Here is a 72,089-nt window from a genome sequence, read left to right as displayed (position 1 = left end):
GGAGAAGGCACTGTGGACCAGAGAATGACACTTGTATATAACGTTCAATTCATTACTCTATTTCCCTCACTAAGAACACTGTCTCCTATTTTGCCCATGCAGGGACATAGTCTGGATGGAGACAACAGTCAGAGCAATGAGCACTGTTGGGTGCAAAGGATGATGGGTTCTACTCTGCAGGAGCCTGGGGACTGCCACAGGGCTCGTCTCATTCATCTCTTTAAACAAAGACAAAGGGGACACCTTTCCAGAGACCATCCCACAGTACCTGAACTACAGAAATATGGCAGGAACAGAGATCTGGGCCAAGTTCAGCCAAGACTCCAGAGCATCAGGAAAGCTGGTGATCATGAGGCAGGTCCAAGAACAAAACAGGTCAATACAGAAGAAGTCAACAACCTGCTCAGGATCAGGTTCAGCAATGGCTAGGGAGATCCATTAGCAAAGCCTAGGTCACCATGAAAAGATTCCATAGGTGTGCACAACGCCTGCTAAACTGGAAACCATAATGCTCTAGTAAAGGTCAAGCTCCCTGGGCTAAGCTTAAATAGAGATGGAGGGCAAATTTGCAGAGGGTGGGGATGGAGCAGCAACTGAGGCTTCTCAGGTGAATAAAGGCCAATTAGTTTACCCTGGAACAATTTGTAAATGTTTGAAAATGCACATTTCTCACCCTTGAATACAGTAGAAGCCCAGAGTCACCAGCTCAGCTGTTGGACAGCCAGGCACTTCATAGAATCATAGACCTTAAGATCATCAAGTTCCAATTCCTCTGCCGTGGGCAGGGACACCTCACACTAAACCATGCCAGCCAAGGCTCTGTCCTTGAACACCACCAGGGATGGAGCTTTCATAAGTTCCTTGGGCAACCCATTCCAGTGCTTCACCACCCTTACAGTGAAGAACTTCCTCCTTACACCCAATCTAAACTTCCCCTGTTTAAGTTTTAACCCATTACCCCTTGTCCTGTCTCTCCAGACCCTAATGAAGAGTACCTCCCCAGCATCCCTATAGGCCCCCTTCAGATACTGGAAGCTGCTCTGAGGTCTCCACGCAGCCTTCTCTTCTCCAGGCTGAACAGCCCCAACTTTCTCAGCCTGTCTTCATACAGGAGGTGCTCCAGTCCCTGATCATCCTCGTGGCCTCCTCTGGACTTGTTCCAACAGTTCCATGTCCTTTTTATGTTGAGGACACCAGAACTGCACACAATGCTCCAGGTGAGGTCTCACAAGAGCAGAGCAGAGGGGCAGGATCACCTCCTTCCACCTGCTGGTCACGCTCCTTTTCATGCAGCCCAGGATATGGTTGGTTTCTGGGCTGCAAGCGCACACTGAAGCCGGCTCATGTTCATTTTCTCATCAACCAACACCCTCAAGTCCTCCTCTGCAGGGCTGCTCTGAATCTGAATGTGGATAACCACACTGGGGATGGAAAACTGGGCTCTCAAGTGTCCACAGATGGACAGCAGCAGCTCCAGAGATGGAGTCACTTGTGCTTCATGTCCCATTTGAGGACCCTCTTCAAGATTGGAAATTTCTCTAAACCCATTCTCATTCTGTTGCCAAAGACAAACAAAAACCATTGCTTTCCCACAAGCATGTCAGAAGCATCATGTAAGCCTGTCATCACTGCTGCTGTGTAGCTGTGATAAGGGATGGCTCATCCACACCATCTCTTTCAGATGCCCAAGCACCACAATGCCTTTCAGAGGTGATTTCACACCCTTTGCTTTCCCTTCTCTTTGTTTTCCTCTAGGAAAGCATGAGCAGCCCTGGAGGCTTCCTCCCAGGAGAGCACATGCAACTGTATTTACAGCCCCAGCACCACAAGCTGGGCTCTTGGAATCTGGCAGGAGCTCCCCTCTCTTCACATCAGGTGCTTAACAGAGCTGATGCCAGCACGTAGATGTTCTCTGCTGCACTGGGGATAAACCCTTGGCTCCCATCACTCGGTGGCAGAAGGAAGTCACAGGAGGTAACACCAACACAAAGCAGAGCCTCACCTTCACTGAGCTAGTGGGCTTGCTTCTGCATGTCCTCGTGTCCTCCTTAGCAATGCTGCGTCAGAAAACAGACTTACCAACATGGGTTTTCTTTATGAAAGGGGGAGCTAAGGCTGATGTATATTGTGTTTCTTTTACATAGGCAGCTAAAACAAGATTCACTGATTTACTCAATAGGCAGCTAAAACAAGATTCACTGATTTACTCAAGAGTTAAATAAGGATGAATCTTATTCTGTCATAAAGAAATGCAGCATTTCAGATTGTCAGCAGAATATAGTCACTAAGAAATCAACCTTTGGAATCAGCACATTTTAACATCAACTCAGCTTTCAAGCAAGCAGCTTAATGCCCGTGGGTTTAAGATGCTTCAGCATGCTGGAGCTCACAAAGGTATAAAACATGATTTTACCAATGCATATTTCATACTTTGCCAATGATCTTAAATACTTTGATAAATGTGATTTGGTGACTGGAATGATAATTGAAAGCCAAGGGAAAATATCCTGAGGTCATGCATGTGTAACCTGGGGTTCCCCTGGGACTGGGACTTTCTCTTGCTCCGAGCTTGCGTGAACTCACCATGAGTTCCCTCTTAGCTGTCTTCTGAAAAAAACTGCCTCCAAACTGAAAGTGAATAACGATTTGATTCCTCTTTTAAATCTCAAAAGCAAGCATTATATTAAATCCGTATTTTTAAGTGTCACATCTTAGGAAAACAAAAATGCCATTTGTTGCTTCAATGCTCTTACTATTCATTTTTAAATACCTCAACTGAAAAACATGAAGTATACATAAATTGGGTTAGAAAATGTAGAAAAATATTCGAAAATGTACCAGTTCCAATGGTTACTGATCGAGATTAGATATGGTCCAAAAGTGAACCACCATTTTTAATCAGTTTGATGTTTCTCTTCCTTTTGCCTCAGCAGGTAACACCTGGTCATGGGAGGAAATCTCACCCAGACTGAATTCATCCTGGTGGGATTTACAGACAGCCCATGTGCGCAGGCCCCACTTTTTGTCTTGTTTCTAGTGATTTACATTGTCACCCTGGTGGAAAACGTTGGCATTATCATCTTGGTTCGGGTGTCTCCCAGCCTCCACACCCCCATGTACTTCTTCCTCACCCATTTTGCCTTCATTGACATCTGCTATTCCACAGTCATCTCCCCCAGAATGCTGGCAGACCTGTTATCAGAGGACAAAACCATTTCTTTCACTGGCTGCATGATGCAGCTCCTCACCTTTGCTTTCTTTGCTACTATTGAGTGTCACCTGCTGGCCATGATGGCCTACGACCGGCACATTGCTATCTGCCATCCTCTGCTTTATGTGACCATCATCTCCAGATGCGTCTGCTGGCAGCTGGTAGCATCATCCTACCTATTTGCCTTCCTCAGTGCCATCATCTACACATGGTGCCTGTTTGGAGGTTCCTTCTGTGGACCCAAACACATTGACCACTTCTTCTGTGATATCGTACCTGTGCTTAAACTCCTCTGCCCTAATAAATACAACAGCGAGATGGTCATCTTTGCCTTTCTCACCACCAATGTGGTCATGAGCGTGGTCATTTTGCTCTCCTACATCTCTATCATCCGCACCGTGCTGAGGGTGTGCTCAGCACAGAGCAGGGCCAGAGCCTTCCACAGCTGTGCTTCCCATTTGACGGCTGTTGCCTTATTTTTGGGGACATCATTCTTCATGTACCTACAACCTCCATCTAGCCACAGGAGCCTGGACAAGGTGGCCTCCATCTTCTACGCTTTGCTCACCTTCATGCTCAACCCATTCATCTACAGCCTGAGGAACAAGGAGGTGAAGGCAGCTCTGGTCAAGTGTGAGAGGAGATTGCTCAGCAGATGGCAACATAAAACAGTTGTATCACCTAGTACACCAAGTTCATCTTACGTGAGAGACTTTGGGACACTAAAACAATGGGATTTTCCACTGATCCTCATCATTTTATATAAGTTCATCCACAATTCCTGCACATGAGTCAATGACAGTATTGAATGAGAAATACACACCACAAATCACATCTTCCTTGGAAAGAAACTAAGAGGAAAGGAACCTCAAACTTCATTTCACTTCGCAGTCACCAGCCTGTGGGAAGAGATTACCTTCAATTATACCAGGCCTCTTTTCCTCACAGGAAACACCAATCAGCTTTATTCAGTTACAGGTTTTGTCACTGATAAATATTTGTTTTCCTTGCAAGATTCGTGACCTTGTCCCTCACCTCCAATAAAATTCCTCACTCTTACCTGTGAGTTCTTTCGGCCTGGGAACAGCACTGATAGCACTGACAGCACTGACGTTTTTAGTTACTGCTCACATGTTACTGCTCACAGACCAAGGACATGCTCTGCCAGGGAGGAGGGGAAGCCGGGAGGAAGCAGAGACAGGACACCTGACCCAAACTGACCAAAGAGGTATTCCATACCACAGCACGTCATGCCCAGGATGTAACTGAGAGTTACCTGGAAGGGCTGGGATTGCGGGGTTGGACGAGGTATTGGTTGGTGCATGGTTGGGCTGGGGGGGTGGAGGAGTTATCAGTCAGTGGGTGATGAGGTTTTGTATTCTCTTCCCTTGTTATTTCCTTTATTATTATTGGTGGTGTTTTGTGTTATACATTAGTTAGTAAAACATTCTTATCTCAACCAGTGGGAGTTCCATTCTTCTGATTTTCTTCCCCATCCCTCTGAGAGCAGGGGGAGGGCGGGGGGGGGGGGTGGGGGTGAAGTGCGTGTGTGTGTGTGAGAGAGACTGTGTGCCTGGGTTTAAACCTAGTTTTCATTGTCAATCTGTTTTTCTGCTGGAAGGCACCAGACTGACAGTCCAGGAGATGCACTGGAGGAGTGTAGAAAAGTATTTCTGAGTGGTTTTGAATGTCTTTCTTCCCCATTGGGTAATGGGCTAAAACCAAGGCTTGAGACGTGAGAAGATCAATATAACAGAGGGAGAAATAACCCTCAATCAATTCTGGAAACAAGAAAAATATGTAATTCAAAGATTATTGAAAAGAACTACATGAAGGCAAAAAAAGCCACTAAGAATACCTGGGTGCGCTTGTGCAGGGTGAATAATGCAGCTTGAAGTTCCAGATACAGTCAGCTGGTTATTGCACTTCATCAGCTTCATCAGGGGACCGAGGCCAGCAGCACCTTGGCTGTTCAGGGGTGAGGAAGACCCCAAATCCTCTCTCCCACCAGCACTAAGGCTCTTTGTACCCCTACTTAAATTCACAGCAGAGCAGAGGCTCAGATATGACTTGTCCCCATTTAGCATAAGGGCTTTGTTGACCAACAGACTGTCAGAGATTTATTTCACAGAATCCCAGCCTGGTTTGTGTTGGAAGAGTCTTTAAAGCTCGTCCAGATCCAATCCCCCTCCAACGGGCAGGGACACCTTCCGCTAGAGCAGCTTGCTCCAAGCCCTGTGTCCAACCTGGCCTGGAACACTGCCAGGGATGGGGCAGCCACAGCTTCTCTGGGCACCCTGTGCCAGCACCTCAGCACCCTCACAGGGAAGAGCTTCTGCCTAAGAGCTCATCTCAGTCACCCCTCTGGAGGTTCAAGCCATTCCCCTTGGCCTGTCCCTACAGGCCCTTGTCCAAAGCTCCTCCCCAGGCTTCTAGTAGCCCCTTTAGGTACTGGAAGCTTCTCTGAGGTCTCCACACAGCTTCTCTTCTCCAGGATGAACAGACCCAATATTATCAGCCTGTCTCCGTACGGGAGGTGCTCCAGCCCCTGACCATCCTCATTGCCTCCCCTGTACTTGCTTCAGCAGCTCCGTGACCTCCTTGTGTTGCAGATACCAGAGCTCTATCAAATCCTCTTGACCTTCCCGCAGTTCATCATTGAGGAAATGCTTATCAAGCAGGCAATGGAGACAGTGGTCAGTGCCTTATGTGAAGTCTGAGCCTCCTTTTTGTGGGCTCTACTTTCATTTAGCACAATACAGACACAAAACACCATGGTGCTGTCTCAGGGCTGCTATTGAGGAGCTGATACTTATTTGGATGAAATATTGAATTCTCAGGCCACAGTTAAAACCACCAGAGGCTCTTTGAAGAGAACCATTTGTTATGCAGTTTCTCCATACCCTGCACTTGCTTTGTGATCTCCTTAACTGTAATAATGAGTAATAGGGACCAATAATGACCAATAATGGCCAGTAATTATCAATTCCATGACCACGTGTTTCTTCCTTACCTCCACAGTACTGAAGAGCTCCAAATGTGCTTTCAAACCCTGCATAGATATGGCAGCAGCTTTCGCTCCCACAGCCTCCTCAGAGCCCCCTTCACCTCCTTGTTCCTCAGGCTATAGATGAGGGGGTTGAGAGCTGGGGTGAGGATAGAGTAACACACTGACACCAGCTTTCCCTGATCCCATGAGGATGCCTCATGAGGCTGGACGTAGGTGAGAATCCCGGGTGCGTAGAAGATGGTGATGGCAGCCAAGTGGGAGGCGCAGGTAGAGAAGACCTTCAGCCTCCTCGTGGCCAAAGGGATCTGCAGGATGGTGTGGAGGATGTAGGTGTAGGACACCAGGATCATCAGGAGAGGGCCCATGGCATTAAACACAGTGCTGTATACCTGCAAGACCTCATTTGTGCTTGTGTCTGAGCAGGAGAGCTGCAGGACGGTGGGCAGCTCACAGAAGAAGTGGTTGATGCTCCTGGCCTGACAGAAGGACAACCTCCCTGCCAGTGTGATGTGCACCAGGGAGGTGAGGAACCCGATGGTGTACACCAGTACCATCATGCCATAGCAACGCGCCCTGGTCATGGTAGTGGTGTAGAGCAGGGGCTTGCACACAGCCGTGTATCGGTCGTAAGCCATTACCCCATAGAGAAAGCTCTCACAGATAGCCAGAGCCATGAAAATATACATCTGGGCAAAGCAACCCCAAAAGGAGATGTGGCTTCTCCCCAGCAGGAAGGTCTCCAGAGCTTTTGGGATGATAGCGGAGGAAAGGCAAAAATCCATGCAAGATAAGTGGGTCAGGAAGAAGTACATGGGGATGTGGAGGTGGGGGTCAGTGTTGATCAGCAGGATCATCGTCAGGTTCCCCAGCACCATGAAAACATAGAGGGATAAAAAGACTGTGAAGATGGTGGTTTGTAGCTCTGGGGCATCAGAGAAACCCAAGAGGATGAAGCTGGAGAGAACTGTGAGGTTTCCTGTATCCGTCATTTCAACAAGTTGATGGATTTGGATTGAAATGAAAGGAATCACTGAAATACATCCCTACAAGAGAAATAATGTGGAAGTTTAGTTGGAGTTTAATCCATAAAGTAAATGCAATAGAAAATGGTGTATTTGTAATGCTGTATTTCTGTCTGTAGCTCGAGATCTGAAGTCAAAGTGGTGAAGGAGTTCATTACACAACCTGAAATTAAAAGGGAATAATTCTACCATGATTGATATACACTGCACTAATGAAACACTGAAAAACATCATGTCTAGCCAAAAGTAATACAATATAATCTAATAAATACATCTCAAAATGTGGAAATCAGAAAACATTTTGTATTTTCTTCACTGATTTCTGGGAATTTTAAGGATTTTTTTCTCTCTTTTTTGTATTTTTCAGAATGGATCAGTGCTCTTCCATAGATTCATTACTTGTGCTGCATCCTTTTCATCACAACACAAAGCCATGTACTTGAAATTTGTTTTACGTTCTAAGTTTATCTACTTTTGAAGAACCCCCACCCTGCATAATGTTAAGGGAAAGCAGTGGACTTGGCTCCAGCAGAGCTTTGCTGGGGTTGCAGTGAGCTGCCTATGACCAACCCAAATATGCACCTAAGGCTGTAAAATATATCATACATAAACCAAAATTTTAAGGCTTTAGCTTGGATATTCTCATCTCCGCCATTCAGTTCCTCAGCACATTAATTATTTAATGGAATATCAATCTATGAACGGCTACATCACTGCAAATATACCCCTAACTCTGTTGTAGTTGGAGTGAGGAACATGGGATTTTGAACCAAACCCACCCTGTATTAGGTCACTTTTATTCACACCACAGACTATCATAGAATGCTTTGGGGCGAAGGGACCTTAAAACTCATCCAGTCCCAACTTCCTGCCAAGAACCACCACGCTGCATAAGGTGAAGGGAATGCAGTGGTCTTGGCTCTAGCAGAGCTTTGCTGTGATTGCAGTGAGCTTCCTATGACCAACCCAAATATCCACCTAAGGGTGTACAATACAAAATATACCATATATAAACCAAAATTTTAAGGCTTTACCTTGGATATTCTCATGCTAAAATATCGCTAAATCAGTTGTAGATGGGGTCAGGAAGGTTGGTGTTTTTGAAGCAAACCCCATACTAGGGGCACTTTTATTCGCACCGTGGGCTATCATAGAACGGTGTGGGTTGAAGGGAAATTAAAGCTCACCCAGCTCCAGCCCACTGCCATGGGAAGGGACCCCTTCCACTAGAGCAGCTTGCTCCAAGCCCCTGTGTCCAACCTGGCCTTGAACACTGCCAGGGATGGGGCAGCCACAGCTTCTCTGGGCACCCTGTGCCAACGCCTCAGCACCCTCACAGGGAAGAACTTCTTCCTTATCTCCAACCTGAATTTCCCTGTTTCAGTTTAAACCCATCACCCCTTGCCCTATCAATACAGTCCCTGGAAAAGAGTGAAATTCAACATGCCATCAATCATGGGAGAGGCAGCATGACCAGGGTCAAACTGGACACATCACCCATCAAACCCTTTTGTACCTGCTTGGTTAAAGAGGAAGGTAGTGGTGGATGCAGTGCCTGCAGCTCCTCCTGGAGACCATGCGATGGGTTGAAGGAGAAATGCCTGGGAGCAGGATGCTCCAGGCTGGCTGGTGGAGGGGTTTTATCTCACAGGAGGCATTACCTCAGAGGCTTGTGTTGTGCAAACTGTTCTCCCAAAGGACCCTCCTCCATCGGATAATTAGTTTGACTTGATCAGCAAAACAACCTCTCAATTCCTCTCTCCCCAAACTCCTTCTGGCTGCATCAACACCTCCAAGACCAGTTCTCCTGCAGAGACCTACCCAGGAAGACAGGCCCAGGACAGTTTGCTTTGTATTTGCCCATCTATCACACACCTCTTCCTTTCAGTGTTTCCTGAGGAAGCCCTTTACATCCACAGAGATCATCTAATATTGCATTGAAGGGAGCTGAAAACAAGCACAACAAAGCATCCTCTCTGTGTGGATGGTTTGTGCTGGTCATGGGGAGTCCTTTCCATCAGATGCATTTATTTCCATACACTTGACTAGTGATTGTACACCACTTTGGTCAAAAGCATTGGCTCAAAACGTGGCTGCTTTGAGGATATATCAGGGTGAAGTCAGATTTCCCAGTCTTCATCTGAAGAATCCTGAGTGCTGGTGTGTCCCGAATGCTTCTCCTAGATGAAGAGACATGATAAAACCCTTAGGAAAAATACTAAATGATAACCTTGTCCCAGACATCTAGAAAACACAAAGGATGGGGCAATCAGGGGAGAAAATTGAGCTATGAAAGTGTGGGGAAGGAAGAAGAAGTACACAGGTGGCTTTAGATGTTTTCAATGTCAACCCGTTTTTCTGCTAGAAGGCACCAGACTGACAGTCCAGGAGATGCATTGGAGGAGGGTAGAAAAGGATTTCTGTGTGGTTTTGAATGTCTTTCTTCCCCATTGGGTAGTGGGCTAAACCGAAGTCTTGTGAAGTGGGGAAATCAGTATAACAGAGGGAGAAATAACTCACAATCAACTTCTGGAAAGAAGAGCAATATGTAATTCAAAGATTATTAAAAAGAACTATATGAAGGCAAAAAGAGGCACTAAGCATACCTGGGTGTGCTTATGCAGGGTGAATAATCAGCTTGAAGTCCCAGATGCAGACAGCTGGGTACTGCACTTGCTCCATCCGCTTCGTCAGGGGACCCAAGCAAGCAACACCTTGGGTGTTCAGGGGAGAGGAAGACCCCTGATCCTCCCTCCTAGCAGCACTCAGGTTTTTTAGAACCCTACTTCAATTCACAGCAGAGCAGAGGCTCAGATATGACTTGTCCCCATTCAGCACAAGGGCTCTGATATCAAGAGACTGACAGAGCTTTATTTCTTAGAATCCCAGCCTGGATTCAATTACAGAAAGCTTACATGAAGAGGAAGTGGGGAGAAGTTACTGCTGGTTCCCATTTCACTGGGGATATCCCTGATGCAGTAAGGGGAGTCAGAATTCCAGACTGGTTTGAATTGAAGGGACCTTAAAGCTCATCCAGCTCCAACCCCTGCTATGGACAGGGACACCTTCCACTAGAGCAGCTTGCTCCAAGCCCCTGTGTCCAACCTGGCCTTGAACACTGCCAGGGATGGGGCAGCCACAGCTTCTCTGGGCACCCTGTGCCAGCGCCTCAGCACCCTACCAGGGAGAAACTTCTGCCTAAGAGCTCATCTCAATATCCCCTCTGTCATTTCACGTGACCAAACCTTATGGGCTGGAGTTGAAATACCTGGAAATATCAGTTAATATTTCCTTAAAACCAGAAATAACACCAGAAATCATTTGTTAATATAAAACATGAGCTCAGATACCAGCTGGTTTGATGCCAGCAGGGCAAAGCCACCACCTTCTCCCTTTTTGCTCTCTGAAGCCTGAAATAAAGTCTATTGTTATGTTTAATAGCATTTAAATAATAAAATATATTAATTTCAAGTAATATTTATGTAACATTCACATTGGACAACAACTTTCTTTCCAATACACAGTCACTGTCAGGTCTCAGGCTGCAGCCAGAGAAAGTCCTGTCGATCCCAGCACAGAATGCAGCCTTGGTTTAAGGAGTAGCATGTTTTCCAGGTGTCATGCTTCCAAGTATGCTTAGTCCCTGCTTTGTGAAGGTGCTATATCCACCCATCCTCATCAAGGTGCTATATCCAACCATCCTCTTCAAGGTACAATATCCAGCCATCCTTGAACGTGCAATATCCAGCTACCTTCTTCTCCTCACCAGGGCAGGGTAGCCCTCTCCTTTCAGCTGATTAGAAATCATGAATGGACAAAGAGGAGAGGACTCTACTTTCTGCTTTCGTCATGGCATTCTTCATATCCACATTTCTTAGGCTGTAGATGAGTGGGTTCAGCATGGGGACAGCCAGAGAGTACAGCATGGAGATCACCTCGTCATGCTTCGAGGAATGGCTGGAGACACGGAGCAGGTACTGGAAGAGGGAGCTGCCATTGTACAAAGCAATGGAGATGAAGTGAGAGGCACAGGTAAAGAAAGCTTTGTGTTGACCAACCACAGACTGCATTAGCATGACAGTGGAAAGGACCAAAAAGTAGGAGATGAGGATGAAGACCACGGTGCTCAGTACCTTGAACCCCACCACGGCAGCCAGCCATCACCTCGATGGCAGGGGTGTCAGAGCAGGAGAGGGCTAGCAGTGGTGGTCCATCACAGAAGAAGTGATGGAACATCTTGGAACAACAGAATGGGAGACGAGATATGGAAACTGTGTGTATGGTAGAGCTGATCACGCCAGCTAAGCAGGCACTAGCCAACATCCCAATGCAAAGCCTTTGGACATGACCATGGAGTAGGAGAAGGGGGTTACAAATGGCCATGTAGCGATCATAAGCCTTAGCAGCCAGCACGTAGCACTCGGTTGTGGCACAGGTTGCAAAGGAGAAGAGCTGGGTGGCACATCTAATGAAGGAAATCACCTTTTTCTCCACTAGAACATCAAGCAAGGCTTGGGGGATGATGTTAGAAGAGTAGCAGACATCCAGGAGAGACAAGTGGCTTAGGAAGAAGTACATGGGGGTGTGTAGGCAGGAATCCATTCTGATTAATGCAGTTACTCCCAGGTTTCCTATGAAGGTAACAACATAGATGGCAAGGAATAAGACAAAGCACATCACCCGCAGGTCTTCCCTGTTTGTGAAGCCCAGGAGAATAAACTCAGAGGGGGACATATAATTATCTTCAACCATAGTAAACCTATAAGCAGTTTGCCTGATTTATGTCTTTAAATTGAAATGCTGAATAGGCCCAAATCCCTCAATAATGTTAAGAATGTGAGGTTTTATCTATCAATCAGTTACACCACTTTAAGTCAATAGAAAGTGTGTAGTTTTTACATACACACACATGCTGCTACTTAGAAGGAAAAAATAAAAGCACAACTTTTTCATTTTGATGCAGCTGCCTTTACTTTTCAATCAGAAATGCTTCCATTACTGTGCTCCCAAAGATGAGAGGGGGCTGCAGGGCCTTCAAGGAAAGGACAGAAGTCACCTCCTTGCTCCCAAAAAGCCCTAGTAGGGAATGACCCTGGCTATTCCTGCCTAGCACTTAATGTTCTGTAACAAATGGTGAGTTTCCTACCCCATGCAGGTTACCAGGATGGATCCACCAGTAACCCAGGAACTTGGTTACTGTATAGGCATCCTCACCCATTTAATTCAGCATCAGAGAGCACCTAAATAAGCCCAGCTGCTCCGCTGGGATTATTTAGGTGGTGATGGGTGTGATTTACATACATCAACAACAAGGAATTAAATCCTTCATCTCCATGGGATAAACCTGTTTTGAGATCTGATGTGTTTTCCTTTGCTTTCATTACAAAATCTGGGATGGCTTTGTCAGGAGTAAAGATGTGCAATGGGGACGCTTTCTGAGAGGGATCTGTGGATCTAGAGGAAACAACTGATGGAGAAGGGAATCATTTAAAACACCATGAATTTGCACTTCAAATTGTGTACGGATAGCACAGGCTATTTAATGAAAAAAAAACATTTAAAAGGCAGAATGAATTTGATATCCTCAACAACAGAAGGACATGGAGCAAGTGCAGAGGAGGAGAAGAGGACACAAGGATGATCAGGGGCTAGAGCACCTCCCATACAGAGCCAGGCTGAGAACATTGGGGCTGTTCAGCCTGGAGAAGAGAAGCTGCGTGGAGACCTCAGAGCAGCTTCCAGTGTCTGAATAGTGCTACAAGGATGCTGGAGAGGGACTCTTCATCAGAGACTGGAGTGACAGGAAAAGGGGTGATGGGTTCAAAATGAAACAGGGGGAGTTCAGGTTACAGATAACAAAGAAGCTCTTCCCTGTGAGGGTGCTGAGGCACTGGTACAGGGTGCCCAGAGAAGCTGTGGCTGCCCCATCCCTGGCAGTGTTCAAGGCCAGGCTGGACAAAGTCTTGGGTGACATGGTCTAATGTGTAGTGTCCCTGACCATGGCAGGGGGTTGGAACCAAGCTCCTTTCCAACCCAAACCACTCTATGATTCTACAATAATCTACATTTCATACAACCTGAAGCCTCAGCCAAAAACTGCTTTAGGACAAGTGGGGTTTAAAACATCATTTCTAAATGTGAGGGGACTTCATTTCAAGCTGTTAACAGGGTCAGGAAATAAACTGTCTACATAGGATCAGCCAACTGTAGAGGCAACATGATGGCCTTAGTTTATTTATCTATTATTTCTCAGTTTCCTGGGCAAGAACAAGCCACTTGGCTAATCAAACTTTCCCAGCACGTAAGAAAAAGTTTTTATCTTAAATAAAAAGAAGTGGATATTCCCAGCAACGTCCAATAGATGGTGGTGTTGTATAAGAAATCCTGATCCATGATTTTCTAGCCACTTATTTCAACTCTTCTGCCTTTTGATACCTAAAGGGACTCCTGTGACCATTTTGCACCTCTTGGAGGTGACCACAGAGAGCAATGGTACCAAGAAGGAACAAAAATCACACAGGAAAAGGAGTGGATTTTGTTCAGAAGTAGATGAAATGCAGCTTTGAAGGGGAAATGGGCATCTAAAGAGCAGGCATATGTGGGTACTGTCATGTCCTGCTGGCAACAGTAAGAGTCAGCTTCAGGCTGGTAACTTTAGTAAACAGTTAGAACAAAGAATAAGAGTAAAGAATAAGAATATATAGATAATATATATATAATTATAAATTAAATATATATAACAAATACAATGTAAATTATAAAGTATAAAAAAAGAATAAAGATTTATTTCTTAGTGCTGGCCAGGGTCACATCCTTGTTTGGGTTATTTTCCCCTGGATTAAAGAGTGTTTTTCCCACTGGTGATGCCACAGCTCAAGTGACCACAGGTGGAAAATCCCCATCCAGGACTCAGCCAAGCCTTCTCCTTCCTATCAGCCCATCAGCTCCAAATCCATTCCCAGAGGAGCTTGTTAACACAGATGGATCAGGGACATCTCACACCTTGGAGTGATGAGCTGCTAAAGAAATAGGGAAGTTTTGGGTGTGTGGGGAAACCCTATGGTGACTGTTTTCCCTGGTGGCATTGCGATTTTATAGCAACCAAGATATGGGGGAGCTGCAATTTGTGCCAGGAATGACTTCTTGCATAGGAAATAAGGACTTTTGGTTGGTTTTCTTCATTACCTTCAATTTCCCTGTTGTTTCAGGGTGTTGGTGTGTTTCCATGTTTGCTTTGGGTTACTTTAATCCCCATTGCCTCAAACCAAAGTGCAACTCTCCTGCAGCAAACTCTACTGATAACATTCTTGCCTTTGTTTTTAACAAACCACTCTGGGTATAAATTAGAAAACTCCTTAGAGCTTCTCTTAAAGGCTTTGAGAAAGGCAGAACTTGATGAGGAAAATGAAAGGGTGAAGTTCTACAGCTGCCTGAAAAGAGGTGGCAAGCCCAATTTGACTGTGATTTAACTCAGCAGCCTGGTTCCAAACACAGACCTGATGAAGAATTTGCATTTCATTCACTTGGCTCATGCACAATATCCTATTGCTCCATAACTGCATTAAAACATCAGTTCATCCATTTAGATCTTGGGTTTCCATCCTTCCTGGGAAAAGCTTTGCACAGGAGCTGCCTCCTCTACCCAGCCCATAAATCACTGAGACCCCGACTAAACTGAGGCAAGGAAAACTAGTATCGTTGTGTGTTGGTGTTCACATTTAACACAAGAATATATTGAGTTATATATAAATATATAGGTTAGGATGCATTTAATATTGTGTTGTGATATATATACACACATACGTAAGTGTTTATGTGTATAATTTGCCAGTCATAGGAACAGAGACCTCCTAGATGTCCTTTCTGAACAGTAACTATGTCCTGCTGGTCATTGTCACATCAGTGACTGGTCATGGTCACATCAGGTTGCTCCTGGCCTCATTCAGGCAGCTTTTGAACATGGCCATGGGTGGAGGCTCCACAGCCTCTGGAACAAATCCTCATGTTACCCAAATCCCTGGATCAGGGTTTTCAAAGCCTCACTGTGATTCTTTCTGCTGTTCTCCTCAGAGCATCCTTCATCTCTTTGTTCCTCAAGCTGTAGATGAGGGGGTTGAGCATGGGGATCACCACCGTGTAGAAAACAGAGACCACTTTGTCATTGTTCAGGGAGTAACTAGAGCTAGGGCGTAAATACATGAAGATGGTTGTTCCATACAACATGGTCACCACAATCAGGTGGGACATACAGGTGGAAAAGGCTTTTTGCCTGCCCTCAGCATTACGGACCCTCAGGATGGCAAAGAAGATGAAGATGTAGGAGACCAGAATGGCAGAGATGGTGCTGAGCTCAATGACACCAGCCAAAGAGAAGAGGATCATCTCATTGATGTACGTGCTGGCACAGGACAGAGCCAGGAGAGGAGGAACATCACAGAAGAAGTGGTTGATGACATTGGAGCTGCAGAAGGGCAGCCTGATGATGAGGGTCATCTGAATGATGGAGTTCAGGACACCCCCAATATAGCACCCAACCACCAGCCCCACACATAACCTCCGAGTCATGAGCTAGCTACAGTGGAATGGACTGCTCTGTGGCCATCTGCTCCAAGCTTGCCCTCTTACACAGCCCAAGGAAAGAGGAGGCCCCTTCTGAAGTGAGAGCATCCCAGCTTCCCCAAACAGCTCTGAGCAGATTCATTTGTATCACTCAATCCCATTTTGGTACCTACAGTTTGATGAGACCAATGGCTACAGCAGCAGAGAGGATTCGATGTGACACAAACCAAGCCACTATTTCAGGGCCAGTGGCTAGGTTCATCTGTCCTTGTGAGGACAGGGGCCTGTAGGGACAGGCCAAGGAGAATGGCTTTAACCTGCCCCAGGGGAGACTGAGATGAGCTCTTAGGCAGAAGTTCTTCCCTGTGAGGGTGCTGAGGTGCTGGCACAGGGTGCCCAGAGAAGCTGTGGCTGCCCCATCCCTGGCAGTGTTCAAGGGCAGGTTGGACACAGGGGCTTGGAGCAAGCTGCTCTAGTGGAAGGTGTCCCTGCCCGTGTCAGGGGTTGGAGCTGGATGAGCTTTAAACTCCCTTCCAACCCAAACCAGGCTGGGATTCTATGAGTACATCCCAGCAAGAATATTTCATCTCTTTAAAACCAACACAGAGGAGCAAATCTTTACCTGGCACAATTCTGAGCAGCCTCCCCAGTTGCTGCAGTGATTTCTACCAGAGCATGGCTAACCTGGACCTTTCATGGTATGGTCTCACGTACCTGTGGAAGGGGGTCAACTCTTACAGCTGTAAATTCTCTTCCACATTAGATGACACTGGATATCTGCACAGCAAATCAAGGGGATTATCTCTTGAAGGCATCTTCCTAGATTCCAAACAAGAATGTCTCTCCTGAATCTCCAAGAGCTTCCAGCCTATTTTCATCAGATGAAGTTCTTCACTTGCACCAATGTGTTGCCTTTGTATCTCTCCCTGCAGGTCTTTAAAGGCAACAGACACAAACACTTAAGGAATAAGTGTTTGTCACAGTTTTGGCTACAGTTCAGGGCTCTAAGACACGTGAACCTTGGTTGTATATTGCTGGCCCCTGAATGAGAACCCATGAGTCACAACAGCCTAAACTACTAATAAAGGTTTAGCTTTAGATTGGATCTAAGGAGGAAATTCTTTCCTGTTAGTGTGGTAAGGCACTGGAATAGGGTGCCCAGGGAGGTTGTGATTGCTCCATCCCTGGCAGTGTTCAAGACCAGGTTGGATGAGGCCTTGGATGACATGGTTTAATGTGAGGTGTCCCTGCCCATGGCAGGGGGGTTGGAACTTGATGGTCATACGGTGGTTTCCAACCCTAATTATTCTATGATTCTGTGATTCTATGCACACAGGCTGATGAAATATCTCTTCTAATTATTGTCACAAAGATGTCTAACCTGTTACAACATTCAGCATAAGAACAGTGACCTCCTAGATGTCCTTTCTGAACAATAACTATGTCCTGTGGTTTTCATGGTAACATCAGGTTGCTCCTGGCCTCATTCACCTTTGAATATCAGGGGGAATCCCATCCCAGGCTTCAGCTTCACAAGAGATTTCACTTCAAAGAAGGAAATTGTAAGCAATGGAATTCATAACTGAGAATGATGAACTGTGCTGAGACCATCCAGTGGTAAGGAGAATTTGGGCACATCAAGGGCTCATCCCATTCATATTAAGGGGTGTTACATTCATCTGAAGTCCTATTTACTTAAATGGTGAGGTAAATGGAAATAAGCTGGAAATGAGCAACCACATGCCATGTCCATGACCAGATCATCCTAAAGCACACCAGGGAAAACTAAATTGTCTATGTCACTTACAAAGTAAGCCTGTTGATGGTGACTTAGGTCGGGGGAAAAGTTTCTTCTACTTGTGGTCAACAAAGGAGCCACAATCAATGCAATTAAATGCTGAAAAGTTAGGAAGGACAGAGGCCTTTGAAATCAGACCAGAAAATAACACTTGAATGTAATGTTCGATTTCTCACTCTAATTTCCCTCACTGAATAGACTATCTCCTAAGTTGCCCATGTAGGGATAGGATCTGGGTGGAGAGGGACTGGCAGAACAGTGAGCACTGGCTGGGCTGTTGGGTGCAGAGGGTGACAGATTCTAGTCTGCAGGAGCCTGGAGACTGCCACAGGGGTTTGTCTTCTAAATCTGTCTAAACAGAACCAAAAGAGAACACCATGGGGTGCAGGACCCATCCCACAGTATCTGAGCAAGAGCAGGAGGGCAGGAACAGAGACTTGGTCACCATCAAAGGATCCCATAGATGTGCACAACTCCTGCTAAAACGAAAACAAAAACTCAAAAATAGCCCAACTTCCCTGGGCTGAGCTTAAATAGAGATGAGGAGTAAATGGGTGGAGGGTAGGGATGAAGTCCCAGCTGAGGCTGCTCAGGGGAATAAAGGCCTATTAGTTCACCCTGGGACAATTCATCACTGCTTCAAATGCCCGTTTCTCATCCTTCAATACAGTGGAAGCCCTAAAGCACAAGCTCAGGTGTTGAACATCCAGGCACTATATGTGGATAATCTCACTGGGGCTCAAGTGTTCACAGAGGGATATCAGCAGCAGCTCCAGAGAAGGAGTCACTTGTGGTTCCTGTCGCATTTAGGGACCCTCTACAAGATCTGAAATGTCTCTAAACCCATCCTCATTCTTTTGGCAAAGAGAGATAGAATGCTTGGCATAATACACAAGTATGTCAGAAGCATCCCTTCATGACTCTCAGATGCCCAAGCACCACAATGCCTTTCAGAGGTGATTTCACACCCTTTGCTTTTCCTTCTCTTTGTTTTCCTCTAGGAAAGCATGAGCAGCCCTGGAGGCTTCCTCCCAGGAGAGTACATGCAACTGTATTTACAGCCCCAGCACCACAGGCTGGGGTCTTGGAGTCTGGCAGGAGCTCCCTTCTCTTCACATCAGGTGCTTAACAGAGCTGATGCCGGTACGTAGATGTTCTCTGCTGCATTGGGGATAAATCCTTGGCTCCCATCACTCGGTGGCAGAGGGAAGGCACAGGAGGTAACACCAACACAAAGCAGAGCCTCACCTGCAGTGAGGTAGTGGGTTTGCTTCTTCATGTTCTCTCGTCCTCTTTGGTAAAGCTGTGTCAGAAAACAGCCTTACCAATGTGGGTTTTCTTTATAAGAAGAGGGAGCAATGTCTGATGCAGGTTGTGTTTCTTTTACATCAGCAGCTAAAGCAAGATGAACTGATTTATTCAAAAGAATCTTATTCTGTTATAAAGAAATGCAGCATTTCAGATTGTCAACAGAATATGGTCACTAACAAATCAGCCTTTGGATTCAGCCTCTTATAACATCAACTCTTTTTTAGGTCAAGCAACATAATGCCCATAGGTGTGAAGGTGCTTCAGCATGCTGGAACTCAGAAAGGTATAAATCATGACTTTAGCAATGTGAATGTTATCCTTTTTGAATTATGTATAACACTTTGATAAATGCAATCTTAAGACTGGCATTAGAACTAAAAACCAAAGGAAAATTCTGGAGGTCATTAATGTGTAAGCTACGATTTCAATGGGAATGTGACTTTCTCTTGCTCAAGGTTTATGTGTGCTCCTATGAGGTTCCTCTAAGCTGTCTTCTGACACAAACTGCCTCCAATCTGAAAGTGAGTAAAGATCTGATTCTTCACTCAAACCTGAAAAATCAGGTGCTTGAATAAATCCATAGTTTATGTTTCTCAGCATAGAAGAACAAAAATGGCAGTTTTTGCTTCATCGCACTCTCTGTTCTTTTCCAAATACCTCAAATGAAAACCAAAATCATATAATTTGGGTTTAAAAAATACAATACAAAATATTAATTCCACCAAAACATGGCAGTTAAACTGGTGATCGATTGTAGTTAAATGTGGTCCAAAAGTGAATTTCTGTTTGCAATGATTTTGATGTTTTCCTTCCTTTTGCCTTGGTAGGTAACACCTGGTCATGAGAGGAAATCACACGCAGACTAAACTCATCCTGTTGGGAATTACAGACAGCCCATATGCACAGACCCCTCTTTTAGTCTTGTTTCTATTGATTTACATTGTCACTTTGGTGGGGAACTTTGGCATTATCATCTTGGTGTGGGTCTCCCAGCCTCCACACCCCCATGTACTTCTTCCTCACCCATTTTGCCTTCACTGACATCTGCTATTCCACAGTCTTCTGCCCCAGGATGCTGGCAGACCTGTTATCAGAGGACAAAACCATTTCTTTCACTGGCTGCATGACGCAGTTCCTCACCTTTGCTTTCTTTGCTACTATTGAGTGTCACCTCCTGGCCATGATGGCCTATGATTGCCATGTTGCTATCTGCCAGCCCCTGCTTTATGTGACCATCATCTCCAGCCATGTCTGCTGGCAGCTGGTAGCATCATCCTACCTATTCGCCTTCCTCAGTGCCATTGTCTACACATGGTGCCTGTTTGGAGGTTCCTTCTGTGGTCCCAACCGCATTGACCACTTCTTCTGTGACAAAGTTCCTGTGCTGAAGCTCCTGTGCTCCGACACCCACAGCAGCGAGATGCTCATCTTTGCCTTCGTCACCATCAACTTAGTGGGCACAAGCGTGGTCATTTTACTCTCCTACATGTCTATCATCCGCACCGTGCTGAGGATGTGCTCAGCACAGAGCAGGGCCAGAGCCTTCCACACCTGCGCCTCCCATTTGATGGCTGTTTCTATATTCTTTGGGACAGGATTCTTCATGTACCTACAACCTTCTTCTAGCCATAGGAGCCTGGATAAGGTGGCCTCCGTCTTCTACACCGTGGTCACCCCAATGCTCAACCCATTCACCTACAGCCTGAGGAACAAGGAGGTGAAGGGGGCTCTGCTGAAGTGTGGGAGGAGGATGTTCAACCACTGGCAACAAGCAAGACTTGTATCATGCAGGACATGAATACTCTACATCAAGTGAGAACGCCTAAACTAATGGGATTTTCCACTAATCCTCATGACTCTGTGTAGCTCTTTCACAGTTCCTGCACAATAGTCAGAGTATTTAATGAGAAATAGAACCCCCATCGCATCTTCCTTGGAAGGAAACCAAGAGGAGCAGGAACCTCAAACTTCATTTCACTTCTCAGCCACCAGCGTGTAGGAAGAGATTACCTTGAATTATCCCAGGCTTCTTTTTCCTCGCAGGAAACACCCATCAGGTTTATTCAATTCTCACTTTTGTCACTGATAAATATCCACTTTTTTTTTGCAAGATTCTTGACCTTGTCCCTCAGCTCCAATATGTGTAATATGTGTTTATGTGTGTAAATATATATATGTGTGACAGAGGAATACAAATAAAACGTATAAAACTGGTATTACAAATAAAGTGACACAGATAGACTTAGAGAATCACAGAATTGTTTAGGTTGGAAAAGACCTTTAAGATCATCCAGTCCAACCATTCCCCAGCACTGCCAAGGCCACCACTAACCCATGGCACTAAGGGCCTTGTCTACACGGTTTAGGACACTTGTAGGAATGGTGAGCCCAGCTCTGCCCCGGGCAGCCTATTCCAATGCCTGAGCACCCTTTTAGATATTTCCTGAAGTCAGCTGACTGGGAGGGTACTGTCCAAATGGATGGTGGTAGCAGTGATCCTTCAGCAAGAAGGATTTGTTGGAAGCCTGCTGCAGTGTTTGGCTATGGGGATATGTTGGCTTTTGATCAGCCCTGGGGAAAACATACCTAGCATCTACACTGGATATAACTGTATAGGGGATTTTCCCACTGATTTTCCCACTGGATTCCAGTATTTAAGCTCATTTTATAAATTCATACTGTCGTTGTTCCTATTTTTCCCCAAGAAAGTGATTTCTTACTTTCTAATCTTTTTACTACTACCTTCGGTTTCCTTTGCACAAGCATACGGGCCCTTTGAAGAGGCAGCGAGATCAAAGGAAGCTGACAGAGCCAGTTGTATTTAGAATTCCCATGACATTTCCCATGACAATTCCACTTGGACTCAATGTGTGGATCTGCATGACTGTACTGCACAGAATCATCTCTATCTTGAGAAAAAAACTGATTTTCTCACCTCCTGGCTTGCTTTATAAATCAGAGCTTCAGAGAAGTAAATCCTCCAAGTCTCCTTTTTTTCTCTGCTCTGTTCTACAGGGTGTTGGGTGTCAATGTTTGGCTGCATCTACCAGAGACTCCTGTTTTTACCGGTTATTACTTTCTATCTTAGGTGGTTGGGATACGATGCCAGCAGCCTCACTGCGCACATCACCTATGGCAATCTTGTTTTCTCTCCCCTTCAGCTTTAGCTGAAAAATTTCTTTAGTGATTTTGTAAGTTAAAAATCTGGAGCTGTTAATTCCTCAACCTATGAGATGAGTTGTCTTCTGGGAGACAGAATAGAACAAGATCGGAAACTGTCCTGAAGTTACTGAGAAAGAGCATTTCTTAGAGATGGCACCTCAGCATCTTCAAAGCAAAGAAACATTGAAGCTGGAAAGATTAAAGAGTCTTTACTAAGACTTGAAACCCATTTCCAAATAAAAGTGCTGCCTATCTACTAAAGACCATAATTCTAATATCATATTTTGAAATGGAGGAGATACTAATGACCAGAGAATAACACTGAATGGAATGCTCAGTTGATTACTCTATTTTCCTCACTGAGAAGACTATCTCCTAATTCATCCAAGCAGGGACATGGTCTGAATGGAGAGCGTGTGCCAGAGCAGTGAGCCCTGGCTGGGCTATTGGGTGCAGCCAGAGAAAAGTTCTAATTTCATAGAAGAGTCAGGGTTGGAAAGAACCTTAAGATCATCCAGTTCCAACCCCCTTACCATGGGCAGGGACACCTCACACTAAACCATGCCACTCAAGGATGGTTTGCAGAAACCTGGCCAGTACCACAGGGGTTTCTCTCTTTAATCTCTTGAAACAGAGCCAAAGGGGAACACCATGGGGTGCAGGGACCACCCCACAGTACCTGAGCAAGAGAAGCAGGGCAGGAACAGAGACCTGGGCCAAGTTCAGCCAAGACTCCAAATCATCAGGCAAGTTGGTGATGACAAGAGAGGTACGAGAGCAGGCCAAGTCAGATCAAATCAGGCCCTGAACTACGGTCAGGTCCAGCAATTGCTAGGAAAGTCTATGAGCAAACCTAGGTCTTCATCAAAGGATTCCACAGGTGTGCACACCTCCTGCCAAACTGGGAACTGGAACTCCTCTTATGAGGTTCAACCTCCCTGGGCTGAGATTAAATAGAGAAGGGGGACAAATGGGCAGAGGGTGGGGATGGAGCCGCAGCTGAGGCTGCTCAGGGGGATAAAGGCCTGTTACTTCACCCTGGGATAATTGATCATTGCCTCAAAATGCCCATTTCTCATCCTTGAATACAGTGGAAGCCCAGAGTCACCAGCTCAGCAGGTCTTCATCAAAGGATTCCACATAAAGGATGTGCTCAGCACAGAGCAGGGCCAGAGCCTTCCACACCTGTGCATCCCATTTGATGGTTGTTGACTTATTCTATGGTACAACGTTTTTCATGTACCTACAACCGCTATCTAGCCACAGGAGACTGGATAAGGTGGCCTCCGTCTTCTACACCATGATCACCCCCATGCTCAACCCATTCATCTACAGCCTGAGGAACAAGGACGTGAAGGCGGCTCTGGTCAAGTGCACAAGGAGGTTTTTCAACCACTGGCTACACAAAAGAGCTCTGTCATCCAGGACATGAACAGTTCATCTTAACTGAGGAAGACTGCGATGCACTAAAACAATGAGATTTTCCCTATTCCACATGACTTTATTTATGTTCTTCCACAGATCCTGCACAGAAGTCAATGACAGTATGTAATGAGAAAGAGACCCAGCCATCACATGCTCCTTGGAAGGAAATCAAGAGGAGAAGGAACCTCAAACTTCAATTCAGTTTGTAGGCACCAGTCTGTAGGGAGAAATTACCCTCAATTATCCCAGGCTCCTTTTCCTCACAGGAAACACCAATCAGCTTTATTCATTTATAACTTTTGTCACTCGTAATTATCTATTTTTCTTACAAGATTGTTGACCTTGTTCTCTGCTCCAATAAAATTCCTCACTCTTACCTGTGAGCTCTTTATTAAAGCTGCTGGGGTGGGAGGGAAGAGCAAGTGTAGTTTTACATTTGCTTGCTGAAATAGAGTCACAGAAAAGGTTTCAAAAGATTCATTGCATTTGTTTGTGCCTTTCAAAGAGAAGAAGTTGGTGGGAATCAAGCTCTCAAGTTGCACTTTTGAATATCAGGGCGAATCCCTCCCCAGGCTGCAGCTTTACAATAGATTATACATAAAGGAAAAAATTGTAGACAATATCATTCATAACACAGGATGATGAACTGTGCTGAGACCACCCAGTGTAAAGGAAAATTTGGGCACATCAGGTCTCCTCCCATTCATTTTAAGGGGTATTTTATACTCATTTGACATGACCTTTTACCTAAATGGTGAGAGAAATGGAATTCCAGCTCGAGATCAGCACCCACATCCCATGTCCATGCCCAGCTCATGCTCAAGCACACTGGGAAACACCAAACAGTGGATTTCATATAAGAATTAAGCCTGTGGGAAGTTTCTGTTGAAGAAAGACAATCCTGAATACAGAATCAATGGTAATTGAGAGCTATCTGGGTCTCAAAGAAGCCAAAACACACTGATGGGGGAAAAATTCTTTAGCTGATGTGAGTAGGAATTAACTTCTATTTGGAAAGTATGTTTATAATGAACACACTGTTTATGTGCACTGAAAAACAACAGTATTAAGAGAACACATTGTCTTACGTGTGGGGGAACGTGTTGGCAGGACAGAGACTTTTGATCGGACAGCTTCCTTCAAAACCTTCACCACACCTTGTTTTCTACCATTTTGTTGGCTATTTTGGCTTAGACTATACATATAGAATCATAGAGCCACAGAAAGCCCAAGCTGGACCTCAAAATATTATCTGATCTGAGCTTTTGTGGAAACAGGAGTCTAGATGAGCAGTGTCATGTGGAGGGCTCATCACTGTCTGATGAATTAGCCCACTCTGGTGTCCTTATTTCCTCTTGGGTTTAAGAAAGTTTCCAAAGCAGAGACAACTAAAATAGTCAAAGGTTTACCTACACTTGGTGCTACCTTTCCAAGGGAAGTCTTGAATGCCATGGTCCTGTGTATGGTGGATCCGACTCAGTGAACTGGCAATAGGAACCTCAGTCTAACGTGCAGGGGAAGCACAATTGTGAATTCCAGCAATATAAGAAACAGGCTTGAGGTTTTGGAAATACATTTTATACTGAGAGCTTCATTGCATGATTCTGCTTCAATCTTTTCAGAGAAGGGATCTACAAAACGCAGAAAGCCTTGGCTGTAGACACAAACTTCTCACATCAAATACATGACAGAGGTCCTCTCATTAAGTACTTCTGATACCTCAAAAAGAAATCACCTTTTGGCAGGAAGAGCTGGACATGGGCCTCTTTACCCTGTTCTGCAGGTGCTGTTAGACCAGCCTGAATATTTTGGAGGAGAATATTGGATTCTCTGGAGACGATTCAAAACCTGGACTACATTGAAATGAGCATAAAAGACGATATTATTCAACAGCCTTATCTACCTAACAATTAGTTAACAAATCTCATCTTTAGATACCATATCTAGCTTTATCCATAGATAATAGAGAAGATAGAGATCTCAGAGCAGTGCCTAATTAGGTGAGGTTAATGCCAGTTTTTCTCTTAAAATAAATGTACTTCATTCATTATTTTGAGTTCATTTCCTGCACTTGTACAGAAAAAAATTCGTTGCCCTTTAATGATAGGGGAGAAAGACCCTGAAAATGAGAAGAGGTCGTAAGGCAGGTTTTAAGCCATCAACTGGGAGATGCTGATGGCCATGGAAGAGCATTTTCACAGGGCTATCAAGGAGCCCAGAACTAATGTTCAGTGCCCATCTGATAAGACAAAAAAAGAGGGGGGGGGAAATAAAGGCAATAAAATAGAGCAGATAAATCAGATTGTGGTGTTGTGCACAAGCCAGTCATAGGAAGAAAGACAGACTTGGAAATGGTTCCAAACCAGATCTTTAAGGTGAAGGAATAGGGTGGCAAAACAAAAGTCCTTGGTGTCAACTGAAGCTCTGGAGACCTTTGTCACAAAACCAGCAGCTAAACATCGTGCCAAAGCTACTTCCACCTGACAAAGTCCCTCAGGGCGTTCTTCACCTCCCTGTTCCTGAGGCTGTAGATCAGGGGGTTCAGCATGGGCACCACCAGCGAGTAGAACACAGCAAAGACCTTATCCGTGCTCAGGCTGCTGCCAGACCCTAGTCGGAAGTTCAGGGCGAGGATGGACCCGTGGAAGATGGTGACTCCAGCCAGGTGAGAGGTGCACGTGGAGAAGGCTTTGTACCGGCCCCGAGCAGAGCTGATCCTTGAGACAGCAGCGAGGATGAAGGCATAGGAGACCAGGATGGCCAAGATGGTCACCATCTCCACCAGCCCACCAAGGACAAATATCAGACACCTATTGACACGTGTGTCGGAGCAGGAGAGAGCTAGAACAGGCATGAGGTCACAGTAGAAGTGTTTGACCTTGGCTGGCTGGCATAAAGGCAGGCTGAAGGCGAACTCTGTGTGCACCCAGGAATGCAGCAGGCCAAGCACATAGGAACTGGCCACCAGCAGCATGCAGAGCTGGTGGGACATGATGGACAAGTACAGCAAGGGCTTGCAGATGGCCATGTAGCGGTCGTACGCCATCGCAGCCAGGAGGAAGCACTCGGTGGTGCCAAAGGCTATGAAGAAGTAAAGCTGGGTTGCGCAGCCGATGACAGAGATTGTTTGCTTCTCCATCAGAAAGTTCATTAACGTCCTCGGTGCCACCACTGATGAGTAGCAAGCATCGAGGAGAGATAAGTTGCTAAGGAAAAAGTACATGGGGGACTGCAGCTGAGCGCTGCTCCTGATGAGCACAACCATGCCCAGGTTCCCCACCAGCGTGATGAAGTAAATGAGGAGGAAGAGGATGAACAAAGGTGCTTGTAGTTGGGGGTTGTCCGTCAGTCCCACAAGAGTCAGCTCCGTCACTTGCTTGCTTTGATTTTTCTCAGCCATCTTCGTCTAAAGCACTGCAAGATGTATTCACAGTGCCATAATAAACAGTTAATGAAGACACTCAGCACCTAAAAAGCCCATCGATCCCCAAGGTCTGGATGGCAAACCCTCTCCTTATCAGAGATCTGCTTCATTTGCATCAACATCCATCAAAAAACAGTTAGCAAAGCAATGAATGTTTTATTCTGGTAGCAGTCACTCTACCAAGTGTTCCCTATTCCATTCATTCTAATATACATCTCCCTGATGTATACTCATGGTATATATCACATTCCAGGGTAACCCTCCCAAGTTCTGACAAAGAAAGTGTAAAAGAAGGGGTTCAGTGCTTCCTGTAATGAATTAGTGACATCAATAATGAAAATTTCACACTAGACCATGTCTTTTTAGAGGTGACACGGTCTAGTGTGAGATGTCCCTGCCCAAGCCTGAGAGGTTGGAACTAGCTGAACTTCAGGTGCTTTCCAACCCAAACCAGTCTGTGATTCTGTAATTCTAGGACTTAGAATCATAGAATCAACTGAGTTGGAAAAGACCTTTCAGATCATCAAATCCAACCTTTGAAGAAGAATAGAACGTTTGGCATCTTAGGAAGCCTTCCCCATAGAGGTTTTCCTTAAAGGTGATTTTGCTTGCACACTGCAGAGATAAAACAGGAAAACCCCATTTATTCTTCAGTAACTTTTCATCTGTTTTGCTATTTCAGGGTTATTCTTCTATTGGGTATATAGAAATGGTGAAGTGCCATCATGAGGGAGAAAACCATTAAAACCAAAAAATGGCACAACAAATCTTTTCCTTTTTATCAACTTTTCCTACACCTCCTCTTTCTAAAATCCATATTTAAGAGTTCTATGAAAATACACCATGGCATCCTGCCTTTTAATCACAGCATCAGGGAGGGATATGGAGCAGCCTCCACAGGGGTCCACAAGGAACCACTGTAACATAAACACTTGGAAGAGACCAAGAAAAGAGACAGGAAAACTGCTGGGAATAGCAGATCAATATTAGCCTAAGATCATGGAAAGCACTGTGCTGCTCATGGGGTGTGCGTCACTGTCAGCAAATCTCTGCAGTGCAATGAGCACAGCTTTCCTATCAGCAGTCACTGTAAAACTGGTATCAAAGAGCCTGGCTTATATTCAGAAAGGAAAATCAGATAAACCATTTATCCCTATGGAAGAAGCACATGGGGTTTAGCTCTATGTACAACCTGCAGCATGACAGAATTAATGAGGGTGGCATCCCCAGCACTGCAGTGATAAAGTATTTATTATAACTGGTATTTTAGCTGCTATTTGCTACTATTAAAAAATAACCAAACCATTATAACTGGTTCAACACCCTTCACAAAATCCACGTGCTCTGTGATCTTCCTTCTTCTGTTGTTCTCTTGCTCTGCCATGAAATAAACAGCTCCTTATGGTATGTCTAATAAAGATACAACCCAAAACAATCAAATTCCTCTCTACAGACCTCATCTCTAAAGGATGAAACCATTCTCCTGCCCTCCTGCTTCCTGCAAGGAATTATGTATTGTATTGCACAAGGAGACACTGGCACAGGGTGCCCAGAGAAGCTGTGGCTGCCCCATCCCTGGCAGTGTTCAGGGCCAGGTTGGACACAGGGGCTTGGAGCAAGCTGCTCCAGTGGAAGGTGTCCCTGCTCTTGGCAGGGGTTAGAACTGGATGAGCTTTAAGCACCCTTCCAACACAAGCAATTCCGGGATTCTATGATACTATATAGCCCCTTAAAATTATAAACTACCTTCTAACTCCAGCGATAAAACAAATCCTGATGTCCCCCTGTCCTTACCAGTGACAGCTTGGTTCTTCTTCCTTGCTTCACATTAAGTTACGACAGATGACGAGTTCACTTATATGCTCTGTCTGTCCCCCCTGCTGGTGTAACTGCTTTATAACCCTTATCTCTAATCCACTGAGACCTCCGAGGTGCTTTGGCTGAGAGGTGTTTTGCAGAACTTCCTTTGGGAGAAGTGCAATTATTATTATATTACTCTGTCATACATATATGTGTGTGCATGGGGGGGGTGCATAGAAGGATGACAGAGGAATATGAAAATAAAATAAAAAATAAAGTTAAATTAAAAAATGAACTAAAAAAATAAGATTAATAAGAATTAAAAATTATAAAAATAAATTAAAACTTCAAAACTAAACATAAAAAGCAAACAAAAATGTATATTAAAATAAATTAACTTACCTAAATTAAAGAATAGACTAGAATAATAAATTAAAATAAAATAATATGAAATAGTAAAATAAATAAAAACTAAACTGAAAACTAAACTAAACCAAACCAAATTGAAATAAAGCTGGTCTTCCTGCATGGATCCTTCTCCTTGGAGAGGGGCTTTGGATCAAGGGCTGTAGGGACAGGCCAAGGGGAATGGCTTGAACCTGCCAGAGGGGAGACTGAGATGAGCTCTTAGGCACAAGCTCTTCCCTTTGAGGGTGCTGAGGCACTGGCACAGGGTGCCCCGAGAAGCTGTGGCTGCCCCATCCCTGGCAGTGCTCAAGGTCAGGTTGGACACAGGGGCTTGAAGCAAGCTGCTCCAGTGGAAGGGGTCCCTGCCCGTGGCAGGGGTTGGAGCTCGATGAGCTTTAAGCTCCCTTCCAGCCCAAACTACTCTGGATGCCAGGTTTCATCTCATAATCCTAGATATTCATATAAATACAAGCATGAACACAGATTTCCATTGCTGGGACACAAACAGGCATTTCTGGGCTCTGATTCATGCGATTTGCTTTAGAGACTGGAGTTACAACAGAGTGAATTACACATAAAGGTGCCTGGTTCTTATGGTTGGGAGGAAATACCCACTTGCTGAAAGAGTTACTTTAGCACGAACATGGTTTATCCCAACTTTAAAGTTGTTTACTTGTATTTTTTACCTGGGTTTGCTTCTTTGACAGAGAGCCCTTCAGCTTTAAGAGCTGGGAAATCCAACACTGATGATTCAATCACTGCTGAAACAATCGATATTGACCCAACTTGTGATTAAGTTCTTTACATTTGCACACCGTCTGCAAAAGAACAGCAAAGACAAGGCTCAAATTGCCCAAAGGCTTCCAGGTAAATTAGCACCAGCACTGTGAGATTTCAAAGGACCAAACACCTTCAGCTTGACCTGAAATTTCACTTGTAGGAACCAAGTTTTGGGTGGGAAAGCTTTATTTAAGAGTGCCACAAGCCTTATCATGAGAAAGTACAGTGGAGACTTGTGTGATTGAGTTATTAACTGATTCTATGATGTCCTGTGGTCCTTAGGGTCTATTCCATTCTCACCCATCCCGGTAGGCACTGGATTTCAGAGACACTCCAGAAGAAGAGAGTTTCTGGCTCTTCTTTTGAGTTCACCTCTGAACCTTGGCAACCTGGAAACCCATGCCCAGGGTAGTCCATGCTGTCTCTGTAGTGACTGAACAGAGCAATGTGATGAACAGGATGAATCAAGGTGTCCGGAGGAGCTGTTTGTGCACATTGACCATTGGTGATGAATGAGGTTGGGCTTCATCTCACCCACCTTCATCTAGGCAGGTGTTACATGCCAAATCAGTGTCAGATACCTTATAAATGAGAGAGAAATTACAGAGTAATCACCTCAATACACCTTCACAGAGACCTCAGTGCTGCAATGAGTCCTGCTCAATAACAGCAACAAGGAAACACCCTCCTGGTCACCAGCTTCCTCCATTCACTGCTGTCCTGGGTTCAGCAGTAGCAGTCATGCTTTTTCCTTTGTGTTAACTGGTGCAGTGCTGTGTTTTGACTTCTAGTTTGAGAACAGTGTTGGTGAAGCCGATGTTTTCGGTTGTTGCTAAGTGATGTTTACCCTGACCAAGGACTCTGTGAGGCTCATGCTCTGCCAGGGAGGAGGGGAGGCTGTGAGGAAGCAGAGACGGGGCGCCTGACCCGGGCTAGCCGGGGAGGTATTCCATACCACAGCACGTCATGCCTGGGGTGGAGGGTAACTGGGAGTTACCCGGAAGGACAGGGGCTTCCGGGTGGAACTCGCTTTCTTGGCCGGTGGTATCGTATTCTCTTCCCTTGTTATTTTCCCTTATCATTGTTTTAGCTGATAGTAGCAGTGGTGATTTGTTGCTGGACTGTTCTTGTCTCAACCCGTAAGAGTTGCACTCTCTCGATCCTCCTCCCCGTTCCTCCGGGAGCGGGGAAGGGGAGAGCCCCGGTGCGGGGGGGGGGGGGGGGAGACGGACACGGACCTTGATTGTTGTCAGCTCGGCACCACTCACTGGGAGTGAGTGAACAAGTTACCTGACTGGGTTTAAACCACGACAGTTCTTTTGGCGCCCAACGTGGGGCACAAGGGGTTGAGATAAGAACAGATCTGACTGGATTGATAGTCACTCGTCACAATGCTGATTTATTGGCTCTCAAGGTTTTTCCTCTTGATCTCACAGTTTCAGTATATCATATCTTACGTCCATCCGGTATTGGCTGTATTAGTGTTTTTCAAGTGTGGGGCTTGGGCTAAGGTTTTTATCCCATTGTACTTTATGGTAATGACTTGTAATACAATAGAATCATTGATCATGAAACTGATCTGGCTTATGTTCCCAGTGTGGTCACCACCTTTATACTTTGGGAGGTATATGATGGAGGTGCTTAGCAATTACACATCTTTTTTCTCCTCCTCAGGTGCTCAACCTGTGAAGGAGACATCCTTTTACCCTCCTAGTCGTCCCCCCAGACCATTTACATTTGAGAGTTTTGAATTTTTTGAATGGCCTTTTAATGCTGTTGAGACTTGTTTGCTGATGGTGATGGGAATCACCATGCTAACACGCATACAGAGTGTGTTTTGCCCACTACTGATTTCAAGAGTTAAGCAGATTCAGGTTTGGGTCTTGTCTGGGGTCAAACGACGATGTAGGAGGACCGAGAGATTTTCCCAGAGGCTGGACAGCCATGAGCGGCAGGGTGTGTGGGACAGTATGGGCAAGTATCTAGGTCAGTGGGCCCCTCCAGTATTTTGGAATTTCACTACCGAACAACTGCAAAATCCAGAAGAATTAGTAAAACACTTAAATGAGGTGTGTGGTCATTCTGGCCATACCAGAGATGGACAAATCACGGCAACGTGCTGGGGCTTGGCCTATGCTTACAGGGCCTTGTTCAACACTATCCAGCACCTTCAAAAGGAAAAGAATGTCGGCGGATCTGAGGGCAAAGCGACAGTCGCTACTCAAACTTTGGCTGCAATGAACTGCGCAGCTACCCCAGCGACAAGTACAGCAGCAGCTCAAACTTCAACTGCAACAGACAGCGCGGTTACCCCAGCTCCAAGCACGGTAGCTACACCACCCCCAGCAACAAGTACAGTCGCTACTCAAACCACAGTGATAATCACTGCAGCCAAACCAGAGGACCAATTCGTACCAATATCAGTTGCCCCTGTACGCAAGAGAACAAGCAAAAAGGAGGCAAAAAGGGTGAAGCGAGATGGAGAACCAATGAATTCACCACCCGGTCCAGAATCTGATCAGGAGTCATCATCACATGACGAAGAAGAAGAAGAAGAGGTAACTTCTCGACCTCAGACCTCAACCGAGCTGCGGAATATGCAAAAAGATTTTACCAGTCAACCAGGGGAGCACATCATCACCTGGTTACTCCGATGCTGGGACAACGGGGCCGATGGTCACGAACTAGAAGGTACAGAAGCCAAGCAGCTGGGATCACTTGCTAGAGAAGGGGGAATTGACAAAGCAATGGCAAGAGAGAAAACGTCCCTCAGCCTTTGGAGGAGGCTCTTGGCAGCTGTGAAAGAAAGGTTTCCGTACAAGGACGATGTTACGAGTCGTTCAGCCAAGTGGACTACTATAGACAAAGGCATCCAGTCTCTGAGGGAATCAGCCATCGTAGAGATGATCTATCACATCAAGCCGAATAACGGGGATACACCTATAGATCCAGATGAAGTTGAATGTACACGACCCATGTGGCGAAAACTTACACAGAATGCACCGTCATCATATGCCCATTCATTGGCAACAGTAACCTGGAATGACATAGTACCACTAACAGTGGATGAAATGGTTCATAAACTCCAAGAGTTCGAAGACAATCTCACTCCTTCCATCATCTCAGCTGTGAAAAAACTGTCCCAGGACCTCGACAAATTGAGGGATGATGTATCTGATTTATCCATCTCCTCACGTGTAGCAACACACGTCTCAGCTATTAACAAAAGACGTCCTATTGTTCGAGAGAGGAGATACAGAAGGTATACGCCACGGGGTACCCTATGGTTTTACCTGCTGGATCACGAAGAAGACATGACAAAGTGGGATGGAAAACCTACTTCAGCTTTGGAGGAACGGGTGAGTGAACTGAAGAGGGGAGCAAGGGCCAAGACTGATCGTCCCATGAGAGCTACGGCTTCAGTCTCTGGTGAGCAGTTTCCCAGATGGAGTGGAAGAGCTGATTTTACTCCAGCTCCTGTGATAACGAAGAATAATCCCACTCACCACGACTTAAGTGTCCAACGCTGTGACGACCATTAGAGGGGCCCTGCCTCCAGCCAGGTGGAGGTAGGGGACAATCGGATTTATTGGACTGTGTGGATCAGATGGCCTGGCACATCAGTCCCACACAAGTATAAGGCTCTAGTAGATACCGGTGCACAGTGTACCCTGATGCCATCAAGCTGTCAAGGGGTGGAACCCATCTATATTTCTGGAGTAACAGGAGGATCCCAAGAGTTGACTGTGCTGGAGGCTGAAATCAGCCTGACTGGGAGGGAGTGGCAAAAGCACCCTATTGTGACTGCTCCAGAGGCTCCATGCATCCTCGGCATAGACTACCTCAAGAGAGGGTACTTCAAAGACCCAAAAGGGTACCGGTGGGCTTTTGGTATTGCTGCTTTGGAGACTGAGGAAATTGAGCAGCTGTCCACCTTGCCTGGTCTCTCAGAAGATCCCTCTGCTGTGGGGTTGCTGAAAGTTGAAGAACAACAAGTGCCAATTGCGACCACAACAGTGCACCGGCGGCAATATCGCACCAACCGAGACTCCCTGATTCCCATCCATCAGCTGATCCGTAGACTGGAGAGTCAGGGGGTGATCAGCAGGACCCGCTCACCCTTCAATAGCCCCATATGGCCAGTGCGAAAGTCTAATGGAGAATGGAGACTAACAGTAGACTATCGTGGCCTGAATGAAGTCACACCACCATTGAGTGCTGCCGTACCGGACATGCTAGAACTTCAGTATGAACTAGAGTCAAAGGCAGCCAAGTGGTATGCCACGATTGATATTGCCAATGCATTTTTCTCAATTCCTTTGGCAGCAGAGTGCAGGCCACAGTTTGCTTTTACTTGGAGGGGTGTCCAGTTCACTTGGAACCGACTGCCCCAGGGGTGGAAACACAGCCCTACCATTTGCCACGGACTGATCCAGACTGCACTGGAACAGGGGCAAGCTCCAGAACACCTGCAATACATTGATGACATTATTGTGTGGGGCGATACAGCGGAAGAAGTCTTTGAGAAAGGGAGGAAAATAATCCAAATCCTGCTGAAAGCCGGTTTTGCCATCAAACGGAGTAAGGTCAAGGGACCTGCACAGGAGATTCAATTTTGGGGAATAAAATGGCAAGATGGACGTAGACAGATCCCCACAGATGTGATCAACAAGATAACAGCAATGTCTCCACCAACTAATAAGAAAGAAACGCAAGCTTTCTTGGGTGCAGTGGGGTTCTGGAGAATGCACATCCCAAATTAGAGTTCGATTGTAAGCCCTCTCTATCATGTGACCCGGAAGAAGAATGATTTTAAATGGGGCCCTGAGCAGCAACAAGCCTTTGAGCAAATTAAACGCGAGATAGTTCATGCAGTAGCCCTTGGACCAGTCCGGACCGGGCCAGATGTAAAAAATGTGCTGTACACTGCAGCTGGGGAGAACGGTCCTACCTGGAGCCTCTGGCAGAAAGCTCCAGGGGAGACTCGAGGTCGACCCCTCGGCTTTTGGAGTCGGGGATACAAAGGATCTGAGGCCAGCTATACCCCAACTGAGAAAGAGATACTGGCAGCGTATGAAGGGGTTCGAGCTGCTTCGGAAGTGATTGGCACTGAAGCACAGCTCCTCCTGGCACCCCGGCTGCCCGTGCTGGGCTGGATGTTCAAAGGCAGGGTCTCCTCTACACATCATGCAACTGATGCTACATGGAGTAAATGGGCTGCACTAATTACACAACGAACTCGAATAGGAAATCCCAGTCGTCCAGGCATTCTAGAAGTCATCATGGACTGGCCAGAGGGCAAAGATTTCGGAATGTCACCAGAGGAGGAGGTGGTGCGTGCTGAAGAGGCCCCACCATATAATAAACTGTCAGAAAGTGAAAAGCAGTATGCCTTGTTTACTGATGGCTCTTGCCGTATAGTGGGAAAGCATCGGAGATGGAAGGCAGCTGTATGGAGTCCTGGACGACAAGTTGCAGAAACTGCTGAAGGAGAGGGTGAATCGAGTCAATTTGCCGAGGTGAAAGCCATCCAGCTGGCCCTGGACATTGCTGAACGAGAAAAGTGGCCAGTACTTTATCTCTATACTGACTCATGGATGGTGGCAAATGCCCTGTGGGGGTGGTTGAAGCAATGGAAGCAGAGCAACTGGCAACGCAGAGGTAAACCCATCTGGGCTGCTGCACTGTGGAAAGATATTGCTGCCCGGGTGCAGAACCTGGTGGTGAAGGTACGTCATGTAGATGCCCATGTAGCCAAGAGTCGGGCCACTGAGGAACACCAGAACAACCAACAAGTGGATAAAGCGGCTAAGATTGAAGTGACTCAGATGGACTTAGATTGGCAACATAAAGGTGAATTATTTTTGGCCCGGTGGGCCCATGACACTTCAGGCCATCAGGGCAGAGATGCAACATACAGATGGGCCCGTGACCGAGGGGTGGACTTAACAACGGACACTATTGCCCAGGTTATTCATGAGTGTGAAACATGTGCTGCAATTAAACAAGCCAAGCGGTTAAAGCCTCTTTGGTATGGAGGACGATGGTTGAAGTATAAATATGGGGAGGCCTGGCAGATTGACTATATCACACTGCCACCAACCCGCCAAGGCAAGCGCCATGTGCTTACCATGGTGGAAGCAACCACCGGGTGGCTGGAAACATACGCTGTGCCCCATGCCACTGCCCGGAACACTATCCTGGGCCTTGAGAAACAGATTTTGTGGCGACACGGCACCCCAGAGAGAATTGAGTCAAGACAATGGGACTCATTTCCGGAATAACCTTATAGATATTTGGGCCAAAGAGCATGGCATTGAGTGGGTATATCACATCCCCTACCATGCACCAGCCTCTGGGAAAATCGAACGGTACAATGGGCTGTTAAAAACTACACTGAGAGCGATGGGTGGGGGAACTTTCAAGCATTGGGATACACATTTACCAAAGGCCACCTGGTTGGTCAACACCAGAGGATCTGCCAACAGGGCTGGCTCAGCCCAGTCAGAACTTTTACATATTGTAGAGGGGGACAGAGTTCCCGTGGTGCATATGAAGAATTTGCTGGGGAAGACAGTCTGGGTTATTCCTGCTTCAGGTAAAGGCAAACCCACTCGTGGGATTGCTTTTGCTCAGGGACCTGGATATACTTGGTGGGTAATGCGGGAAGATGGGGAAGTCCGATGTATACCTCAAGGGGATTTGATATTAGGGGAAAACAGCCAGTGAACTCAATTGTATGCTGTTGCCTGCTGTGTAATGCTTTTATAGCCCATCAACTAGATGTCTCCAGGTCACCAGCGACTGGCCCTGACTTCCCTCCAGCCATCATCCCAACAGAGAATGAACTTGGAACATCATGGACCGAATGGACTCGGCAGCATTATAGGGATTGGTCCATGCACTAAGAAAATGATTTTTTTCCTCTTGGTCTGTATGTATATGGATGTATATATGTGGGAGAGCAATGGTGTATTGAAAATGTGGGATCTGAGCATGACGTGAATGGTATGGAATAAGGGGTGGATAATGTCCTGGGTTCAGCAGTAGCAGTCATGTTTTTTCCTTTGTGTTAACTGGTGCAGTGCTGTGTTTTGACTTCTAGTTTTGAGAACAGCGTTGGTGAAGCCGATGTTTTCGGTTGTTGCTAAGTGATGTTTACCCTGACCAAGGACTTTGTGAGGCTCATGCTCTGCCAGGGAGGAGGGGAAGCTGTGAGGAAGCAGAGACGGGGCGCCTGACCCGGGCTAGCCGGGGAGGTATTCCATACCACAGCACGTCATGCCCGGGGTGGGGGGTAACTGGGAGTTGCCCGGAAGGACAGGGGCTTCCGGGTGGAACTCGTTTTCTTGGCCGGTGGTATCGTATTCTCTTCCCTTGTTATTTTCCCTTATCATTGTTTTAGCTGATAGTAGCGGTGGTGATTTGTTGCTGGACTGTTCTTGTCTCAACCCGTAGGAGTTGCACTCTCTCGATCCTCCTCCCCGTTCCTCCGGGAGCGGGGAAGGGGAGAGCCCCGGTGCAGGGAGGGGGGGGAGACGAACACGGACCTTGATTGTTGTCAGCTTGGTACCACTCACTGGGAGTGAGTGAACAAGTTACCTGACTGGGTTTAAACCACGACAAAGCTTTAAGATTATTTTTTTCCATATAGGAACTATTGCCTATTATTTTATCAAGGTATTATTTTTAATATATTATTTAGGACCTTCAACCATCATGGTTTTATCTCCCAGGAATTGGGTGCAGTCCTAAAGGGAACCCCAAATCCTGCATTAACCTCATGCACTGTGTGTTCCTGTGAGCTGGGAGAAGTCATTCAACCTCTTCCCATGTTTCTTTGTCTCCTGCTGCCAAGAGAGTGGCTGGAGGAAACCACTTGAGTGTGACCACGTTTGTCCTCTTGGGCTTCCCCAACGTGTAGAAGCTGCTCTTTGGGACTGTTTTACTCATCTCCATCAGCATGGTGGTGGGGAACCTTATGAAGACCAGCTCTCAGCTTCATGTGCCCATCTCCTTATTTCCTCATAGGAAATGTACTTATTTCTTCCATAGGATGTATCTGGGTGTCTTGCTTTCCTGGATTGGCCTGCTCCATGGAAAGCTGCCACCATGCTGACCTAGAAGCAGAGTTTAACTTCATTCCCCGTGATAAGCAGTCACCCAACTTGGTCCAGGAACAGCCTTTCAAGGCACTGTCTGAGCAGGGTTGGCTTTTCCTTGAATGCCATCTGGTGCTGATGACACAGATGCTCCATGCTTCTGGCCATATGTTGTATCCAGACATGTCCAACCTATTTCATGGCTCAAAGACTCTCAGTGTTGTCCGCAGCTACCCTATCATTTCTTCTTTTCCTTATATCTGTCCATCCAGGCAAAGGCTATTTTCCATCCCAGCTGCAGCTTACTCATGATTTCTCATTCCAGGGTTTGGGGGTTGAGTCACATTGGTCCAAGGAGTCATCTTATCTAACTGTAGGCTTTCACATCTGAATTAGGCACAGAAGGTTCCCCTTATGGAGACAAGGATGCATCTGGGGTCTTTGATTCAGCTTGGATCTATTTTAAACATGCATATCAGGGATTTCTTCTGGAAAAAGTGCATGGTTCTCTCCAATTGCAGTGAAGGGTGATGGGCAGACACAGCTACAATGTGGACTGTGTTCAGAGCAGACAGAAGGCCATAGCCTGAAGAGTCAGTTTAAGTCTAATTGGAAACATCAGCTCACTGTGCTGATGTGTTGGGGTCCTTCAGAAACCCCACTCAAAAGTGAGGAGGTGAAAGCAGCTTTTCATACAACCATGGAATGGTTTGGGTTGGAAGGGAGCTTAAAGCTCACCCAGTTCCAGCCCCCTGCCACAGGCAGAAACACCTTCCAGTAGAGCAGGTTGCTGCAATCACCATCCAACCTGTCCTCAATCATTTCTCTTGGTCAATAATGTCTAATGCAGTAGAGCCTCAAAGCTCAGCATGCATAAATCACTTCCTGGACAGAATAGGAAAGCAAAATGGATGTTGGCAGTGTCCTGGCTGTGTGTTTGCTTTTATAAAGGTTGCTAATAGCAGATAGTAACTTCCTGATGAGGGGTTTCTATTCTGCATGGATGGATAGGAAATTATTGCCTAGAAGATACTAGTGTTGGTTTGCTCTTTTTAGAGCCGTAAGACAGGAACTTTTCCCCATAAACCTGTGCCTAAAGGGGTTTCAGGAAACATGGAGGGGGGCTTAGGACAGGTGCCTGCAGGAACAGGCCAAGGGGAATGGCTTTAACCTGTCAGAGGGGAGACTGAGGTGAGCTCTTAGGCAGAAGCTCTTCCCTGTGAGGGTGCTGAGGCGCTGGCACAGGGTGCCCAGAGAAGCTGTGGCTGCCCCATCCCTGGCAGTGTTCAAGGCCAGGTTGGACACAGGGGCTTGGAGCAAGCTGCTCCAGTGGAAGGGGTCCCTGCCCGTGGCAGGGGTTGGAGCTGGAGGAGCTTTAAGCTCCCTTTCAACACAAACCAGGCTGGAATTCTATGGTGGAGGCCCATGAAATTGTCCTTAATACACAAACATGCCAACACACTGACGCTCCAGCTCACTGGCTTTGGACATGAGCTATCTCTGTCAAGCAAGGCAGTTATAGATCTGAACTTTGTTGTTAACAAAGAAGAAAGTTTCTTTCTTGTTATCCCCAGCTAATTAATCTCTGATGGCTTGTTATGAAGAATGAGGGAAGTCACATCCAAGTGTTCTGAGAAGCTTTTGTGGTGATGAGGAAACTTCCTTGGTAAACCCCAGAAGGTCTTGTTAAAGCTGATGACTCCTGGAAGGGTGGTTGTTCCCCAAGGACCACTTCTTGCTTTGGCAAAGTGAGCAGCATCACTTGTGATGGAAATAGCTGTGAGTGCTTGTATTGTGAAAGCCTGGATCTCGGGCCTGCTGGAGGGCTTTCTGTGCCCATACAAGCTTGGTCCTACTCTCCCCTTAAAGACACATCCCTGTCTTCATGACATGTGCAGATAATGTGGTTTAAACCCTAGCCAGAGAGCTTGTTCACTCACTCCCAGTGAGTGGTGCCGGGCTGAGAGCAATTCAGGCCCCCCCCCCCCCCCGGGCTCTCCCCTTCAGCGCTCTTTTGAGGGATGGGGAGGAGGATCGAATGAGTGCAACTCCCACGGGTTGAGACAAGAACAGTCCAGCAACCAATGTACAACACAAATCACCCCCAATACTACCAACGACAACAGTGATAAGGGAAAATAACAAGGGAAGAGAATACAACACCACTGGCCAAGAACCGAGTCCCACCCGGAAGCCCGTGTCCTTCCGGGTAACTCCCAGTTATCCCCCACCCCAGCGATGACGTGCTGTGGTATGGAATACCTCCTTGGCTAGCCTGGGTCAGGCGCCCCATCTCTGCTTTCTCACAGCTTCCCTTCCTCCCTGGTAGAGCATGAGCCTCACAAAGTCCTTGGTCAGGGTAAACATCACTTAGCAACAACCGAAAACATCGGTATTAACAGCACTGTTCCCAGGCTGGAAGTCAAACACAGCACTGCACCAGCTAACACAAAGGAGAAACATGACTGCTACTACTGAATCCAGGACGTTATCCACCCCTTACTCCATACCATTCACGTCATGCTCAAATCCCACATATATATACACATCCATATACACACAGAGCAAGAGAAAGGGATCATTTTCTTAATGCATGGACCAATCCCTATAATGCTGCAGAGTCCATTCGGTCCATGATGTCAGGTTCCATCTCTTGTAACAATCTTTCAGGGCAGGAAAGGCTGTGTGCAGTATTGGATCATTGCCTGCTGATGCTGGTCGTTCCTTTACTGCGGAACTCATCCGGTTCTATCAAAGCTTATTCTCTGTTGGGATGATGGTTGGAGGGAAGTCAGGGCCAGTCGCTGGTGACCTGGAGACATCTAGTTGATGGGCTATAAAAGTATTACACAGCAGGCAACAGCATACAATTGAGTTCACTGGCTCTTTTCCCCTAAAATCAAATCCCCTTGAGGTATACATCGGACTTCCCCATCTTCCCGCATTACCCATCAAGTATATCCAGGTCCCTGAGCAAAAGCAATCCCACGAGTGGGTTTGCCTTTACCTGAAGCAGGAATAACCCAGACTGTCTTCCCCAGCAAATTCTTCATATGCACCACGGGAACTTTGTCCCCCTCTACAATATGTAAAAGTTCTGACTGGGCTGGGCCAGCCCTGTTGGCAGATCCTCTGGTGTTGGCCAACCAGGTGGCCTTTGGTAAATGTGTATCCCAATGCTTGAAAGTTCCCCCACCCATTGCTCTCAGTGTAGTTTTTAACAGCCCATTGTACCGTTCGATTTTCCCAGAGGCTGGTGCATGGTAGGGGATGTGATATACCCACTCAATGCCATGCTCTTTGGCCCAAATATCTATAAGGTTATTCTGGAAATGAGTCCCATTGTCTGACTCAATTCTCTCTGGGGTGCCGTGTCGCCACAAAATCTGTTTCTCAAGGCCCAGGATAGTGTTCCGGGCAGTGGCATGGGGCACAGCGTATGTTTCCAGCCACCCGGTGGTTGCTTCCACCATGGTAAGCACATGGCGCTTGCCTTGGCGGGTTGTCGGCAGTGTGATATAGTCAATCTGCCAGGCCTCCCCATATTTATACTTCAACCATCGTCCTCCATACCAAAGAGGCTTTAACTGCTTGGCTTGTTTAATTGCAGCACGTGTTTCACACTCATGAATAACCTGGGCAATAGTGTCCATTGTTAAGTCCACCCCTCGATCATGGGCCCATCTATATGTTGCATCTCTGCCCTGATGGCCTGAAGTGTCATGGGCCCACCGGGCCAAAAATAATTCACCTTTATGTTGCCAATCTAAGTCCATCTGAGCCACTTCAATCTTAGCCGCTTTATCCACTTGTTGGTTGTTCTGGTGTTCCTCAGTGGCCCGACTCTTGGGTACATGGGCATCTACATGACGTACCTTCACCACCAGGTTCTGCACCCGGGCAGCAATATCTTTCCACAGTGCAGCAGCCCAGATGGGTTTACCTCTGCGTTGCCAGTTGCTCTGCTTCCATTGCTTCAACCACCCCCACAGGGCATTTGCCACCATCCATGAGTCAGTATAGAGGTAAAGTACTGGCCACTTTTCTCGTTCAGCAATGTCCAGGGCCAGCTGGATGGCTTTCACCTCGGCAAACTGACTCGATTCACCCTCTCCTTCAGCAGTTTCTGCAACTTGTCGTCCAGGACTCCATACAGCTGCCTTCCATCTCCGATGCTTTCCCACAATACGGCAAGAGCCACCAGTAAACAAGGCATACTGCTTTTCACTTTCTGACAGTTTATTATATGGTGGGGCCTCTTCAGCGCGCACCACCTCCTCCTTTGGTGACATTCCAAAATCTTTGCCATCTGGCCAGTCCATGATGACTTCTAGAATGCCTGGACGACTGGGATTTCCTATTCGAGTTCCTTGTGTAATTAGTTGTCGTGGTTTAAACCCAGTCAGGTAATTCGTTCGCTCACTTCCCCCCCCCCTTTCTTGCCCTCCCCCTGCTCTCGGAGGGATGGAGAGGAGAATCAAAAGAATGCAACTCCCACGGGTTGAGATAAGAACAGTTTAGTAACTAAGGTGTAACACAAATCACTACTGCTACTACCAATAGTAACAATGATAAAGGAAATAACAAGGGAAGAGAATACAACATCTCACCACCAGCCAACCGATAACTTGCCTCCCTCAGCCCGATCAAGCACCGACCGATACCTCCTCCAACCCTGCAGTCCCCCAGCCCCTTCCGGCTCACTCCCAGTTACATCCTGGGCATGACGTGCTGTGGTATGGAATACCTCTTTGGTCAGTTTGGGTCAGGTGTCCTGTCTCTGCTTCCTCCCGGCTTCCCCTCCTCCCTGGCAGAGCATGAGGCTCACAAAGTCCTTGGCCAAACCAAAACATCCTTGTTATCAGCTCTGTTCCCGAGCTGAAAGTCAAAACACTGCACTACACTAGCTACCAAGAAGGAGAAAAAGGACTGCTATTACTGAACCCAGGACATTAGTGCAGCCCATTTACTCCATGTAGCATCAGTTGCATGATGTGTAGAGGAGACCCTGCCTTTGAACATCCAGCCCAGCACGGGCAACCGGGGTGCCAGGAGGAGCTGTGCTTCAGTGCCAATCACTTCCGAAGCAGCTCGAACCCCTTCATAGGCTGCCAGTATCTCTTTCTCAGTTGGGGTATAGGTGGCCTCAGATCCTTTGTATCCCCGACTCCAAAAGCCGAGGGGTCGACCTCGAGTCTCCCCTGGAGCTTTCTGCCAGAGGCTCCAGGTAGGACTGTTCTCCCCAGCTGCAGTGTACAGTACATTTTTACATCTGGTCCGGTTCGGACTGGTCCAAGGGCTACTGCATGAACTATCTCGCGTTTAATTTGCTCAAAGGCTTGTTGCTGCTCAGTGCCCCATTTAAAATCATTCTTCTTCCGGGTCACGTGATAGAGAGGGCTTACAATCGAACTGTAATTTGGGATGTGCGTTCTCCAGAACCCCACTGCACCCAAGAAGGCTTGCGTTTCTTTCTTATTAATTGGTGCAGACATTGCTGTTATCTTGTTGATCATATCTGTGGGGATCTGTCTACGTCCATCTTGCCATTTTATTCCCCAAAATTGAATCTCCTGTGCAGGTCCCTTGACCTTACTCCATTTGATGGCAAAACCGGCTTTCAGCAGGATTTGGATTATTTTCCTCCCTTTCTCAAAGACTTCTTCCGCTGTATCGCCCCACACAATAATGTCATCAATGTATTGCAGGTGTTCTGGAGCTTGCCCCTGTTCCAGTGCAGTCTGGATCAGTCCGTGGCAAATGGTAGGGCTGTATTTCCACCCCTGGGGCAGTCGGTTCCAAGTGAACTGGACACCTCTCCAAGTAAAAGCAAACTGTGGCCTGCACTCTGCTGCCAAAGGAATGGAGAAAAATGCATTGGCAATATCAACTGTGGCATACCACTTGGCTGCCTTTGACTCCAGTTCATACTGAAGTTCTAGCATGTCCGGTACGGCAGCACTCAATGGTGGTGTGACTTCATTCAGGCCACGATAGTCTACTGTTAGTCTCCATTCTCCATTAGACTTTCGCACTGGCCATATGGGGCTATTAAAGGGTGAGCGGGTCCTGCTGATCACCCCCTGACTCTCCAGTCTACGGATCAGCTGATGGATGGGAATCAGGGAGTCTCGGTTGGTGCGATATTGCCGCCGGTGCACTGTTGTGGTCGCAATTGGCACTTGTTGCTCTTCAACTTTCAGCAACCCCACAGCAGAGGGATCTTCTGAGAGACCAGGCAAGGTGGACAGCTGCTCAATTTCCTCAGTCTCCAAAGCAGCAATACCAAAAGCCCACCGGTACCCTTTTGGGTCTTTGAAGTACCCTCTCTTCAGGTAGTCTATGCCAAGGATGCATGGAGCCTCTGGACCAGTCACAATAGGGTGCTTTTGCCACTCCCTCCCAGTCAGGCTGATTTCAGCCTCCAGCACAGTCAACTCTTGGGATCCTCCTGTTACTCCAGAAATATAGATGGGTTCCACCCCTTGACAGCTTGATGGCATCAGGGTACACTGTGCACCGGTATCTACTAGAGCCTTATACTTGTGTGGGACTAATGTGCCAGGCCATCTGATCCACACAGTCCAGTAAATCCGATTGTCCCCTACCTCCACCTGGCTGGAGGCAGGGGCCCTCTAATGGTCGTCACAGCGTTGGACATTTAAATCGGGGTGAAAGGGATTATTCTTCGTTATCACAGGAGCTGGAGTAAAATCAGCTCTTCCATTCCATCTGGGAAACTGCTCACCAGAGACTGAAGCCGTAGCTCTCATGGGACGATCAGTCTTGGCCCTTGCTCCCCTCTTCAGTTCACTCACCCGTTCCTCCAAAGCTGAAGTAGGTTTTCCATCCCACTTTGTCATGTCTTCTCCGTGATCCAGCGGGTAAAACCATAGGATACCCCGTGGCGTATACCTCCTGTATCTCCTCTCTTGAAGAATAGGACGTCTTTTGTTAATAGCTGAGACGTGTGTTGCTACAGGTGAGGAGCTGGATAAATCAGATACATCGTCCCTCAATTGTTCGAGGTCCTGGAACAGTTTTTTCACAGCTGAGATGATGGAAGGGGTGAGGTTGTCTTCGAACTCTCGGAGTTTATGAACCATTTCATCCACTGTTAGTGGTACTATGTCATTCCAGGTTACTGTTGCCAATGAATGGGCATATGATGACGGTGCATTCCGTGTAAGTTTTTGCCACATGGGTCGTGTACATTCAACTTCATCTGGATCTATAGGTGTATCCCCGTTATTCGGCTTGATGTGATAGATCATCTCTACGATGGCCGATTCCCTCAGAGACTGGATGCCTTTGTCTATAGTAGTCCACTTGGCCGAACGACTCGTAACATCGTCCTTGTACGGAAACCTTTCTTTCACAGCTGCCAAGAGCCGCATCCAAAGGCTGAGGGACTTTTTCTCTCTTGCCATTGCTTTGTCAATTCCCCCTTCTCTAGCAAGTGATCCCAGCTGCTTGGCTTCTGTACCTTCTAGTTCGTGACCATCGGCCCCATTGTCCCAACATTGGAGTAACCAGGTGATGATGTGCTCCCCTGGTTGATGGGTAAAATCTTTTCGCATATTCCGCAGCTCGGTTGAGGTCTGAGGTCGAGAAGTTACCTCTTCTTCTTCTTCTTCGTCATGTGATGATGACTCCTGATCAGATTCTGGACCGGGTGGTGAATTCATTGGTTCTTCATCTCGCTTCACCCTTTTTGCCTCCTTTTTACTTGTTCTCTTGCGTACAGGGGCAACCGATATTGGTACAAAGTGGTCCTCTGGTTTGGCTGCAGTGATTATCACTGTGGTTTGAGTAGCGACTGTACTTGTTGCTGGGGGTGGTGTAGCTACCGTGCTTGGAGCTGGGGTAACCGCGCTGTCTGTTGCAGTTGAAGTTTGAGCAGCTGCTGTACTTGTCGCTGGGGTAGCTGCGCAGTTCATTGCAGCCAAAGTTTGAGTAGTGACTGTCGCTTTGCCCTCAGATCCGCCGACATTCTTTTCCTTTTGAAGGTGCTGGATAGTGTTGAACAAGGCCCTGTAAGCATAGGCCAAGCCCCAGCACGTTGCCGTGATTTGTCCATCTCTGGTATGGCCAGAATGACCACACACCTCATTTAAGTGTTTTACTAATTCTTCTGGATTTTGCAGTTGTTCGGTAGTGAAATTCCAAAGTACTGGAGGGGCCCACTGACCTAGATACTTGCCCATACTATCCCACACACCCTGCCACTCATGGCTGTCCAGCCTCTGGGAAAATCTCTCGGTCCTCCTACATCGCCGTTTGACCCCAGACAAGACCCAAACCTGAATCTGCTTAACTCTTGAAATCAGCAGTGGGCAAAACACACTCTGTATGCGTGCTAGCATGGTGATTCCCATCACCATCAGCAAACAAGTCTCAACAGCATTAAAAGGCCATTCAAAAACTTCAAAACTCTCAAATGTAAATGGTCTGGGGGGACGACTGGGAGGGTAAAAGGATGTCTCCTTCACAGTTTGAGCACCTGCGAAGGAGAAAAAAGATGTGTAATTGCTAAGCACCTCCATCATATACCTCCCAAAGTATAAAGGTGGTGACCACACTGGGAACATAAGCCAGATCAGTTTCATGATCAATGATTCTATTGTATTACAAGTCATTACCATAAAGTACAATGAGACAAAAACCTTAGCCCAAGCCCCACACTTGAAAAACACTAACACAGCAAATACTGGATGGAAGTAAGATATGGTATACTGAAACTGTGAGATCAAGAGGAACAACCTTGAGAGCCAATAAATCAGCCTTGTGACGAGTGACTATCAATCCAGTCAGATCTGTTCTTATCTCAACCCCTCGTGCCCCACGTTGGGCGCCGAAAGGAACTGTCATGGTTTAAACCCTAGCCAGACAGCTTGTTCACTCACTCCCAGTGAGTGGTGCCGGGCTGACAGCAATTGAGGGCCACCCCCCCCCACCAGGGCTCTCCCTTTCCCCGCTCCCGGACGAGCGGCGAAGAGGATCGAAAGAGTGCAACTCCTACGGGTTGAGACAAGAACAGTCCAGCAACCAATGAACAACACAAATCACCACCGATACTACCAACGACAACAATGATAAGGGAAAATAACAAGGGAAGAGAATATGATACCACCGGCCAAGAAATGAGTCCCACCCGGAAGCCAGTGTCCTTCTGGGTAACTCCCAGTTACCCCCCACCCCGGGCATGACGTGCTGTGGTATGGAATACCTCCTTGGCTAGCCTGGGTCAGGCGCCCTGTCTCTGCTTCCTCACGGCTTCCCCTCCTCCCTGGCAGAGCATGAGCCTCACAAAGTCCTTGGTCAGGGTAAACATCACTTAGCAACAACTGAAAACATCGACTTCACCAACACTGTTCCCAGGCTGGAAGTCAAACACAGCACTGCACCAGCTACCACAAAGGAGAAACATGACTGCTACTGCTGAACCCAGGACACAAGGGAAAGGTGCTCCCTTTGGGAATGCGGCGGGAGGAGCAGCTGGCATCTCCTGATGGAAGAGAGCTGTGCTCAGCATCCACAGCCATTGCAAAGTGACAGGGAGCTGCTGGGAGCATCCCAAGAAGGATTCCTTCCAGGTTCCATGAGGATGCTGGAGATGGGACCTTCATCAGGGACCAGAGCTATAGGACAAGGGCTGATGTGTTCAAACTGGAACAGGGATATAGGAAGAAGTTCTTTCTGTGAGGGTGGTGGGTAAGGCCTCGCCAACAAGGTTGAAGTTGAGAAGCAGGAATTCCTTATTGCTCCTCTATTCCTCTTATTGCTGTCTCTAAACTGGAGAGACATCAATTTGATAGGTGGACCACTTGGTGGATAAAGAGCTGGCTGGATGGCCGCAGGCAAAAAAGCTGTGGTCCATGTCCAGTTGGAGACCAGTAACGAGTGGTGTTCCTCAGGGATTGGGGTTGGGACCGGTCTTGTTTAACAGCTTTGTCGCTGACATGGACATCAAGAGGAAGGGTGACCAGCAGGTCGAAGGAACCCACAGGAATCGGTTACCCAGGGAAGTTGTGAATGCTCCATCCCCAGCAGTGTTCAAAGCCAGGGTGGACAGAGCCTTGGGTGACACGGTGTAGTGTGAGGTGTCCCTGCCTAAGGCAAGGGGCTGGAACTGGATGAGTTTAAGGTCCTTTCCAACCCAAACCATCCTATGATTCTAAGTTGTACTAAAAAGAACCCAAACCCCCAAGGGGGAAGGATATTCAACTCCTCACTGATCTCCTGTTCTGCACTTCACCAAAACCTCACCAACCGTGTCAATACCACAGTAAGTTGTTGTCACTGTGTTACCAAATAGCTGTGATTGCCCAGCTCTGGAGAGAAAGCGCTCCTGGACTTTATGTTGCATTAAGAGTAATGACTGGGAGAGCTGGAACCCTCCTGGAATAGGGAACAACAGGGTTTATGGATGCATGTTCAACAGTGCAAGTAGAGCGTGCCTGTGCAACCCAAGCGGACCACCTGTTTTGAAGGCTGCTTTTCGATAGGCGAGATCTTTACTATCAGATGTAAGAACCATAATAGCAGATACATCGGAAGAAAATACTGAACACTATACACCTCCTCTGTCTCGATAAAATAATGACATCATTAAATGGACATAAAGGCCATTATCAAAAAGAACTGTGTTCCTCATGTCCTCGGATCATATTGGTCCCAACCAGTCTCATGGCTAAATGGCACACAGCTCCCTCCCTCATCATCATCTCAGCAGTGCTCTTCCCTGCGCTGTTCCCAGAAGCACACCCATGCAGTAAAAGAGGAAATCAGTTCTCTTTTGACATTAAAATGCAGATATTGGCTATTTTCCAGCCTCCTTCAGACCTGATCCTTGACTTGTTCACCAACATCCCGTCCAAAACTCCTTCACTCTAAGGACTGCTATGGGCTGTCACCTCATAACTGTCTCAGGAAAGCAGGTTGTACTGACATCGACATTGCTAAAACCATAGCCTTTAGGAATTGAAAATGCCTTTGAGCATTATGAAAACTGGGAATGACGCTGTCCCAATCTTCTACTCCATCCCAAAACATGTTTGGAGGGGTGATTTGTGGTGTCCTTGGCATCCACAGAGATAGATGGTGGCAGGGAGGAAACGCTGAATCCTAAAGGTATAAAAGGACAATCGGGGGGGCTTGATGTCATTTTCCCCTACCTCCACACTGTGTCTGCCACAATCAACTTGGCCTGTTTCCTGAAGGGCTTTTGCCTGCCCTAACATGGTTTATTCCCCTTTGCCCCATGGCCCTGGCTGCTCTGAGGAAGCTTCCTTAAGTGCTTCCATGTTGTAGGGTTAGAAATGGAACAGGGTCGAGAAGGGAACCTACCTTCTTTCTTGGAATGAATCTTCACTCAATAAGGGCTGTTGGGGCATCTGGAATGAAGCTGCTGCAGCCAAAGGGAAGGAAACTTGTCCTGAACTTTGGATAAAGAAACACTTTAAGTCCAGTGAATTGAAGCCTGACCACAATAATTCCTCGGCCCCAGTTACCACTGGTTTGTTAAAGTCACGTGTAGCTGATTTCCTATGGATTAAATAGTGCGATAAACACATAAATGTATTGGCTTTTGCAAATCATAGGTGTGGTTATGTGGATATAGCTGTACGAGTTTACAATAACAGAAACAAAACACGCTAAAGACCCAAGACTAGACAACAAGTTAAAAAGGTTCAGATCTCTTGATCAAAACGGAGTCACATAGCAAAAGAATTTGTAAAGGTAAAAGAAAGGGGTGGTGTGTGTGTGAATCTTGATATAAGGAAAGGTGGTGCCTGGAAAATGTAAAGTACTTTTTAGCTTAACTTAGGTTGCAGAAAGAGAACAGTGTTTATGTTGTAAGTCTGTGGAATGTAGTGGCCCCACTAAACACGAGTTAATTGTTTCACACTAGTCTTCTAAAGTAGTTTTAAAGAGCAATGTTTGTGTTGTAAGCCTGTGGTGAGATAACACGCTTTAGTGGCCCCACTAAACGTGAATGAGTTATTTCACACCATCCTTCTACTTATCTGTTAGTTTAGAGACAGAGCCTCCCAAGGCTCTGCTAGCTTGGGATACTCCTTGTCTGCCCATCCTGCAACAAATTTTGCAGGAAGGTCACACTGTTTTAAATCCTTGCTAGTTATCAGAATAATTACAGATACAGCTGGTTGTGTGATTGCTGGGGGGCCCAACTGTGCCAGAGGTGAAAAGTGCACCGTGAGGAAGACTGCTTACATCTTCTTGAAGACCCCTACTCGCAAGAGGAAGACTGTTTACTGTCCCATTGTTGGGTACCCAGGTCCCATTTTGGGTGCTGGGGTCCCACTTTGTGGTACCCAGTGTAATGTGTGGGGTTTGTTCATCAAGAAGTTTGGGGGGAGGGAGGCTCTCTGTGGCTGTCGTTATGTGAAACAATTCTCCTTTTGACTCTGTACCTGTTGTACTCTGTAGGTAATGGGGGGAGGTCAGTTGTGTTGTTGCGCGGGATTGTGAGAGAGAAAAGGGGTTGGGTGGCTCGAAGTGGTGTCTTGTTGCAACGCTTGAGGGCAGGGGAGGGGGCTGCGGCGGTGAGGAGGCTGGAGGCTGGCAGTGGGCGCTTCTCGAAGCCTCTGGCAGCTTCTCGAAACTTCCCGAAACTGCTCGGTAATGAGACCCCTGCAACAAAGGGAACCAATGGGGAGGAGCCACGTCAACATCCGAGTGAGGAGGGGCGACAGGATTGGCCGGGGCCTTGAACCGGAGAAGATAAAGGACCGCCTCGCAAGGACCGCATGTGCGCGTCTTGGGCGGAGCTGAGGGCTCCCCGGCGCACCCAGCGCTGTTTTATCTGCTATCGCTTACTCAGGTTAATAAAACTTATACTTTAAACCAAAATTGGCTGCAATATTGATAACACATGGACCCACAGAATGACCCACACATTGACCCACACATGGACCCATAGACTGACCCACAGTCTGACCCACAGACTGGCCCACACATTGACCCACACATGGACCCATAGACTGACCCACAGTCTGACCCACAGACTGGCCCACACATTGACACACACATAGACCCATAGACTGACCCACAGGCTGACCCACAGACTGACCCACACATTGACACACACGTTGACACACACATGGACCCATAGACTGACACACACATTGACCCACACATGGACCCACAGACTGACCCACACATTGACACACACATAGACCCATACACTGACCCACACATTGACACAGAGGCTGACCCGTAGACTGACCCACAGACTGGCCCACAGACTGACCCACACATTGACACGCACATTAACCCGTACACTGACCCACACATGGACCCATACACTGACACACACATGGACCCATAGACTGACCCATAGACTGACCCATGCATACACCTACACATAGACCCATAGACTAACCCAGAGACTGACCCACACACGGACCCATAGACTGACTCACACATAGACCTGTACATACACCCATAGACTGACCCACACATTGACCCACACATTGACAAACGCACAGATCTACACTAGCCCACACAATGACCTACACATTGACCCACACAGTGACCCATAGACTGACGCACACATAGACCGGGGTTACTGGTGTCACTGGGAGATGCAAAGCAGGTGTCACTGATGTGACTGGTGTGTCACTGGCGCATCACTGGTATCACTGGTGTCACTGATGTATAACTGGTATCTCACTGGTATCACTGGGTTATCACTGGTGTGTCACTGGTGTAACTGGTGTAACACTGCTGTATCACTGGTGTATCACTGGGGTATCAGTGGTGTCTCACTGGTATCACTGGTGTCTCACTGGTGTCTCACTGGTATCACTGGTGTCTCAATGGTGTCTCACTGGTATCACTGGTGTCTCAATGGTGTCTCACTGGTGTCTCACTGGTGTCTCACTGGTATCACTGGTGTCTCACTGGTGTCTCACTGGTATCACTGGTGTCTCAACGGTGTCTCACTGGTATCACTGGTATCACTGGTGCCTCACTGGTATCACTGGTGTCTCACTGCTATCACTGGGGTATCACTGGTGTCACTGGTGTGTCACTGGTGCATCACTGGTGTACCACTGGTGTCTTTCTGGTGTCTCACTGGTGTATCACTGGTATCACTGGTGTCTTACTGGTATCACTGGTGTCTCACTGGTGTCTCACTGGTGTCTCACTGGTATCACTGGTGTCTCAACGGTGTCTCACTGGTATCACTGGTATCACTGGTGCCTCACTGGTATCACTGGTGTCTCACTGCTATCACTGGGGTATCACTGGTGTCACTGGTGTGTCACTGGTGCATCACTGGTGTACCACTGGTGTCTTTCTGGTGTCTCACTGGTGTATCACTGGTATCACTGGTGTCTTACTGGTATCACTGGTGTCTCAATGGTGTCTCACTGGTATCACTAGGGTATCACTAGTGTATCACTGGTATCACTGGTGTCTCAATGGTGTCTCACTGGTATCACTGGTATCAATGGTGTCTCACTGGTACCACTGGGGTATCACTGGTGTCTCACTGGTGTCTCACTAGTGTATCACTGGTGTATCACTGGTGTCTCACTGGTATCCCTGGTGTATCACTGGGGTATCACTGGTGTCTCACTGGTGTCTCACTGGTATCACTGGTGTCTCAGGTGTATCACTGGTATCTCACTGGGGTATTACGGGTGTCTCACTGGTGTCTCACTGGTGTCTCACTGGTGCATCACTGATGTACCACTGGTTTCTTTCTGGTATCTCACTGGTGTCTCACTGGTATCACTGGTGTCTCACTGGTGTCTCACTGGTTTATCACTGGCTATCACTGGTATATCACTGGTGTATCACTGGTGTAACACTGGTGTATCACTGGTGTCTCACTGGTGTCACTGGTGTCTCACTGGTGTATCACTGGTATCACTGGTGTATCACTGGTGTCTCATTGGTGTATCACTGGTGTATCACTGGTATCACTGGTATCACTGCTGTCTCACTGGTGTCTCACTGGTATCTCACTGGTATCACTGGTGTCTCAATGGTGTCTCACTGGTATCACTGGTGTCTCAATGGTGTCTCACTGGTATCAGTGGGGTATGACTGGTGTCTCACTGGTGTCACTGGTGTATCACTGGTGTCTCACTGGTGTCTCACTGGTATCACTGGTGTCTCAATGGTGTCTCACTGGTATCACTGGTATCACTGGTGTCTCACTGCTATCACTAGGGTATCACTGGTGTCTCACTGGTGTCACTGGTGTCTCACTGGTGTCTCACCGGTGTCTCACTGGTATCACTGGTGTCACTGGTGTCTCACTGGTATCACTGGTGTCTCAATGGTGTCTCACTGGTATCACTGGTATCAATGGTGTCTCACTGGTACCACTGGGGTGTCACCGGTGTCTCACTGGTGTCTCACTAGTGTATCCCTGGTATCCCTGGTGTATCACTGGTGTCTCACTGGTATCACTGGTGTCTCACTGGTATCACTGGTGTCTCAATGGTGTCTCACTGGTATCACTGGTGTCTCACTGGTATCACTAGGGTATCACTGGTGTCTCACTGGTATCACTAGGGTATCACTGGTGTCTCACTGGTGTCACTGGTGTAACACTGCTGTATCGCTGGTATCACTGGTGTCTCAGTGGTGTCTCACTGGTGTCACTGGTGTCTCACTGGTGTCTCACTGGAATCACTGGTGTCACTGGTGTCTCACTGGTATCACTTGTGTCTCAATGGTGTCTCACTGGTATCACTGGTATCAATGCTGTCTCACTGGTATCACTGGTGTCTCACTGGTGTATCACTGGTATCAATGGTGTATCACTTGTGTCTCACTTGTGTCTCACTGGTGTCTCACTGGTGTCTCACTGGTATCACTAGTATCACTGGTGTCTCACTGGGGTATTACGGGTGTCTCACTGGTGTCTCACTTGCGTGTCCCTGGTGCATCACTGATGTACCACTGGTTTCTTTCTGGTATCTCACTGGTGTCTCACTGGTATCACTGGTGTCTCACTGGTGTCTCACTGGTATCACTGGTGTCTCAATGGTGTGTCACTGGTGTCTCACTGGTATCACTGGTGTATCACTGGTGTGTCACTGGTGTATCACTGGTGTCTCACTGGTGTATCACTGGTGTGTAACTGGGGTATCGCTGGTATCACTGGTATATCACTGGTGTATCACTGGTGTAACACTGGTGTATCACTCGTGTCTCACTGGTGTCACTGGTGTCTCACTGGTATATCACTGGTATCACTGGTGTATCACTGGTGTCTCACTGGTGTATCACTGGTGTGTCACTGGTGTCTCACTGGTGTATCACTGGTGTGTCACTGGTGTATCACTGGTGTCTCACTGGTGTCTCACTGGTATCACTGCTGTCACTGGTGTCTCACTGGTGTCTCACTGGTATCACTGGTGTATCACTGGTATCACTGGTGTCTCACTGGTGTCTCACTGGTATCACTGGTGTCTCACTGGTGTCTCACTGGTATCACTGGTGTCTCAACGGTGTCTCACTGGTATCACTGGTATCACTGGTGCCTCACTGGTATCACTGGTGTCTCACTGCTATCACTGGGGTATCACTGGTATCACTGGTGTCTCACTGGTGTCTCACTGGTGTCTCACTGTTATCACTGTTGTCTCACTGTTGTCTCACTGGTATCACTTGTGTCGCAATGGTGTCTCACTGGTGTATCACTGGTATCAATGGTGTCTCACTGTTATCACTGGTATCACTGGTGTCTCAATGGTGTCTCAGTGGTGTCTCACTGGTGTCTCAATGGTGTCTCAGTGGTGTCTCACTGGTATCGCTGGTGTCTCACTGGTGTCTCACTGGTATCACTGGTGTCTCACTGGTTTCTCACTGGTATCACTGGTGTCTCAATGGCGTCTCACTGGTTATCACTCGTATCACTGGTGTCTCACTGGTGTCTCACTGTGTCCTGGGTTCAGCAGTAGCAGTCATGTTTTTTTTTTCCTTTGTGGTAGCTGGTGCAGTGCTGTGTTTTGACTTCCAGCCTGAGAACAGTGTTGGTGAAGTCGATGTTTTCAGTTGTTGCTAAGTGATGTTTACCCTGACCAAGGACTTTGTGAGGCTCATGCTCTGCCAGGGAGGAGGGGAAGCCGGGAGGAAGCAGAGACAGGGCGCCTGACCCGGGCTAGCCAGGGAGGTATTCCATACCACAGCACGTCATGGCTGGGGTGGGGGGTGACTGGGAGTTTCCTGGAAGGACACGGGTTTCTGGGTGGGACTCGTTTTCTTGGCCGGTGGTATCGTATTCTCTTCCCTTGTTATTTTCCCTTATCATTGTTGTAGTTGATAGTAGCGGTGGTGATTTGTGTACATTGGTTGCTGGGCTGTTCTTGTCTCAACCCGTGGGAGTTGCATTTTTTCGATCCTCCTCCCCGTTCCTCCGGGAGTGGGGGAGAACCCTGGTGGGGGGGGGGACACGGACCTCGATTGTTGTCAGCTCGGCACCACTCACTGGGAGTGAGTGAACAAGTTACCTGACTGGGTTTAAACCACGACACCATTGCAGGGGGGGTTGGAACTTGATGATCTTAAGGTCCTTTCCAACTCGAACTATTCTATGATTCTATGATTCTATGACTCCTCTATGACTCCTCTATAAAACCTCTATGACTCCTCTATGCTTCTTTATTGACTGCTCTGACATCTTATTGACTTCTCTACGACTGCTCTATGCCTTCTCTAAGACTCCTCTATGACTCTATGACACTATGACTCCTCTAAGACTTCTCTATGACTCTATGATACTATGACATCTCTATGACTCCTGTATGAGTCCTATATTCCTCCTCTATGACTCCTCTATGACTCCTTCATGACTCCTCTGACTCCTCTATGACTCTGCTATTACTCATCTATGAACACTCTACAACTCCTCTATGACTCCTCTATTACTGCTCTATGACTCTTCTTTGACTCCTCTATGACTCCTCTATGACTCTTCTATGACTCCTCTTGAACCAACCTACGACACCCCTACGATGCCTCTATGACTCCACTGTGACTCCACTGACTCCTCTATGACTCCTCTATGACTCCTTTATTACTCCTCTATGACTCCTCTATGACTCCACTATGACTCTACTATGACTACCCTGTGACTCCTCTATGAATCCTCTATAACACTATGACTCCTCTATGACTTTGCTATAACTCTATGACTACTCTATGACTCCTCTACCACTCCTCTATATCTCTATGACTATGATTTGTCTATGACAGATATTTGAATGCTCTATGACTCCTCTATGACTTGTCTATGACTCGTCTATGACTCGTCTATAACTCCTCTATAACTCTATGACTATGATTCGTCTATGACAGATATTTGAATGTTCTATGACTCCTCTATGACTCGTCTATAACTCCTCTATAACTCTATGACTGATTCCTCTATGAAAGATATTTGGATGCTCTATGACTCCTCTATGACTTGTCTATGACTCTTCTATAACTCCTCTATAACTCTATGACTATGATTCCTCTATGACAGATATTTGAATGCTCTATGACTCCTCTATGACTTGTCTATGACTCATCTATAACTCCTCTATAACTATGACTACTCTATGATTCCTCTATGACAGATATTTGAATGCTCTATGACTCCTCTATGACTTGTCTATGACTCATCTATAACTCCTCTTGGACACCTCTATGACAACTCTATGACGCTTCTATGACGCCTGTATGATGCCTCTATGAAGCTTTTATAACTCCTCTGTGACTCCACTGTGACTAGATTGTGACCGTCGTATGACTCCTCTGTGACTCCACTGTGACTAGATTGTGACCATTGTATGACTCCTCTATGACTCCTCTGTGACTCCTCTATGACTTCTCTATGACTCCTACATGACTCCTCCATTACAAATCTATGAATCCTCTATGACTCCTCTATGACTACTCTATGACTCTTCTTTGACTCCCCTATGACTGCTCTATGACTCCTCTTGAACGCCTCTAAGATGCCTCTATGACACCTTTATGACGCCTCTATGACTCCACTGTGTCTGTATTGTGACTCCACTGAGACTCCACTGGGACTCCTCTATGACTCCTCAATGACTCTTATATGACTCCCCTATGACTCTTCTATGAATCCTCTATAAATCTATGACTCCTCTCTGACTCCTCTATGTCTCCTCTATGACCTCTCTATGACTCCACTATGACTCCTCTATAACCCTTGTATGACTCCTCTATGTCTCCTCTATGACTCTGTATGACACTATGACTCCTTTATGACACCTCTACGACTCTTCTATGACTCCTCTTGGACGTCTCTATGACGCTGCTATAATGCCTCTATGAAGCCTCTATGACTCCACTGTGACCCCTGCATGACTCCTCTATGACTCCTCTTGGATGCCTCTATGATGCCTCTATGATGCCTCTATGACGCCTGGATTACTCCTCTATGACTCCTCTATGACAGTATGATTCCTCTATGATGCTATGACTCCTCTATGACTCTAAGACACCTCTATGACTCCTCTATGACTCTAAGACACCTCTATGATTCATCTATGACTCTTCTATGACTCCACCTTGACTCCACTGGGACTCCACTGTGAGCCCTGTATGACTCCTCTGACTCCTCTATGATTCCTCTATGACTCCTCTATGACTCCTCTATGACTCCTCTATGACACTATGAATCCTCTATGACAATATGACTTCTCTATGACTCCTCTATGACTCTATGAACACTCTATTAATTTATGGGCCCTCTATGACTCTCTGATTCCTCCTTGACTCCATGACTCCTCTATGACAGCTAAATGACACTATGTCATTATGACTCCTCTCCGAATCCTTTATGACTCCACTATGACTCATCTAAGACTCCGCCATGACTCCTCCATGACTCCTCTACAAGTCTTCTATGAGTTCTCTGAGTCCTCTATGACTTCACTATGACTTTTCTGTGACTCCTCTATGACTTTTCTATGAATCTATGACTCCTCTATGACACTATGACTACTCTATGACTCTCTGACTCCTCTCTAACTCGACTCTGACTCCTCTATGACACCTCTATGACTCCTCTATGACCGCTCATTGACGCCTCTATGTCTGATCTATTATTCCTCTAAGGCGTCTCTATGACACCTCTGTGACGCCCCATGACTCCACTATGATTCCTTTATGACTCCTCTATAACAATATGACTCCTCAATGACTCATCTACTCCTCTCTGACGCCTATATTACGCCTCTTTGATGACTCTATGACTTCACTATGATTCATTCATGTCTCTCCTATGACTCCTCTATGACTCCTCTATGACTCTATGACTCCTCTGTGACTCCTCTTTGATTCCTCTATGATTACACAATGTCTCCTCTTTGACTCCACTATGACTCTTCTTTGACTCCTCTAGGACTCCTGTAGGACTTCTCTATAACTCTATGACTCCCCTGTGACTCCTCTGTGACTCCTCTGTGACTCCTGTTTGACTCCACTATGACTCCTCTTTGACTCCTCTAAGACTCCTCTATGACTCCTTCTAAGACTGTTCTGTAACTCTATGATTCCTCTGTGACACCTCTATGACTCCTCTATGACTGAACTGTGATTCTTGTTTGACTCCACTATGACTACACTTTGACTCCAATATGACTCCACTAGGACTCCTCTAGGACTCCTCTTGGACTCCTCTAGGACATCTGTATGACATATCCATGACACTGTGACTCCTCCATGACATCTCTGTGACTACTCTTGGACGCCTCTATGACACCTCTATAACTATAATGTGATTGCACTGTGACTCCACTGTGACCCCTGTATGACAACTCTATGAATCCTCTATGACTCTTCTCTGACTCCTCTCTGATCCCTCATTGACTCCTCTTTCACTCCTCTATGACTTCTCTATGACACTATGACTCCTCAAGGACTCCTCCGTGACTCCTCTGTGACTCCTCTGTGACACTTCTCTGACTCCTTAATGACTCCTCTATGATTCGACTATGACTCATCTTTGACTCTATGACTCCTCTGTGACTCGTCTATGACTCCCCTAGAACTCCTCTAACACTCCTCTATGAGTCATCTATGATTCCGTTAGGACTATTCTAGGATTCCTCTAGGACTCCCCTATGACACCTCTATGACTCCACTAAAACTCCACTATGACTCTTCTATGACTCCTCTAGGACTTCGCTATGACTCCTCTATGACACTTCTATGACTCCACTATGACTCCAGTCTGACTCCACTATGACTACTCTATGATTCCTCTGTGGCACCTATATGACTGCCCTTAGACTCTTCTATGACTCCTCTAGGACTTCTCTATGACTCCGCTAGGACTCCTCTACGACATCTCTATGACTCCACTATGACTCATCTGTGATTCGGCTATGACTTTGCTATGACTCCCCTATGACTCCTCTGTGACTACTCAATGACTCCTCTGTGACTCCTATACAACACTATGACTCCTCTATGAATCCTCTTTGAGTCCTCTGTCTCCTCTATGATACCCCTATGACTCTATGATACTATGACTACTCTCTGACTCCCCTATGACACCTCCATTACTCCTCTATGACTCCTCTATGACTCCTCCATGACTCCTCCATGACTCCCCTATGACTCCTGTAGGACACCTTATTGACTGCTCTGACACCTTATTGACTCCTCTGCGACTCCTCTATGACTCCTCTATGACTCCTGTATGAATCCTCTATGACTTCATGGAACAATGACTACTCTATGACTCCTCTATGACATCGCTATGAATGCTCTGTGACACATCTATGAATCTATGACTCCCCTATGACTCCTCTATGACTCTTCTACGAGTTCTCTATGATTCCTCTATGACTCTATGACACTATGACTCCTCTATGAATCCTCTATGACTACTCTATGACTCCTCTATGACTCCTCTATGACCCCCCTATGACTCCTCTTTGACTCTATTACTCCTCTATGACTCCACTATGATTGCTCTATGACCATCCTAAGATGCCCCTATGACTCCTCCATGACCCCTCTAAGACTCCTCTATGAATCCTCCATGACTCGTCTAAGACTCCTCTATGAACACCCAATAACCCCTCCATGACTCCTCTAGGACTCCTCTAAGACTCCACTAGGACTTTTCTAGGATTCCTCTAGCACTCCTCTAGGACACCTCTCTGATGCCTCTATGACTCCTCTCTGACTCCTCTAAGACACTATGACTCCTCTAAGACACTATGACTCCTCTATGAATCCTCTTTGAGTCCTCTGTCTCCTCTATGACACCCCTATAACTCTGTGATACTATGTCTACTCTCCAACTCCTCTATGACTCCTCTATGACTCCTCCACGACTCCTCTATGACTCCTGTAGGACTCCTTATTGACTGCTCTGACACCTTATTGACTCTCTGACTCCTCTATGACTAATCTATGATTCCTCTATGACTTCTCTATGACTCCTCTATCACTCCTGTATGAATCCTCTATGACTTTAGGCAATGACTCCTCTACGACACTTCTATGAATGCTCTACAACACATCTATGAATCTATGACTCCCTTATGACTTCTCTATGAATCCTCTGACACCTCTATGACTAATCTACTATTCCTCTTCCACTCCTCTACTTCTCTGTGAGTAATCTGCGACTCCTCTACGACTCCTCTATGACTCCTCTCTGACTCCAATATGACTCCTCTAAGACTCCTCTAAGAATCCTCTATGACTCCTCTAAGACACCCCTATGACTTCTCTACGACCTATCTATGACTCCTCTATGACCACAGAATGACCATTCTATGACTCTGCTACGACCCCTCAATGACTCCTGCATGAAACCTCTATGACTTTATGACACAATGACTCCTCTATGACACATCTATGAATCTATGATGCCTCCAACTCCTCCATGACTCCTCTATGACTCCTCCATGACTCCTCTATGACTCCTCCATGACCCCTCTATGACTCCTCCATGACCCCTCTATGACTCCTCCATGAAAGCTATACGACTCCTCTATTACTCCACTATGACTCCTTCCTGATTCCTCCAAGGCTCCTCTATGACACATCTATGACTCTATGACTCCTCTGTGAATCTCTGACTCTTTTCTGACTCCTCTCTTACTCCTCTCTGACTCCTCTATGATTCCTCTTTGACTATTCTATGACTCCTGTATGAATCCAATATGACTCCTCTATGATTTCATTATGAGTCCACCACGACACATCTATGAATCCTCCTTAACTCCTCCATAACGCCTCTATGACACATCTGTGACTCTGTGACACCTCTATGACTCTCTGACTCCTCTCTGACTCCTCTCTGAATCCTCTATGATTCCTCTATGACTCCACTTTGACCATTCTATGACTCCTCTATGACTCCACTATGACTCCACTATAACTCCACTATAAATCCTCTATGACTCATCTGTGACTATTCAATGAACCCTCTAATAATCCTATATGACTCCTCTAAGATGCCTCTAAGAATCTTCTTTGACTCCTCTAGGACTCCTCTATGAGTCCTCTAGGACTCTTCTATGACTCCAGTATGACTCCTCTACGACTCATCTACAACTCCTCCATGACTCCCCTATGACTCCTCTATGAGTCCCCTATGACACGCCTATGACTCCGCTATGACTCCTCTATGACTCTTCCATGACTCCTCCATGACTATTCCATGACTTCTCTATGACTCCATTATGACTCCAATATAACTCCTCTATGACTCCTCTATGACTCTTCCATGACTCTTATATGACTCCTCTATGACACCTCTATGACTACTCTATGACTCCTCTATGTCTCCACTATGACTTCTCCGACTACTCTATGACTCCTGTGACTCCTCTCTGATTCCTCTATGACACATGTATGAATTTATGACTTCTCTATGACTCCTCCATGACCCCTCTATGACTCCTCTAGGACCACTAAATGAAACTTCTATGACTTCTCTACGACCTGTCTATGACTCCGCTATGCCCTTATGACACAATGGCTCCTCTGTAACTCCTCTATGACACCTCCATGATTCCTCCATGACTCTTCTATGACTTCTCTATGACTCTCTATGACTCCCCTGTGAATGCTGTATGACTCCTCTATGACTCCTTTATGACTCCTCTATGACTGATATTTGACTGCTCTATGACTCCTCTATGACGCCTTTATGACTCCTCTATGACTGATATTTGACTGCTCTATGACTCCTCTATGACACCCCTATGACTCTATGACACTATGACTCTTCTATGACCCCTCTTTGACTCTAGGACAGTATGACTCCTCTATGACTCCTCTATGACTTCTCTATGACCCCTCTATGAGTCCTCTATGACTCCTCTGACTCCTCTGACTCCTCTATGACTCCTCTATGACTCTTCTATGACTCTTTTATGACTCCCCTATGATTCCTGAATGTCTCCTCTATAACTCTATGAAACCTTTATGACTCCTCTATGACACATCTATGATGCTTCTATGACGCATCTATGACCCCTCTGACTCCACTATGACTATTATGACTCCTCTGAGTCGTCAATGAGCCCCCGACTCTTCTATGACTCCTCTATGACTCCTCTATAACACTATGACTCCTCTATGACTCCTCTACGACTCCTCTATGAGTCCTCTATGACACCTCCATGACTCTATGACTCTATGACTCCTCTCCGAATCCTCTATGAGTCTTGGACAGGATGACTTTTCTATGACACCTCTATGATGCCTCTGTGACGCCTCTGTGACGCCTCTATGACCCGTCTATGACTCCTCTATGAAACCTCTATGAAACCTCTGTGACTCCTCTATGACTTCTCTATGACTGCCCTATGACTCTCTGATTCCTCTGTGACTCCTCTCTGACTTTTCTAGGACACCTCTATGACACCTCTGTGACTCCTCTATGTCACTATGACTCCTCTATGACTCGTCCATGACTCCTCTATGACTACATTGTTACTGCTGTATGACTGCTCTATGACTTCTCGATGACACCTCTGTGACTTTTGACATCAAGACTCCTCTCAGACTCCTGTATGACTCCTTCATGACTCCTCTATGACTCCTCCATGAATCCTCCATGACACCTCTATGACTCCTCTATGACTTCTCCATGACCCCTCTGTGACTCCTCTACGACCACTCAATGACCCATCTATGAGTCCTCTATGACCCCTCCATGACTCCTCTACGACTGCTCTATGACCTCTCTATGACTCATCCAGGACTCCTGTATGACTTCTCTAGGACTCCTCTATGACACCTCTATGACTCCTATATGACTCCTCTATGACTCCCTTAAGACTCCTCTATGACTCCTCTATGACACCTCTATGATGCCACTATGATACCTCTATGACCCCTCTATGACCCCCATTGTGACTCTACTATGACTCCTAAGATTGCTCTATGAGCCGTCTGTTAGCCATCTGACTCCTCTATGCCTCCTCTATAACACTATGACTCTTCTACGACTCCCCTACAATATTACTGACAACCTTTACAGCAGTGAAGATAAAGGAACAACCTGCTTGGATACATCATTCAAGAATTAAGAAAGCACCAGAGCCAGAGAAGACATGGCGGATCGAACCTTCAGGACCCTTACGTATGAAATTGCGTCGGTCATAATTTGGACTCATATGATAACTGGAGCACAAGCTTGGGACCAGAACTTACACCTGAAGTTAGTGCAGAATATTACTAATGTTTTTAATCGTACTGACTATTGGGTGTGTGCACAGTTGCCTAAATCAGGAGAAAGCCTGGATCTCCCATTAATTGGAGTTCCAATTCCAAACACTGCCTCATGGACAAATTTGTGGGTGAACACTAGCAATCTGTATTCGAAGGAAAGGTTAAACTTTGGAATAGTTAATCCTAACCCAGGTAATAAACATTACACCTGTGCACAAAGATGTATTACACCAGGAACCAGGGTAGGAGATCATGCTTGTTTCAATGCCACAGATGTAGGTCACCATTCAAATTGCGATCGTGCTATTAATATAGATGGTATTGTAGTTCAGTGATGGCCTGTTCCTAAAGGTACTGGTTATGTGGAGAAAATGCTTATAAGACTCTGCCCCCCAGCTGGAAGGAGGCATGCACCTTAGGTGCTGTAATACCCAATTTTACTATTATCAACAGGTATCCTTCTGGGACCTGGATTAGAAGTTTTGCTAAACGGATTAAGAGAGGGTTTAACCCTATTATTGAATGGCACACTGCATTTCATAGTTTTGTAAGAGGGCTAATTCCATCTTTGGGAGTAAGTGAATTAGAGAAGGCAATTGTAAATATCTCAGCAACCATAGAGGAAATGGAAAGTAAAAACATTGATATAATTCAGGCAGAACAACAAGAGATAACCAGCCCGTCTAAAGTGGTATTACAAAACTGAATAGCTCTAGACATGTTATTGGCCTGACAAGGAGGGGTTTCTTCCATAATCAATGAAAGTTGTTCCTATACAGACTGAAGTGGCAGAATCGAAACAGATCTGGAGGAAATTTGGAAACAAACTAAGATATTTCATGAAATGGCCATGGATGACACCTCCTGGGGTTTTGAAGAAATATGGAAAAAAATAACTTCATGGTTTCCTGAACCTCTCCTGGTTGAGGCAACCAGTTTCAGGAATATTGATGTTATTTGTTTTAATATTGATTACTTGTGGTATGATACAATGCTCCCTCTGCTGTTGTAAATGGTCTATGATCAATTATGACGATTGGCAAAGGAACGAAATTAAGCACCAAGTAGAAACGGGAAATTATTTCAAAAAGTCTTTAGATGGTAATGGTAATATAAAAAATGTTGCAAAAGAATTTGCAAAAGGACATAAAAAGGGGGAATTTGAGACAAGGGGGGAGGCAAAACATTACAAAATGAAATATATATACCTTTAGAATCAGTTTTAAGTAATGTTGTTTGATGGCTTTGTAACAGTAGCAATGGAAAATTACTGAGGTGCATGATACACAGAAAAAAAACAGAGCACGGCTAGAGAACAGGCTGAGAATTCTTTCTCATGTAAGATAAACCATTATAGCTGACATAGTTTTAGGCCCTTATGACCTTAGTACAAAATGAGTTAAGAAAAACAGGCTAGAAGAACAGGACACAGGGATAAGGGGTATCTGGGAATGGCAGGTGTCCAGGATGGGCTGCAGTTAAACTAATTGATAAGTAGGACAGCAGGATTGTTATGTCTGTGGTGTACCCCTTGGGTACAGCAACCTTGAGGGAGACCGTGCCAAGAGCTGTGCTGAAGCTGAGGGAAACCACATCCACTCTTTGCCTCCTCACACACAACTGCACGCTCTCAGCTTGGCCAGGCAGCAGTTACCCTTCGGACGGCGTTTAGGTGCCCAGAGATGTCACCCAAGAGGACTCTGATGCTGGCACACGCCTCACCAAAGGCAGCTTGTACAGCCTGGGCTCCCCTGGGTTGCCCTTGGCACCTTTATCAAAGGTAACTGCAACATGGCCTTGTCCTCTCTCCCAAGAGACCTCTGCCAATCCAATGGCCTTTCACAAGGGGGATCCCAAAGGAATCCCGATCTTCCCCGGTAACCGCACTGCCACTCTCCTGCCTGTTACACCGCGTCCTTCATTCCTCTCATCTTTCGTAGATTTTCCTTTCAAATAACCCTTTCAAATAACTTCTATCAGATGCCCTTTGTAATCTTCCTGCACTGGGAAACCTCCCCAGTTCCCTGGAAGACAATCTGGAAGACTTGACAAAAACTACACATTGAGACATGGCTCATCAGGGTTTAATGAGTCCCATGGTGTACTTGGGCTGAGGCCGTGAACCTCAGGGGCTGAGAGGAGACTGAGGAAACCTCTCAGGAAGTCCAACTCAGAAACAAAGCCCCAAGTGCCTTCAGCATTCATGGGCCCCACTGAGGGCTGCTGCTGACAAAGTCTCCCCAGGGACTCGTTAAAGCAAGTAACTGGAAGCTGTGATTACAGGGAGACAAAGGCAAAGTGCAGGTGTCTGATGGTGAGAAAACCCTTGGTTTGTTTGATGATGCAGAAAGGCCAAGCCCTGACCACAGCCCTTGGAGAAGCAGAGCCTGAAATCCTGAGGATGAAAGTTCTCCTCATAGGCCTTGATGAAAGAGGCAACTGCCATAGCCCAGGGCACAGAGGCCTTTTGCTCTTTTGGGCCTTTCAGCCATGCCAGAACCCTGTCATCTCTGCTGCAGGCTGTCCTACACTGGCCCATGCCTGCACCTCTTTCCCTTCAGGCTGTTGACCCCCATCTTGCTTTCCCAGCTAGCTCTCACCTGCACTTCTGTACCTTCAGTCCCATCTCTGCACCCATCGCTGTCTGTTCCTTGAAACACAAAGCCATGGGCTGAGCCAGACTCCCTCTGGGTGACCTCTTGCACCACAAGTCCACCTTTTGAGAGACATTTCTCTTTCCTAACTTTGAGTCTGAACCTTCCAGGCTGCACTTTGCAGAGGTTTCCTTCTCTTCCTGCTAGCAAGAAAAACTACATCATCTCTGAAGCCACATTTCAAGTAGCTGTAGGCTGCTACTATAGTGTCAATTCAAGAGATGCATTGAACATCCCTCAGCAAGCGGATCTAAAGGGGAGGGCGCATTCAGGCAGCTCTCTTGGGGTCTGGCACTGGAGGTGGCTGCTGGCCATGCTCTGCTGCACGCAGTCCTCTGCTTCTGCCCATGAGAGCTTTGTGACCTGCCCTTTGAAACCGTGCTGCCCTGCTCTCCGCACAGGACAGATGTTTCTGGGGGTTCTTAAGATCAGTTTGTGTGTGAAGGCATCTTACAGGCAGTGCAAGTTTGAGCACAGGGGAAATGGGAAAGGACTGATGGATGCTGCAGCTCCCCTGCCTCTGCATTATGCTTCAAAGAGCTGAGAATTTCTCCCTGTTTCAATACTCTTCTGATTTTCTTTCAAAGAAATAATGTTTTATACCCCCCAAAACAACCTCAGCAATGTTAAGTCAGTAAATAAATAACAGAGACAAAATGATTCTAAGGCCATGCTGAGCTTCAGTTGTACAGCCCACACGCATCCAAATCATGAGTACATGTAGAAAACCTTACAGCCAAGTTGGATTTCATCTGACATGCGTTGTGAAAAGCAGAGCTGGACAAATCACTTCTTCAGAGCAAAGCTGAGTCCCATCCAATCCAGCCTTGAACACTGCCAGGGATGGGGCAGCCACAGCTTCTCTGGGCACCCTGTGCCAGTGTCCCACCACCCTCAAAGGGAACAACTTCCTCCTAAAGTCAAGCAAAATCTCCCCTTTTTTCAGCTTAAAGCCATTCCCCCTTGTGCTGTCATGGCAATAACTTGTAATATGGGGAGGCTCCAGCAGCAGGGCGGGACAGACGTGGCTGTGGACTTGTACCTGTACCTGTACGCTGCCCTTCCCCGTCCTGGCCCTAGTCCTCGCCTCCATCTTCAAGAGGCTGCGGGGAGCCAAGGGGGAGCGGCCCCGGGAGCCAGCAGCTGCCCAACTGGCCCGGGAGAGCGGCCCCAGGGACCAAGCGGTGGGGGGAGCGGGGCTGGAGGCCGGCAGGCAGCGGCTGCTGGTGGGGGATGTCAGGGCTGTCGAGGGGCAGAAGGAGGTGGCTGCAGAGTAGCGGGATAAGGCGGTGGAGTAGCCGACACGTGTGACCGAGCCCAGCCCCACGACGGCTGAGAGCATTCCCTGGAAGCTGCCAGCTGAGCCCCAGGAGGATGCAGGAGACCACGCAGCATTTCACAGCAAGGCAGAGGAGGAAGAGCTGGACTCAGGAAAAGGGAAGATGGTGGTGGGAGTGCCGGCAAGCACAGCAGCTACCCCAGCCCCAGTGACAAGTACAGCAGCATCGTTTGAGAGGTCTGAAGGTTTTGAATGGCCTTTGGGTACCCTTGGGACCTGCCTGCTGATTGTGGTGGGGATCAGCATGTTGGCACACACACAGACTGTGTTTTACCCACCACCATTTTGTCTCATCTCAAAAGTTAAGCAGAGTTGAGTTTGGGTCTTGTCTGCGGTTAGACGATGATATAGGAGGACCAAGAGATTTTCCCCAAGGCTGTACAGTCATGAGTGGCAGGGTGTGTGGGACAGTATGGGCAAGTATCTAGTAAACTGGCCCCCTCCAGTGCTTTGGAAGCGTCGGAGATGGAAGGCAGCTGTATGGAGTCCCCAGCAACAAGGTGCAGAAACTGCTGAAGGGGACAGTGAATTATTTTGAGCCTGGTGGGCCCATGGCACTTCAGGCCATCAGGGCAGAGATGCAACATAGAGATGGACTCATGATGGAGGGGTGGACTTAGCAATGGACGCTATTGACTAGTTGATTCACGTCTGTGAACACTGCACACAGCCTCTCCTGTTCTGAAAGACTGTTATAAGAGATGAAACCCGGTATCATGGACCAAATGGACTCAGCAGCTTTATAGGGATTGGTCCATGCACTAAGAAATGATCTCTTTCTCACTGTCTGTGTGTATATATGGATGTATATATGTAAGAGCAATGGCATATTGAAAATGTAGGATCTGAGCATGATGTGAACAGTATGCAATAACGGCTGGATACTGGTTTAGCAGTAGCAGTCATATTTCTCCTTCTTAGTAGCTGGTTCAGCGTTGTGTTTTGACTTTCGGCCTGGGAACAGAGCTGGTAACACCAATGTTTTTAGTTTTTGTAAAGTCATGTTTACTCTGACCAAATCTTTGTGAGCCTCATGCTCTGCGAGGGAGGAGGGGAAGCCGGGAGGAAGCAGAGACGGGACACCTGACCCAAACTGACCAAAGAGGTGTTCCATTCCACCATACGTCATTCCCAGGATGTAACTGAGAGTTACCTGGAAGGGCTAGGACTCTAGCCGAGGTATTAGTCGGTGCTTGGTGAGGCTGCGGGGCGAGTTATCAGTCGGTCGGTGCTGAAGTGTTGTATTCTCTTCCCGCATTACTTCCTTTATCATTATTATTATTGGTGATAGCAGTAGTGATTTGTGTTATACCTGAGTTACTAAACTGTTCTTATCGCAACCAGCGGGAGTTGCATTCTTTTCGATTCTCCTCTCCTTCCCTCTGGAAGTTGGGGGAGGGCAAGTATTGGGGGAGTGAGTGAACGAGCTGCCTGACTAGTTTTAAACCACGACACTTGCCTTGCCTAGCCTTGCCTGACTTGGCCTGGCCTGGCCTTGCCTTGACGTGCCGTCCTTCCATTGCCTTGCCTTGTAATGCCTTGCCTTGCATTGCCTGGCCTTGCCTGGCTTGGCCTTGCCTGGCATTTCGTTGCCTGTCCTTGTCTTGCCTTGCCTGTCCTTGCCTTGCCTTGCCTTGCATTGCCTGGAATTGCCTTGCCTTGCCTGTCCTTGCCTGGCATTGCCTTGCCTTGCTTTGCCTTGCCTTGCATTTCCTTGCCTGGCCTGGCCTGGCCTGGCCTGGCCTAGCCTGGCCTTGCCTGGCCTTGCCTTGTCTTTCCTTGTCTTGCATTGCCTCGTCTTGCACTGAATTGCCTTTCCGTTCCTTCCATTGCTTGATTGTCCTGGCCTAGCCTGGCCTTTCCCCTGCTTGACGTGGCCTGTCCTGGCCTTGCAGGGCTTGCCTTGACTTGCCTTGCCCTTCCTGGGCTGCCCTGGCCTTGATTTGCCTAGCATTGCCTTCCTTTGCCTTGCCTTGCCTTGCCTTGACTTACCTTGCCTTACCGTACCTGGCCTTGCCTAGCATTGCCTTGCCTGGCCTTGCCTTGACTTACCTTGCCTTACCGTGCCTGGCCTTGCCTTGCCTTGCCCTGCCTAGCTTTGCCTTGCATTGCCTTGCCTTGCCTTGCTTTACCTTGCCTTGCTTTTCCTTGCATTGCCTTGCCTTGCCTTGTCTTGCTTTGCCTTGCCTTGCCTGCCCTTTCTTTGCCTTGCTTTTCCTTGCATTGCCTTGCCTTGCCTTGTCTTGCTTTGCCTTGCCTTGCCTGCCCTTTCTTTGCCTTACCTTGCCTGGCCTTGCCTTGCTTTGCCTTGCCTTGCCTGCCCTTTCTTTGCCTTACCTTGCCTGGCCTTGCCTTGCCTTCCCTTGCCTTGCATTGCATTGCCATGCCTGGCCTGGCGTTGCCTGCCCTGGTCTGGCCTTGCCTGTCCTTGGCTTGACTTGCCTGTCCTTGCCTTGCATTTCCTTGCCTTCCCTTGCCTTGCCTCGCATTTCCTTGCCTTCCCTTGCCTTGCCTCGCATCGCCTTGATTCGCCTCTCATTGACTTGCCCGGCCTGGAATTGCCTTGCCTTTTCTTGCCCTGCCTCACCTTGCCTTGCCTTTCCTTGCATTCCCCTGCCTTGCCCTGCCTTGCCCTGCCTTGCCCTGCCTTGCCATGCCTTGCCTTGTCTTCCCTCACCTCTCCTTGCCTTGCGTCTCCTCGCCATGCCTTTCCTTCCCTTGCCATACCTTGCCTTGCCTTGACTTTTCTTGCCTTCCCTTGCCTTCCCTTGAATTGACTTCCCTTGCCTTCCCTTCCCTTGTCTTGCCATGCCTTGCTATGATTTTCCTTCCCTTGCCATTCCTTGTCTTGCTTTGCCTTGCCTTGACTTGCCTTGTTTTGCCTTGCCTGGCCTTCCCTTGCCTTGCCTTTGATTCCCTTGCCATGCCATGCCTGGCCTTCCCTTGCCTTGCCTCTCCTGGCCTTCCCTTGCCTTGCCTCTCCTGGCCTTCCCTTGCCTTGCCTTCCCTCGCCTTGCCATGTCTTGCAATGACTTTCCTTTCCTTCCCTTCCCTTGCCATGCCATGCCTTGCCTTCCCTTGCCTTGCCTCGCCTCACCTCGCCTCGCCTGGCTTCGCCAGGACTTTCCTTCCATTGCCATGTCTTGCCTTGCCTTGCCTTGCCTTCACATTGCCTTGCCTCTCCTAGCCTAGCCATGCCTTTCCTTCCCTTGCTTTTTCTTGCCTTGCCTGGACTTGCCTCGCCTTGCCTTGCCTTGCCTCATCTCACCTCGCCTTGCCTGGCCTTAAATGGCCTTGCCTTGCTTTTCCTTGGCTGACTTTGCCTTGCGTTGCCTCGCCTTGCCATTTCTTTCCTTCCCTTGCCTTGCTTTCCCTTCCCTTGCCTTGCCTTGCTTTCCCTTGCCTTGCCTTGCTTTCCCTTGCCTTGCCATGCCTTTCCTTCACTTGCCTTGCCTTGCCTTGCTTTCCCTTGCCTTGCCTTGCTTTGCCTGGAATCGCCTCACATCGCCTCACCTTGCCTCGACTAGCCTCGCCCTGCCTGGCCTGAAATGGCCTTTCCTTGCCTCGCCCTGCCTCACCTCGCTTCGCCTCGCCTTGCCTCCCCTTGCCTTGCATTGCCTTGCCTTGCCTTGCCTCGCGTTGCCTCTCCTCGCCATGCCTTTCCTTCCCTTGCCATGCCTTGTCTTTCCTTGCTTTGCCTTGCATTGCTTTGCCTTGCCTCGCCTCACATTGCCAAGTCTTTCTTTCCCTTGCCATGCCTTGCCTTATCTTCCCTTGCCTTCCCTTGCCTTGCCTTGCATTCCCTTGCTTTTCCTTGCCTTTCCTTGCCTTGCCATTCCTTGCCATGCCTTGCCTTGATTTGCCTTGCATTGATTTGCCTTGCCTTGCCATGCCTTTCCTTCCCTTGCAATGCCTTGCCTTCCCTGGTCTTGCTTTGCCTTGCCTTGCCTCCCCTCTCGTTGCCTCGCCTCTCCTCACGTTGTTTCGCCTCGCGAGGATTTTCCTTCCCTTGACTTGCCTTGCCTCAGCTCAACTCGCCTCTCCTAGCCTAGCCTGGCCTTTAATGGCCGTTCCTTGCCTCGCCTCGCCTTGCCTTTCCTCGCCGTTACTTTCCTTCCATTGCCATTCCTTGCCTGGCCTTGCCTCTCCTTGCCTCTCCTCGCCTTGCCTGGCCTTGCCTTGCCTTGCCTTACCTCACCTAACCATTACTTTCCCTTCTTTGCCTTGCACTGCCTTGCACTGTCTTGCCTTGCCTTGACTCGCCTAGCCTTGCCTTACCTTGCCTTTCCTTGCCTTGCCTTCCCTTCCCTTGACTTGCCTTCCATTGCCGTGCCTTGCCCTGCCTTTTCTTTCCTTCCCTTGCCTTGCCTC

The 72,089-nt window shown here is 47.1% G+C and overlaps 1 protein-coding gene and 1 pseudogene across 1 annotated transcript; one reads left to right on the top strand and one right to left on the bottom strand.

Moving 5' to 3' along the window:
* Positions 1-15,274: 15,274 nt before the first annotated feature.
* Positions 15,275-26,898, bottom strand: LOC133282478 (olfactory receptor 5AR1-like). The gene is made up of 3 exons (XM_061478469.1): positions 26,414-26,898; positions 23,425-23,436; positions 15,275-15,719 (listed from the first exon to the last, which is right to left on the bottom strand). The coding sequence occupies exons 1-3, from the start codon at positions 26,896-26,898 to the stop codon at positions 15,275-15,277; spliced, it is 942 nt and encodes a 313-aa protein (XP_061334453.1).
* On the top strand, positions 19,752-20,709 carry LOC133282421 (olfactory receptor 5AP2-like; annotated as a pseudogene).
* Positions 26,899-72,089: the final 45,191 nt, after the last annotated feature.

The sequence above is a fragment of the Pezoporus flaviventris genome, unplaced genomic scaffold (genome assembly GCF_033815535.1).
Source record: "Pezoporus flaviventris isolate CSIRO_AGI_PZ_B2104156 unplaced genomic scaffold, CSIRO_AGI_Pfla_v1 ptg000123l, whole genome shotgun sequence".
NCBI lineage: Eukaryota > Metazoa > Chordata > Aves > Psittaciformes > Psittacidae > Pezoporus > Pezoporus flaviventris.
The sequence above is the reverse complement of the archived record's forward strand: the minus strand, read 5'-3'. Positions and strand labels throughout refer to the sequence as shown.

What these genes read in the sequence shown, in the direction of transcription:
- LOC133282478 (XM_061478469.1), bottom strand. Translation starts at nt 26,898, where the DNA reads ATGGCTGAGAAAAATCAAAGCAAGCAAGTGACGGAGCTGACTCTTGTG.